The sequence below is a fragment of the Lepidochelys kempii genome, chromosome 6 (assembly GCF_965140285.1).
Source record: "Lepidochelys kempii isolate rLepKem1 chromosome 6, rLepKem1.hap1, whole genome shotgun sequence".
Lineage (NCBI taxonomy): Eukaryota > Metazoa > Chordata > Testudines > Cheloniidae > Lepidochelys > Lepidochelys kempii.
This window is the reverse complement of record NC_136385.1, coordinates 12,846,422-12,916,131: the sequence shown is the minus strand read 5'-3', so window position 1 is coordinate 12,916,131 and position 69,710 is coordinate 12,846,422. Positions and strand designations below refer to the sequence as shown.

Below are 69,710 nucleotides of genomic sequence, written 5' to 3'. Positions count from 1 at the left end.
ACAGAGCCATGGATGCAAGTGGAACCCACAACTTTTAGGACACTGGTAAAAAAATCCAGGAGATGCAGAACAGCAGTAAAGGGCAATATTAAAGCAATGAGATGAGAGAGAAGTCTTGCAAAGTTTAATTCCCAAATCTGATAGGTCCATTCACTTCCTGCAGGGGACTGCGCTTTTGCTCTCTAATGCTTACCTCGTGTCCTAACTCATGTCTACACTATGAAGTTAGGTCGAATTTATAGAAGTCGTTTTTTAGAAATCGGTTTTATATATTCGAGTGTGTGTGTCCCCACAGAAAATGCTCTAAGTGCATTAACTCGGCGGAGTGCTTCCACAGTACCGAGGCTAGAGTCGACTTCCGGAGCATTGCACTGTGGATAGCTATCCCACAGTTCCCGCAGTCTCCGCTGCCCATTGGAATTCTGGGTTGAGATCCCAATGCCTGATGGGGCTAAAACATTGTCGCGGGTGGTTCTGGGTACATATCGTCAGGCCCCCCTTCCCTCCCTCCCTCCGTGAAAGCAGCAGCAGACAATTGTTTCGCGCCTTTTTTCTTGAGTTACCTGTGCAGATGCCAGACCACGGCAAGCATGGAGCCTGCTCAGGTAACCATCAGCGTATGTCTCCTGGGTGCTGGCAGACTTGGTACTGCATTGCTACACAGCAGTAGCAACCCCTTGCCTTGTGGCAGCAGATGGTACAATAGGACGGGTAGCTGTCATCGTCATGTCCGAGGTACTCCTCGCCACGTCAGCCAGGAGCGCCTGGGCAGACATGGGTGCAGGGACTACATTAGAAGTGACTTGACCAGGTCATTCTCTTTAGTCCTGCAGTCAGTCCTATTGAACCATTTTATGGTGAGCAGGCAGGCGATACGGATTGCTAGCAGTCGTACTGTACCATCTTCTGCCGGGCAGGCAAGAGATGGGGATGGCTAGCAGTCCTATTGTACCATCTTCTGCCAAGCAGCCATGAGATGTGGATGGCTTGCAGTCCTTCTGCACTGTCTGCTGCCAGCCAAAGATGTAAAAGATAGATGGAGTGCATCAAAACAAGAAATAGACCAGATTTGTTTTGTACTCATTTGCAACCCTCCCCTCCTCTCCCCCCCCCCCCCCCCCGTCTAGGGGACTCATTCCTCTAGGTCACCCTGCAGTCACTCACAGAGAAGGTGCAGCGAGGTAAATCTAGCCATGTATCAATCAGAGGCCAGACCAACCTGCTTGTTCCAATAAGAACAATTACTTAGGTGCACCATTTCTTATTGGAACCCTCCGTGAAGTCCTGCCTGAAATACTCCTTGATGTAAAGACACCCCCTTTGTTGATTTTAATTCCCTGTAAGCCAACCCTGTAAGCCATGTCATCAGTCGCCCCTCCCTCCGTCAGAGCAACGGCAGACAATCGATATGTGTCTTTTTTCTGTGCGGACACCATACCAAGGCAAGCATGGAGGCTGCTCAGTTCACTTTGGCAATTAGGAGCACATTAAACACCACACGCATTATCCAGCAGTATATGCAGCACCAGAACCTGGCAAAGCGATACCGGGCGAGGAGGTGACGTCAGCGTGGTCACGTGAGTGATCAGGACATGGACACAGATTTCTCTGAAAGCATGGGCCCTGCCAAAGCATGCATCATGGTGCTAATGGGGCAGGTTCATGCTGTGCAACGCCAATTCTGGGCACGGGAAACAAACACAGACTGGTGGGACTGCATAGTGTTGCAGGTCTAGGACGATTCCCAGTGGCTGAGAAACTTTCGCATGCGTAAGGGCACTTTCATGGAACTTTGTGACTTGCTTTCCCCTGCCCTGAGGCGCATGAATACCAAGATGAGAGCAGCCCTCACAGTTGAGAAGTGAGTGGCGATAGCCCTGTGGAAATTTGCAATGCCAGACAGCTACCGGTCAGTTGGGAATCAATTTGGAGTGGGCAAATCTACTGTGGGGGCTGCTGTGATGCAAGTAGCCCACGCAATCAAACATCTGCTGATATCAAGGGTAGTGACCCTGGGAAATGTGCAGGTCATAGTGGATGGCTTTGCTGCAATGGGATTCCCTAACTGTGGTGAGGCCATAGACAGAACCCATATCCCTATCTTGGCACTGGAGCACCAAGCTGGTGAGTACATAAACCGCAAGGGGTACTTTTCAATAGTGCTGCAAGCTCTGATGGATCACAAGGGATGTTTCACCAACATCAATGTGGGATGGCCGGGAAAGGTACATGACGCTCGCACCTTCAGGAACTCTGGTCTGTTTCAAAAGCTGCAGGAAGGGACTTTATTCCCAGACCAGAAAATAACCCGTTACAGATGTTGAAATGCCTCTAGTTATTCTTGGGTCCCAGCCTACCCCTTACTGCCATGGCTCATGAAGCCGTACACAGGCAGCCTGGACAGAAGTCAGGAGCTGTTCAGCTACAGGGTAAGCAAGTGCAGAATGGTGGTAGAATGTGCATTTGGACGTTTAAAGGCACGCTGGCGCAGTTTACTGACTCACTTAGACCTCAGCGAAACCAATATTCCCACTGTTATTACTGCTTGCTGTGCACGCCACAATATCTGTGAGAGTAAGGGGGAGACATTTATGGTGGGGTGGGAGGTTAAGACAAATCACCTGACTGCTGGTTACGCGCAGCCAGACACTAGGGTGGTTAGAAGAGCACAGGAGGACAGAGTGCGCATCAGAGAAGCTTTGAAAACCAGTTTCATGACTGGACAGGCTACGGTGTGAAAGTTCTGTTTGTTTCTCCTTGATGAAACCCCCCGCCCCTTAGTTCACTCTACCTCCCTGTAAGTTAACCCACCTCTCCTCCCCACTTTGATCACCGCTTGCAGAGGCTATAAAGTCATTGTTGCTTCACATTCATGCATTCTTTATTCATTCATCACACAAATAGGGAGATGACTACCAAGGTAGCCCAGGAGGGGTGGTGGAGGAGAGAAGCACCAGGAGGGGTGGTGGAGGAGGGAAGGACAAGGCCACACAGCACTTTAAAAGTTTACAACTTTAAAAGTTATTGAATGCCAACCTTCTGTTTTTTGGGCAATCCTCTGTGGTGGAGTGGCTGGTTGGCCGGAGGCCCCCCCACCACATTCTTGGGTGTTTGGGTGAGGAGGCTATGGAACTTGGGGAGGAGGGCGGTTGGTTACACCGGGGCTGCAGTGGCAATCTGGAGCATATTGGTTTGATCCTCCCACAGCCTCAGCATTGAATCCTGCCTCCTCTCATCACGCTGCCGCCACATTTGAGCTTCAGCCCTGTCTTCAGCCCACCACCTCTCCTCCCGGTCATTTTGTGCTTTCCTCCACTCTGACATTCTTTGCCTCCACGCATTCATCTGTGCTCTGTTAGTGTGGGAGGACAGCATGAGCTCAGAGAACATTTCATCGCGAGTGCGTTTTTTTTTCTTTCTAATCTTCGATAGCCTCTGGGAAGGGGAAGATCCTGTGATCATTGAAACACATGCAGCTGGTGGAGAAAAAAAAAGGGACAGCGGTATTTAAAAAGACACATTTTATAAAACAGTGGCTACACTCTTTCAGGGTAAACCTTGCTGTTAACATTACATACATAGCACATGTGCTTTCGTTACAAGGTCGCATTTTGCCTCCCCCCACCGCATGGCTACCCCCTCAACCCTCCCCCCTCCCCATGGCTAACAGCGGGGAACATTTCTGTTCAGCTACAGGCAAACAGCCAAGCAGGAATGGGCACCTCTGAGTGTCCCCTGAAGAAAAGCATCCTATTTCAACGAGATGACCATGTATGATATCACTCTCCTGAGGATAACACAGAGAGATAAAGAAGGAATGTTGTTTGAATGCCAACAAACATACACTGCAATGCTTTGTTGTACAATGATTCCCAAGTACAAGCTACTGGCCTGGAGCGGTAAAGTGTCCTACCATGGAGGATGCAATAAGGCTGCCCTCCCCAGAAACCTTTTGCAAAGGCTTTGGGAGTACATCCAGGAGAGCCACGAATGCCAGGGCAAATTAATCCTTTCACATGCTTGCTTTTAAAACATGTATAGTATTTTAAAAGGTACACTCACCGGAGGTCCCTTCTTCTCCTGGCGGGTCCGGGAGGCAGCCTTGGGTGGGTTCGGGGGGTACTGGCTTCAGGTCCAGGGTGAGAAACAGTTCCTGGCTGTCGGGAAAACCGGTTTCTCCGCTTGCTTGCTGTGAGCTATCTACAACCTCATCATCATCATCATCATCATCTTCGTCCCCAAAACCTGCTTCTATATTGCCTCCATCTCCATTGAAGGAGTCAAACAACACGGCTGGGGTAGTAGTGGCTGAACACCCTAAAATGGCATGCAGCTCATCATAGAAGCGGCATGTTTGGGGCTCTGACCCGGAGCAGCCGTTCGCCTCTCTGGTTTTCTGGTAGGCTTGCCTCAGCTCCTTCAGTTTCAAGCAGCACTGCTTCGGGTCCCTGTTATGGCCTCAGTCCTTCATGCCCTGGGAGATTTTGACAAAGGTTTTGGCATTTCGAAAACTGGAACGGAGTTCTGATAGCATGGATTCCTCTCCCCATACAGCGATCAGATCCCGTACCTCCCGTTCAGTCCATGTTGGAGCTCTTTTGCAATTCTGGGACTCCATCATGGTCACCTCTGTTGATGAGCTCTGCATGGTCACCTGCAGCTTGCCATGCTGGCCAAACAGGAAATGAGATTCAAAAGTTCGCGGTTCTTTTCCTGTCTACCTGGCCACTGCATCTGAGTTGAGAGTGCTGTCCAGAGCGGTCACAATGGAGCACTCTGGGATAGCTCCCGGAGGCTAATACCATCAAATTGTGTCCACAGTACCCCAAATTTGAGCTGGCAAGGCCGATTTAAGTGCTAATCCACTTGTCAGGGGTGGAGTAAGAAAATCGATTTTAAGAGCCCTTTAAGTCGAAATAAAGGGCTTCATCGTGTGGACGGGTGCAGGTTTACATCGATTTAATGCTGCTAAATTCAACCTAAAGTCCTAGTGTAGTCCAGGGCTTAGTAACTAACTCTTCTGGTCATGGAACAACAAATTTCATCAACGTTGTTAGAGATAACAAAGGGATACAGGCAAATTCCCCTCCCAGGTGAGTCCAAAGAGAGCTGCTCTTGCCCCTTCCCTTGTGTTCTCTTCACCTTTATGTTGTTCAGATTGCATGGAGCTCCAGCTACCTTTCAATGGCCCTGTCTTTCATTATCATCATCCTCAGTAGGTGGCTGCGTGACTAGGTGATTTGCTTATCTCTAGAGCTGGTTGGAGACTGTAGCTGTCTTGTCATTGTTGGAGGCAGAGCTGGGCAAAATTTTTCAGATGAATAGTTTATTTGCCAAAATATATAGTTTCAGCCTAAGCCCTGGTCTACACTAGGACTTTAGGTCGAATTTAGCAGCGTTAAATCGATGTAAACCTGCACCCGTCCACACGATGAAGCCCTTTATTTCGACTTAAAGGGCTCTTAAAATCGATTTCCTTACTCCACCCCTGACAAGTGGATTAGCGCTTAAATCGGCCTTGCCGGGTCGAATTTGGGGACTGTGGACACAATTCGACGGTATTGGCCTGCGGGAGCTATCCCAGAGTGCTCCATTGTGACCGCTCTGGACAGCACTCTCAACTCAGATGCATGATTGTTTGCCGTTGCTATGATGCAGGGAGGGGTGACTGACGAAACGGCTTACAGGGTTGGCTTACAGGGAGTTAAAATCAACAAAGGGGGTGGCTTTACATCAAGGAGTATTTCAGGCAGGACTTCACAGAGGGTTCCAATAAGAAATGGTGCACCTAAGTTATTGTTCTTATTGGAACAAGGAGGTTAGCCTGGCCTCTGATTGATACATGGCTAGATTTACCTCGCTGCACCTTCTCTGTGAGTGACTGCAGTGTGACCTAGAGGAATGAGTCCCTTAGACGGGGGGAAAGGGGGATGTTTGCAAATGAGTACAAAACAAATCTGGTCTATTTCTTGTTTTGATCCACTCCATCTATCTTTTACATCTTTGGCTGGCAGCAGATGGTGCAGAAGGACTGCATGCCATCCACATCTCATGGCTGCTCGGCAGAAGATGGTACAATAGGACTGCTAGCCATCCTCATCTCTTACCTGGCTGGCAGAAGATGATGCAATAGGACTGCTAGCAATCCGTATCACCTGCCTGCTCACCATAAGATGGTTCAATAGGACTGACTGCAGGACTAAAGAGAATGACCTGGTCAAGTCACTCCAAATTTAGTCCCTGTGCCCATGTCTGCCCAGGCGCTCCTGATCGACCTCACAGAGGCGACAAGGAGCACCTCGGACATGACGATGATGGCTACCAGTCCTATTGCACCGTCTGCTGCCACAAGGCAATGGGTTGCTGCTGCTGTGTAGCAATGCAGTACCACGTCTGCAGCACCCAGGAGACATACAGTGACAGTGAGCTGAGCAGGCTCCATGCTTGCCGTGGTATGGCGTCTGCACAGGTAACTCAGGAAAAAAGGCGTGAAACGATTGTCTGCCGTTGCTTTCATGGAGGAAGGGAGGGAACGGGGGCCTGACAATATGTACCCAGAACTACCCGTGACAATGTTTTAGCCCCATCAGGCATTGGGATCTCAACCCAGAATTCCAATGGGCAGCGGAAACTGCGGGAACTGTGGGATAGCTATCCACAGGGCAACGCTCCGGAAGTCGACTCTAGCCTCGGTACTGTGGAAGCACTCCGCCGAGTTAATGCACTTAATGCACTTAGAGCATTTTCTGTGGGGACACACACACTCGAATATATAAAACCGATTTCTAAAAAACGACTTCTATAAAGTCGACCTAATTTTGTAGTGTAGACATACCCTTAGTCCCTTTGATGTTGTTCTGTAAAGATAGCCAGCTGAACCCCCAGAATCTGATTGCACCTTTCCACCATCCCATCAGAAGGAGACCCCTTTGGACCCAGCAGGGCTGACTGCAGCGTTGGCTGTATCTCAGGATAACCCATTGCCAAGAAAGCTCCAGTTCTCATTCCCATGGGAATGCTTAAAGACCTGATGTGAAAGGGGGAAAGGAAATTAAGTCACAGGACAATGCAACAAATGCAGTGAGTGTTAATGCCACTTACTGGTACAGATAGGGTAAGGCAAGTGGTTATTGCTAATTTTCGTGCCCTTGTAACATTTGTCACCACTATGCTGTACATATGGAGCAAGGACAGAGTTCAGGGAGGCAGTGGAGATAGAACAATGCTCCTCATGCCCTAAAAACTGAGCTTACCCACTCACCTGGACTAAAGGAGAATCTCGAGCAGTCCAGGGCGTATGACAAGTACAGTACTTCTGATTCCCTCCATTAGAGGGCACTAATAACACATTCACACAGCCCAGTTCATTATAACACCATGGGAAAAAGTAGTATTTTTTTTAATGATTTCAAATCAAGAAGTTCATAAACATGTAATTTTAGATGGGGCTTTAAAAATAATTAACTGGGAAATTATTGGGAAGGGGCTGAGGTGGAGAGGAGCAGGAATTGATTCTCTGCTGCTTTAGAGTGGTGTCATACACATCTGCACAGAGTGAGTGTTAAAATATCACCGAATCGGCATGGAAACATTATGTACTCACTGTAGAGCTCTAGGACAGAGGCCGTTGTCTTCTGGCATGTGGCTTCTGATGGCACACTGATGGTTTCTCATATGTGTATATAGAGACTGCACATATTACATTGTATTAAGCATGGGACTAGATTGTAACAGTAAGACTAAAAGCCTTTATGTATGTGGAACCTTTATACAAGTTACATTGAAACTACTGTATTTCTTGTATGTGATAGCTATTCTATGTAGTCTGTCTTATTTTTGCACCGCTTTATTTATATGATTCTTTAAATGTAATTCTATTGCATTTTACTATGTTCTGTGTATTCTTTCTTGCTTTATTAAATACATTGTAACCACTTATTTCCTTTAAACAGATAATTCTTTTGTTTTCAAAGAATTATTGCTTGTGTGTCCATCCTTGAGCGGGAGGTTGTATCTGTGTCCTTTCAGGGGTTAGCAAGATTAGCTTGCTCTGGGGAGCCCTCTGAAGGTCAGACACAAGCCCCCTGGTAACACCCTGGCAATTCCTTTAAGGTGGACCACAATCTTGTTACCCTTTTGTTAAATTAGACACATTTGTAGGTAACATAAGTTGCATCTAAATTTTAGGGTAACAAAGTAGTCACTCTGTCATGGCAGCATCAATCAGAGACATCAAGCGCATCAAGCCACTATCAAGATGATTAAGAGGGCAGTCCATAACCAGCTGGCATATGGTTTGTTCTTAAGCTCCAGGTAGGTAGGATGGCAAGCTTGTAGTGTTTGGGAATGTCTGCTTATGAGGTGTGGCTCTTTTTAGAAACCCAGAAGAGGAAGGGGCCCTGCCCCGGGGGGGGTCATGTGGAAGAAAAGCCAAGAAGGGGTGCCAGTAAGTCCCTGTAAAATAAAGTTTGTTCTTGTTTACATTGAAACCTGAGTGGTCTTCAAGTTATTGGGATATCACCAAGCTCAAGAAGCCCCCATGGTAAAGATGTGCGTTAAACCACTGTGTCCACAATGTATCCTGGTGTAATGCAGAAGAATTTTGGGCCATGTGGTTCTGAGAGTGAGGGAATCGCCCTATGGAGACTGGTAGAAAATCACAGGGGGTAGCTGAAGGGGAAGATATGTGAGTGGGGATCAAAGAGCACAGGGATGGTAAGGGAGTTAAAAAGAGCGAGAGCTGGAGTAAAATATAAAAAGAGACTCTAACTGGCCCATTTCCAGGTCAGCCTCTGCCACCCCTCCCCTTAGGGCTTCAGCCCCGAGCAGGGCCGGCTCCAGGATTTTTGCTGCCCCAAGCAAAAAAATTTTTGGCAGCCCCTGCTTTTTTTTCGTGCCCCCCACCTCCCACCCCTTCCCCAAATCCCCGGCCCCGCGTCCTCCTTGGGTGTGCCGGATTCCTCCCCCATTGCCTCCTGCGGCTCCCCCCCCCACAACCCCCCGCCCTAGCTCACCTCCGCTCTGCCTGCCACCCGAACATGCCACTGCTCCGCTTCCCCCTCCCTCTCAGGCGAGGGAGAGGCAGCGCGTTCAGGGGAACAGGCGGAGTGGAGGTGAGCGAGGGTGGGGGGGAAATGTGGAAGAGCAGGAAGTAACGGGGGGGGGGTAGAGGACCCTCTCCCTGCCCCAGCTCACCTCCGCTCCACCATCGCCGCCTCCCCCGAGTACGCCGCCACTCGGCTTCTCCACCCTCTCTCCCAGGCTTGCTGCGCCAAACAGCTGTTTCGCGTGCGGCAAGCCTGGGAGGGACGGGGAGAAGCGGAGCGGCGGCGGCGCGCTCAGGGGAGCAGGCAGAGGTGGAGGTGGAGTGGAGGCGAGCTGGGGCGGTGGGGGCACGTTCCTGGGGCGGCGTGGCCGGCGCCAGAAAGCCACCCCTAGAAATGTGCCACCGCAAGCACCTGCTTGTTTTGCTGGTGCCTAGAGCCGGCCCTGGCCCCGAGGAGTCACCCCGCCTGCACCTGTGGGGAAATCTCCAGCCGCCTTCCCACCTCGTGGGGGCGGGGCCAGGCACATGACGGGGTTGTCATGGTGATCGAGCCCCTCTCCCCACATTGGCTGCGCTCCTTGAAGGAAGCCGAACTACCTCCCTGCCCCGTGCTCTCCCCAACTCAGCAACCGCCGCGAAGCCTGCAGCCAATCAGCTTTTGAGGGCGGCCCAATGACGAGGAGGACTCGCCCCATCTTCTTCCCCCCGCTCCATGTCCCAGCGGCCAATGAGACGTGAATCCCGCCTCTCCCCCATGGCGGGAACCATGTGACTGTCCGCTGGCCTCGCGACCTGCGCAGCCGAGACCCAGTGAGAGGCTCGAGCAGCCCCTGGGGGACTGGCCTGGAAGGGGGATAGATGGGGAGAGGATCCCATGGGGGCAGGTCCTAGATCAGTGGTTCCCAGCTAGGGGCGCCACTTGTTCAGGGAAATGGGGGCTTCGGGAAGCGATGGCCAGCACATCCCTCGGCCCACGCCGCTTCCTGCAGCTCCTATTGGCCTGGAGCGGTGATCCGCGGCCACTGGGAGCCGCGATCGTCCGAACCTGCGGACGCAGCAGGTAAACAAACTGGCCCAGCCCGCCAGGGGCTTTCCCTGAACAAGCGGCACCCCTAGTTTGGGAACCACTGTCCTAGATGGAGGCTGTGAGAGGGATGGATCCTGTGGGGACCAGGAGAGAGGGCAGGACCCTGTCGGGGGGTGGGAGGGGGAAGATCCTGTGAGGACTAGGAGAGAGGGCAGGACCCTGGGGGGGATGGGAGGGCTGAGCAGGGGAGGGCTGTGTGGGGATCAGGAGGGGGAGGCCCCCATGGGGGAATGGGGGGGGTTGGATCTCATGAGTCGGGGAGGACCTCTCAGGGAGGGTCAAGTGGGTAAATGAACCAAAAATCTCTTTTGCAGAGAAAACAAAAAATCCCTCTCACCTGGTCAGCTCTTCCTTCCCTTTCCCCGTGGTATCTGCCTGCCCCACCACACTGTTGTGTGGTCAGTACTGAGTGTGACCTGTTGCCCCAGCCAGGTGGGACGATCCACGGGGATTTCCAAAGAGGACAGGTTTCAGAGCGGTAGCCGTGTTTCCAAAAACTTGTGTGCAATGGTGCACTGTTTCCATACTCATTCTGCTGAGTGTCACGGATGCAGGGGTGGTGATGAGGTGGGAGGATGAAGGACAAAGCAGATGGGACGTGAATAGGGATTGTCCGTACTCTCTCTCAGCTGTCTCCTAACACTGAAATCTCTTGACTCTTTAGTTTATTATTCCCGCTCCTGAGCCAGCATGAGTGCCAGGAAGCCACCCATCGGCAGGAGTCCAGCCAGTGCCCCCCAGAAATACACCATCCCATATTACTTTCTGGTAATTCACTCTAAATCAGATTTCCTCATATGATGTATTATTATTTTACTAGCACTGTGGTAGCACATAGGAGCTCCAGTCATGGTCCAGGACCTTACTGTGATAGGTGCTGCCTGCACACATAATGTAAGCCAGTTCCTGTCCCAACCCCGTTAAAGCAGTGGTGCTCAAACTTTTCCTGTCACGCCCCCATAATGGAATCTGTCTGTACCCCACTCCACTACTGCAGAGTCGGCTCAGCGGAGGAGCTGGGGCTGAAGGTGGAGCTGGCCTGCAGGGCAGAGAGGGAATGAGGGCAGAGCTGGGCTAGGGGCGGAGTGGGGCTGGGTGACCACACAGCAGGGACCCGGAGAGGAGAGAAGTAGGGGGGGAGCGGGAACTGGGGACAGGAGCAAGTTGAGGCTTGCAGGGCTGCTGTATGCCTCTCCCCAGCCAGAGCTCCTGCTGCCGGCAGGGGGAAGAAAGGGCTCCTTCCCCCGGAGCTCCCGTGCCACCCGCCAGCAGGGGGAAGAAAGGGCTCCTTCCCCCGGAGCTCCCGTGCCACCCGCCAGCAGGGAGAGGGCTGGGGGGAGTCCTCTGGCTATGGGAACATTATGTACTCACTGTAGAGCTCGAGGACAGAGGCTGTTGTCTTCTGGCATATGGCCCCAGCCCCCGGGCAGCCTCCTGCACCCCAAACTTCTCATTCCCAGCCCAACCCCAGAGCCTGCACCCCGAACAAGAGCCTCACCCCCTCCTGCATCCCAACCCTCTGTCCCAGCCCTGAGCCCTCTCCTGCACCGTGAACCCCTCATCCCTGGCCCCACCTGGCAGGCCTCACCCCTGCACCCCACCCTCTGCCCTACCCTGGGTCACCTCCCACACTCTGAACCCCTCGACCCCACCCCATGTGGCTCTCACATTGAAGGTTTTTTGCCAAAGTGGCCCCCACTTCAAAAATAGTGAAGAGCACTGACGTAGGGCTACAAAAGGGAAACTGCAGCTGTTGTTCATTCACACTGGTTTGTGTTGTTGTTGTTGTTGTTCAGCAAGAGAATGTGCAGGGTTCAAACCCCCTCACGCCAAACAGGATGAGATCAAACACTGGTGCAGTGCTCTGAAGGACATTGGCAATACGCTGATGTCTACTGAAAAACCTGGAACCCGAGACCCTGAATCCGATGACAGTGAGGATAGAAAATTCACTATTAACTTAGGTAAAAATGGAGTGAAGTATGTGGTGAAAGGCAAAGCCAGTGACAGTATTTACACGGCCCTGATGGCTCTGAAACGTATCCGGACTCACATCGAGAAGCAGCAGGGCAAGGAGACGTATCTGCAGCGGAAGAGGCAGATTAAGGGGTTTGTGAAGTTGGGAATGCCCCTCAAGTGCCTTCCTCAGAAGTCCCACTTTGCAATGAAGTTTTATAAAGTGAAGAGAGACCAGAAAGGTGGTGAGCAAGGATACCGCCAGCTCGACAGCACAAGGACTGAATGCATTGTATTTTATATCACTTCCACTGGAAAGAAAGGGCCTGATGGGGTGCAAATTCAAAAAATAATGTTGTGCCAGGAGCTTACAAAAGAGTGCTGCAAGATATGCGTCTTTGCCCCAAAAGGGGAGACCATCAAGACTGCTCTGAGCAAGGATGGACGGTTTTTGCCCCTCTTGGAGGAAGACGAGTGGTATCTAGTGGAGAACAGCGAAACATTCCACTATAGTCACAATTTTGTCAATGACTTAGACAATCAGTCATCTGAGTGAGGTGCAGGTTGTATCTGAGCGTGCCGTTAAGGCAAGGAATGAGCAGCTTGGTGGGGCCACTCGGGAGCGACGGGGGAAGCATTCTATCAATTTAACCTAGCTGTTCTGGTACAGTATCCTGAATTAAAGAACCAAAGTGAATTGATCAAAGAGTTCTTTAAGGAGGAGATTCGAGAATCAGGCAAACACATCAAAGCTCTGCTGGAACTGCATAGAAAAAACCTTAAGTTACAAAAAAGACACACAGACAGAAATAGTCATTCTATTCAGCACAATTCTTTTCTCAGCCATTTAAAGAAATCATAATCTAACACATACCTAGCTAGGGATACCCTCTAGGGTAGGGCTGCTAACCCTGCGGTCCTGGCCAAACTCCAGTGGGATTAAACCTCACCCCTGCAGCTTCAGTTCACCATGGGATCCCTTCCTGATTCCTGTGCTAAACACCATGCGTTTGCCACACTCTTCCCCAGAGGTGGCTGCATCTTGGCACTGCGGGAAGCAGCCCCTGCCTGTAGGTTATATCAGTCTGGGTCATTCAGGGAATGTAAGATCTTTGCTCTGGGTATTAACCCTTGAACCCCAGCTGGTGTGACCCCTGGGAAAAGCCTGCCATCAAAGGGTTACCTTGCTCCTCCTGAGTCTGAGATAGGTGCTAGTTCTCCTCTCCCTGCTCTGTCCTTGCTCCCGGCCCTGCCTCTGCCTCTGCCTCTTGACTGGTGTTCTGCGGCTTCCCTGCACACAGCTGCAGTGTGCGTAACTGTGCTCAGTCCAGAGTGATGGGCCAGGCAGCCAGGAGCTTCTTAGGCTCCCCCTGGCTTCCTCAGCTTCTGCTTATCTGTGGTGAGGTCTCTGGTCCTCTGCCACTTCACTCCACGGTGTCCTAACTACGCCTCAGCTGCCCTTACCTTGCTGATCTCTGCCAGCTGCTCTGCATTCACACCTCTGCCCAATTATTTTTAAATCAGGAACAGAAGAGAAATGAAGGGATTTTTTTTCTAAACAGGTCTGCCCTTTAATTACCTTTTGCTTGGGCCTGGAAAGCCTTAGCAGCGGCTGGCTAAGCACACGCTCCCTGACAGTTTGCTTGCTGGAAGGGCACAGAGGCACCCTTGCTATCTCTGCAGGAAACTGCTTTCTGGTGCCTGGCCCAGCCAGAACAAACCAGGGTTTGACTGTATCCATTGGAAGCTCACAGGTTTGAGGAAGCGAAGGATCCTCAGGATCTCTGCTCGTTACCAACCATTTTCCTTTCCTTCCTCATTGCTGGTGCTCCAGGCACAGAGGAGTAAATCTAAGGTTGTCTCGTACTAGAACTTTTAACTGAGTTTGTAGCCAGCTGGTTGGCTCTGAGCGTAGTTTGTGCCTGCCCTTCTCTTGGTGACCTCAATGGCATGGCACATGGTCAGCTCCTCAACCAGGGCCTAATACTGTCTTAGCTGCACAGAGGGGAGGGGAGTCTCCCAGCTGTGCCCCTGTCACCGAACCGGCTGAGCTGTCTGTGCAATAGTGTGCCCCAGAATGCTTTGCCTAGCCAGTGCTGCTCCGTGTGCACGTCCTGTGCAAACTCTATCCCCTGGCAAGGCAGGCTGGGAAAATGGCCTAGATTTTCCCCACAATTCAATGGTTCAAAACACAGTGTGGGCGATACCGGTGCACAAATGCGGTTGATGGCAGGGCGTGCCATGGGACAACCCTTGCTGTGCAGTTGCAGACCGGTTGTGTTGGTAGCCAGGGAAAAGGAGTGCGTCCCAAACAGCTTATAAAAATGGGGTGGGGCTTATAAGGCCAAAGTTTGAGTGACTAGTGATTTGGGAGGGCCTTAATCTCAGGGGTGCCTGGAAAGGGAGACTCCCCACAAAGGCCTGGCTTCCAGTGAGTTAGTATCTCCAGCTGACAAACCCACCTCCCTCCTCGCCCCCTGCCAGAAACTGAAGCCCTCAAAATTGCTAATCGCTTCTGAAAACCATGGCTGTAGTGTGGACGGAGGTGGAACCAGCCAGTGAGCCTATACAATGGTCACTGGCACAGAATCTCTAGGGTATTTAGGTGCCTAACTCCTCTTGAAACCAGTGGGAGTTAGGAACCTAAATACTTTTGAGGCTCAGTGCCTTTGTCCTCACTCTAAGTCTTCTCGTTGCTTCCAGAGGGCTTTGGCTCAGGCCCAGTAGGGGAGATCTGCAGGCTTGAGTGTTAGCAAAGGGCTAGTTCCCCCCTCAGAGCTACAATGCTTGCCTGCCTGCAGACTCAGGACTACCAGGCTCATGGTTCCTTACAACCAGAAGAGCTCATAACTGTAAACTGAAATCCTAAATCCTGCAGCCTAGCTATGAAACTTATCTGGGGGGACCTGGCATGGGAGGAGGGGAGACCGGGGGTGGGAGGGGGGAATCCAGAACCGCTGGTCTGAGCAGGGAGGCAGGCAAGTGCAAAGTGTCTAAGTAGAGGGGGATAGGTGGGTGGTACCCAGGGAGCTTGTTGGGGAAGGGTGAGATGGAAGGAGCCCCATCCCTGGGGCGTGCAATAAGCTCAGCTGACAGACGCTGTGATGTGTGTGACCCCTTAGAGTAGTCATCCTTGCACACCCTTGTCAGGCTGGGCAGTGCTATTCTCCACTTTGTTCAGCAGGAGAACTGAGGCATAGAAAGGCTAAGAGCCAGAGTCTTGGGGAGTTAGGCACTTAGGGCCAGAATTGTAAAGGTATTTCAGTGACTTGCCCAAGGTTGCACAGTCAGTCTGTGCAGACCAGGGAGCTGAACCAGGCTATTCCGAATCCTGAGCTAGTGCTCTAACCACTGGGACATCCTTCCTCTCCCCTGAGGCACAAACCCCCAGCTAACCCCGCAAAACTCCCTCTTCACCAGCAGTAGGAAGGTAAATGGTGTTGCCAGGCTCTGGTGCCAGTTTTCCCGTTGCTCAAACCCATGGTCTTGGAATCGCTTTTGTGCCGTGAGCTCCTTTTCAGCTACCCAAGCTGTTAGCACACACCATCATCTGTATGCATGGGCCTGCCCATCAATTACACACACACGCTGGGCCTGTAACCTTTGGCAGAAGAATGCAGTGCGGAAATATGGCCCTGACCTCCAGCTTTCTCCTGGTGCTAACATAAATTCCCAGGCGCTCAGTTACTGCCACAGTAGTTTACTAGAGACACAAGGTAGGGGAGGTAATATCTTTTATTGGCCCAACTTCTGTAGGTGAAAGAGACTAGCTTTCCAGCTACCCACAGCTCTACTTCGGGTCTGGGAAGAGCTGTGCGTCGCTCGAACGATTATGCTACAGAGCAGAACAAAGCTGGTTGGCAGTGGCAGCTCGTGAAACTGTTCCTGGGCCCTCCAGCCCCGCAGAAACACTTTCACAAATCCTTTGTCGTGTGGAAACAAGCCGGATCCATCCACAAGCCCTGGGCAGCTCAGGCGCTCCACAGCAGAGAGATGCAGCTGCTGGGCAGAGGTTCCCAAGCCATGCAGGGGTCCTGCTCTACCCCATACCTCCCCGCTCCCTACAAATCAGCACTTCCCCACTAAAAATCCCAAGTCTAGAAAGGTGCCCGCAGTAGGCTTGTCCCTTCTTAGCCATGCTAAGACCTTTGCTCCCTGTTAAGCCTTACTACGTCCCAACTCCCTCAGCCAATCCCCCCCACACTCCACCTGGCTAGCTCCCTCCGCACCTCAGCTCCCCTCCCATGGTCCCCCACCAGGCCTAACCCATCCCCCATAGCTTCCTTATCCAATCCTCCCCACCTGGCATGTCCCATCCCTCTTTAGCTCCCCTGCTCCTTTCCTCCTCCGCTCCCCTCCCCAGGTCCTCCCTACCTGGCCTGTAGAATCATAGAATCATAGAATATCAGGGTTGGAAGAGACCTCAGGAGGTCATCTAGTCCAACCCCCTGCTCAAAGCAGGACCAATCCCCAACTAAATCATCCCAGCCAGGGCTTTGTCAAGCCTGACCTTAAAAACCTCTAAGGATGGAGATTCCACCACCTAGGGAATCCATTCCAGTGCTTCATCACCCTCCTAGTGAAATAGTGTTTCCTAATATCCAACCTAAACCTCCCCCACTGCAACTTGAGACCATTACTCCTTGTTCTGTCAACTGCCACCACTGAGAATAGCCAAGCTCCATCCTCTTTGGAACCCCCCTTCAGGTATTTGAAGGCTGCTATCAAATCCTCATTCACTCTTTTCTTCTGCAGACTAAATAACCCCAGTTCCCTCAGCTTCTCCTCGTAAGTCATGTGCCCCAGCCCCCTAATCATTTTTGTTGCCTTCCGCTGGACTCTCTCCAATTTGTCCACATCCCTTCTGTAGTGGGGTGGCCAAAATTGGACGCAATACTCCATATGTGGACTCACCAGTGCCGAATAGAGGGGAATAATCACTTCCCTCGATCTGCTGGCAATGCTCCTACTAATACAGCCCAATACGCCGTTGGCCTTCTCGGCAACAAGAACACACTGCTGACTCATATCCAGCTTCTCATCCACTGTAATCCCCAGGTCCTTTTCTGCAGAACTGCTGCTCAGCCAGTCAATCCCCAGCCTGTAGCGGTGCATGGGATTCTTCCTTCCTAAGTGCAGGACTCTGCATTGTCATTGTTGAACCTCATCAGATTTCTTTTGGCTCAGTCCTCCAATTTGTCTAGGTCACTCTGGACCCTATCCCTACCCTCCAGCTTATCGACCTCTCCCCGCATCTTAGTGTCATCCGCGAACTTGCTGCAGGTGCATTTAATCCCATCATCCAAATCATTGATAAAGATGTTGAACAACACCAGCCCCAGGACCGACCCCTGGGGCACTCCGCTTGATACCAGCTGCCAACTAGACATTGAGCAGTTGATTACTACCTGTTGAGCCTGACAATCTAGCTAGCTTTCTATCCACGTTATAGTCCATTCATCCAATCCATACTTCTTTAACTTGCTGGCAAGAATACTGTGGGAGACTGTATCAAAAGCTTTGCTAAAGTCAAGATATATCACATCCACCACTTTCCCCATATCCACAGAGTCCCAAGTCCCATCCCCCCTCAGCTCCCCTCCCCAGGCTCACCCCAGCAGGCCTGCCCCCCGTCCACTCCTCAAGGCAGATGAGTTGTGTGTGGATTGCATGGGCTCTCCTCTCCTAACTGTTGGCAGGGGTTCTCTTCACACCAAATCTGGCCACAAAGGGCTCTTCTGAGCTCCCCCACACAGAAGAAGGCTGCCCGATGGGTAAGGCCCTAGCCTGGGCCCTGGGTTCCACTCCCTGGCTCTGGCACAAACTACCCATTTGCCCTTGAGCAAGTCACTTGGGGCCAGCTCTGCAAAGGTATGTGGGCACCTAAAGATGCAAAGGTGTCTAGCAGATTTTCAGAAGTGCCCAATCTGGCCCTTAAACCTCTCCATGCCTCAGTTTCCTCTCTGTAGCAAGGGGGTAGATAGCACTGGCGTGATTGTGGGATGCACAAGGCATTGGGGCATAGATGACCCTTAGCTATGTAGCAGTAGATTGTTTGGTCAGTGAAGAGACATGGGTAGGACTGTTGGTTTACATGGAGTGGATCATCTCATCTCAGCTAATAACAATACGACATGGAACAGCTACGGCACCTTTTATAGCTGGATCTCAAAGCACTTTCCAAAGAAGGACCAGGTCATAGCTTCATGGCACAGAGATCCATAGATTCTAGGGCCAGAAGGGACCAGTGTGATCATCTAGTTTGACCTTCTTCTAACTCAGGCCAGAGACCTGCCCCCAAATAATCCCTGTTTGAGCCAGAAAAACATCACGTCTTGGTTGAAAAATTGCCAGTAATGGAGAATCCACCACAAGGCTTGGCTTGGTAAATTGGTCCAATGGTTAATTACCCTCGCTGTTAAAAATGTCCACCTTATTTCCAGTCTGAATTTGTCTAGCTTCAACTTCCAGCGATTGGATTTTGTTACAGCTTTGTCTGCTAGACTGAAGAGCCCATTATCAAACGTCTGTTCCCCATGTAGGTACTTACAGGCTGAGATCAAGTCACCCCTTAATCTTCTGTTTGTTAAATTCAACAGATTGAGCCCCTTGTCTCTCTCACTCTATGGCATGTTTTCCAATCCTTTAATCATCTCAGGGGAAGGAACTGAGGCCCAGAGAGACAGAGACAGCTCCCGGCCAATGGGAGCTGTGGAGTCGGCACTCTGGGTGGAGGCAGTGCGCGGAGACTCCCTGTTCCCCTCCAGGCTGCAGGGATGGTGCTGGCTGCTTCCAGGTGTGGGGCAGAGTGAAAGAAGGTAAAGGGGCCTGCTTTCGCTCCGTTGCCGTGCCGACTGTTAGCGCCCAAAATCTCCTGGTTTGGCTGAGGTAGCCTCCGGGAGATAGAGAGTGATTGTGGGAGACTCCTGGCGAAAGAGGGAGGGTTGGGAACCCTAATCCTCGGAGAGGTGGATTAACTCTACTGATGGAAAATCCCTTCCATTGCTGTAGGACACATCTAGACTAGGGTTACACTGGCACAGCTGCAGTACTAGCTAGGCCACTGTAACAGCTGTAGACATGTAGACGTGGCCTAAGAAGGCCCTACGCTAGAATGCCAACTAGGCGGCAACATCTGTAACATCCCTTCCCTGAGCATACACCAGCCATACCTGGCAGTGTATTCATGGCCCTTAAAGGGAACACATCTCTGGTAACGCTTTCTCTGATGGAAGCTCTGCAGCCAGTCCATATCTGGTACAGGTGCCTGACCTGCTAGGAGCACCCCTGCAACCTGCTGTGCACAAGGTGTACATGACAGGCCCAGGGCCGCAGAGGTATTCAGCTGCCTGAGTCACCCAAGGCCTTGGAAAGAGTCCAGAGCGGAGCTGGGAGGTGAACCCAGACACTAAACCCACTGGAAGGATGTTAGGCCTCAGTGCTGCAGCTGTGGCATTCGCCCATGGCACAAAGCGAGGTGTTTGGGGGCACCAGGGAGCGAGGTGTTTTGGGGGTGCCTAGGGGGGTGGGGAAGCCCTGGAATGGGTTCCCTAGGGAGGTGATGGAATCTCCATCCTTAGAGGTTTTTAAGGTCAAGCTTGACAAAGCCCTGGCTGGGATGATTTAGTTGGGGATCGGTCCTGCTTTGAGCAGGGGGTTGCACTGGATGACCTCCTGAGGTCTCTTCCCACCCTAATCTTCTGTGATTCTATGATCTAGCTGGTTCGCGGGGGAAGGGGGAAGCTGAGATCTCAGCTGGCTCCGACCCGCTTTTCAGGGCTCATCACTAGCGCCACAATAATGATTTCCCTTGTTAGGTGAATGATAATGAATCCGAGAAACTTACCAGGTGCCCCTGCTAGGATCTGTGGGGATTTCCTAGTGGTATGAGAGCAGCCCCAGCTAGGTGACGCAGAACATTCTGACTGGGCTGGGGCCGCCTTCGCTACTGTGAAATTATCCGACCCTGGGCTCCTGGCGTGGGGTCTCAGGCCTGTGGGGGGCAGATGTAGTGCTGCTGATTACTCCCATCCAGCTGGCATCTGCTCTCCCAGCTGCACCTACCGTGCTAGGGAGTTCCTGGGCTCCGTGCTGCTGGGGGTGCGGGCACCTTGCTCATGCGTAGGGAGCGGGAGGCTCTTGGGCAGGTGAAGAGGAAACCAGGGATGGGTCTCCTCCCCATGGTTGCGGGAGATCTTTCTCTGGGCAGCCAGCCCTGTTGGTTGGAAGAGATTGGAGACTCGTTCAGCCAAATGGGGAGCAGAGGAGGAGGGGGAATCAGTTGCGGGGGGGGGGGGTATAGCAGCCAGGAGTGAGCAGGGTCGCAGTTAGGAAAGGGCTGAGACAGTTAGGGGACAATTTTCCCGCCATGCTATAACCCTAGCATCCCCAGGGAACTGCCTACGTCTTGGGGAGGCATCTTCTTGACCAAGGCAATTCCCCTCTGAGGATCCCCACTGAATGCATCCGATGAAGTGAGCTGTAGCTCACGAAAGCTTATGCTCAAATAAATTTGTTAGTCTCTAAGGTGCCACAAGTACTCCTTTTCTTCCTCTGAGGAGTGTGATTTTTACCTGTTTAACTCAAAAGCTAAGCGAACAGCTGAGAGAAACACTCGCTGTGTGAAAGTAGCATCAAGGTTTCAGGGCAGTCCTGCTGCAGGTGCTGCTGGCAACCAGTCAGGAGAAGCTATTGCAATTCACAGACAAGTGGGGCAGTGAGCTGTATGCATAACCCAGGCTAGCGGCACTCTGTCTTCCTCTAGTGGGGGCATCACTTATAGAGATTTATGACTTCTACAGCCTCGGGGCTGCAGGAGCCCATCCTTTAGCTCAGGCAATCAAAGCCCCTGCTTTATAGCTGCCCAGAGTCACGGCGACTCACGGGTTCAAACCCTGCAGCGCAGCTATCTAGGGCAGGGGTTCTCAAACTGGGGGTCATGCGGTTTATTACATGGGGGGTTGCAAGCTGTCAGCCTCCACCCCAAACCCTGCTTTGCCTCCAGCATTTATAATGGTGTTAAATATATTTAAAAGTGTTTTTAATTTATTAGGGGGGTCACACTCAGAGGCTTGCTATGTGAAAGGGGTCACCAGTACAAAAGTTTGAGAACCACTGATCTAGGGTGTCACTGCAATGCTGTGGTGAGGTGAGACATGCTGGCTTTGTGGCTGTTACCAGGTGTGAAGGGCAATGGGGAGAGAAATGGGCGATCGTTGCTGGTGAGTTGAACCTTCCAGGTTCCAACTTCCAGTCACTAAGCAATGGTCACTGTTCCCCTTGGGCCTACGCCCAAGTTTCTAGGAAGCCAGCTCCAACAGAATGACTCAACAACAAACAGGGTTGATACTCAGGTCACTTCTCAGTAAAAGCCAGTTCAAATGGCTCTGGCTGTGGGGATCATGTTCCTTTGAAAGGATTTGCACTACTGGCATGCTCGGGTCATAAAGACCCAGACACCTGGATAGGAGTTGCCTATTAATCAGGGTTTGCAGCTGTTCAAATCAGTTCTGGCTGCGCACAGCATTCTATCTGCAAACACTAAGCAGATTGTGTTGACAAATTCTAAGGATGATTAGGAAGGGGAGTGCTGGCTGGGAAGCAGCGAATGAGCCCTGAGAGCTCCCTTAAGGAAGATTCTAAAAGGGATCCTGCCAGGCTAAAAAAGCCACAGGTCTGATTTTACAATTGAGTTAGGCATACAACTGCAGAGCCATGTGGGGAAGGCCCTGGGCTGGGATAGCAGGGGGTTGTGAGTCAGGATCAAGGGGCACAAGCTGAGCAGGGGGTGCAGGGCTGGGATATTGTGGGGGCTGCAGGTGGGGACTGAGAGGTTCTGGGGGCAGGGCTGGGATAGTGGGGGGGCTGCAGGTTGGGGCTGAGGGGCACCGGCAGGCTCTGGGGGGCAGGGTTGAGATAGCAGGGAACTTTGGATTGGGATTGAGGGGCAGCAGCAGAGCTGGGGGCACTGGGCTGGCATAGCGTGTGGGGGGGTGCAGGTTGAGGGACACACGGTTGGGATAGTTAGGGGGCTGCAAGTTGGGACTGACCGGCAGGAGCAGAGCTGGGGGTGTAGGCCTGGGATAGCAGGGTGCTGTGGGTTGGGATCGAGGGCACTGGCCCAGCTGTGTGTGGCGGAGTCTCACAGACACCCTCAGGCCCACCCAGGGCCTGGAGCTTCCTTTTCTGGGGGAATCCCCCCACCCCATCTCTCTTTACATCAAAGTGCTGATAAATGGTTTAACCCCCAGGTGAAATCCCCCTCTTTTGGGGTGAGATGGTTCAACCCAACCCTGCAGCTGCAGTTCCAGCTACGTGGTCAGCAGGTGGCGTCCTGGCGCTGGGCCGGGCATGAGGTAATGTGGTGAGAGTAGGGAGGGGGCAGTGAGGGCTCTGGAGACGCTACGCTCCTGGGAGCTCGCGCTGCGGCTCAGACTCCCCGGCTGCAAAACCTAAGGAAGTTGTTTGGGGAGGATACAATAGGCAGGAGGGAAGGAAGCAACCAAGCCGTGCAATGGGGCGTCGCTTCCCGGCTTTGGAAAGGGGACATCGAGCTGGGTGACGGCTTGCATTTCCCTGCCTGCGTCCGGGAAAGCCCGGCCACCCAGATTCCTTTAAAACAAGGAGGCAGGAGAGCAACAGGGAGGTGGAGCTGCTGCTCATCCCGTGCAAAGGGGGGGAGAAAAAAACTAGAGCATGAAATTTCGAGAAGGGCTTATTGCAGAAAGAAGCAGCAGCAGGAGGCGGAGGCGCTGCAACTAGTGTAACTAAACCCCCGCCCCCAAGAAACCCAGAGCGAGCTAATCCTCCTCCTGGGAGCCCCATTGCAGAGCAGCGCCCCGTAGCTGGGTCTTGGCGGATGAGTGCAATGTCTCGGCGCTGCAGGAGAGCTCCGGGGGGGCACGTTGCAGGGAGGGGGGAGTGAGGGCGAGCCGCATCCCCCCTCAACAAGCAGCCCGGAGGACCCCCTCCCCCCGATTTGTTGAGGTCGCGGGCCGATGCGGCGCTGAACCCGGCCGGCGGAGCCATGCTGCTGGGCTCGGCCGTGGTGGTCTGGGAATGGCTGAACGAGCACGGCCGCTGGAGACCCTACAGCCCGGCCGTCAGCCACCACATCGAGGCGGTGATCCGGGCCGGGCCGCGGGCGGGCAGCGTGGTGCTGGGCCAGGCGGACCGGCGGCTGGCGCCCTACCTCCTGGATCTGCACTCTATGCACCAGTTCCGCCAGGATACCGGTGAGTGGGGGGCGCTCAGCATGACGCGGATCGCCCTGCTCTGCCGGGCCGGGCCTGGCCTGACCCGGATCGCCCTGGGGAAGGGGAGCCCGACCCGCATTGTCCCGTCCCTGTCTCGGGTCGTTCTGTTTTCTGCCCTGTAGCGCCCTGGTCCGGATTGAGGGGCACTGGCAGAGCCGTGGCGGGAGCTGGGGGGGGGAGGTGTCGGGCTGGAGGGGCACTGGCAGGGCGGGGGTCCCGAAGCGTGACAGTGCCTGTGGTTGGTGCCCGTGGTTTTTTCAGTCCTCGAGACTTGGAGGCTGGTGTTTCCAGCCCAGCTGCACCTGGGCTCCCTGCGGGGAGGCAGCCCCCGGTTCGCAATGGGAAGGATGTGGGTGTTTCCGAGAACGGGAATATACCCAGGAAAGGCGGCTTGCCTGGGAATCCCTGGGCGCCTGTGAGCTCACACCGAGCTGGGGAATCCCCACTGCATCCCGAGAGGAGGGGGGAAGAGGTTGCAGGTGGGGCAGCTCCCCCAACATGCAGGGTGTGGAGCAGTGTGAGCCTAGCCTGGCACCGGGGGGGGGGGAGGGAGTGGAACTGGGAGGGGTGGGGGGAAGAGATGGCAGCATGGGGAGTGCCAGCTGGGATGGGGAGACCCCTGACAGCACAGGGGCTCCCAGCTTTATGGCAGCCCCTCCCCGCTTTGTTATAAAGTGGGGAAGTGCTGACTCTTGGCTGAAGCTATGCCGCTCGAAAGGGCAGAGCAGAATCTGGTTGTTGGCATGGGGAAGAGTGCTGGCTGGGGCTACTGTGGGGCCACAATGGTTGGCTCCTCGGCTAGCCTCTCTGGCACTCTTGGCTTGGTGCCCTGTGCAGCCCCGTAGATGCAAGGGTATAAGTTGGCTGTGGGGGCTGAGCTGGAGACATCAGTGGCCCTGCCCAGAAACAAGGGTGCAGTGGTGGCCTGTGCATGGCTGGACATGATGCTGGGGAAGATGGGCACCATGCTCCTAGTCCTGGATGTTCCCAAGCGGGATGGATCATGGACTGGCGCTGCTCCTGCTGTGGGTTCCTTTCCCCCATGGGGCGTGGCTCAGCTCCCACTCCTCATCCTTCCCGCTGGCCCTGTGTCTGCTCGGTCCAGGCCCTCCAAAATCACCCCACTCAGTGGGCTAGTCACCATGGAGAGAGAGGCAAGTTGTCTGTCCAGGTTCATTGGGGCCAGATTTTTCTCTAGAGACTGTCCAGAATAACCCCTCCACACACACACACCACTCCCAGTGATGGAAGGGCCAGGCAATCCATTGCTCACGGTCTGCCCAGAAAGTGACATGGTGAGCCAGCACAGAGGATTGGGAGGGAGATGGTGATCCCCAGGTGGATGCCCGGGAGAGGGGCGGTGACCCAGGGTGCGGGCAGCCTTTCTGAATGGGATGTTGGTTTTGCTCTTGGCGTGAAGCCTGGCAGAAGCTACAGGTGTCCGTGGCTGGGGGCTGTGGCCCAATGGTGATTGCACCCGTCCTCAGATCCCTTTTCATTTCCCATGTGGCTGGGGAGGGCGCCACAGCCCTCCAGATGAACTGCCCCTTGGCGGGCTGGTGCTCCTGGCACAGAGAGTTAAGCCCACCCCACTCCCAGCTCTGAGATCTCCCCTGGGGTGATAGGGGAGGGGGGTTCTCCATTTTTGTACAGGCCTGAGATCTGCAGACAGCAGAGCCCCCCCATCCACTTTGGTGGGATGCGGAGTCGGTTTCCAGTGGAGGCACCCCTACATACATGGGGCTCCCAGTGGCAACCCTCTCTTTCCCCAGGTTCCATCTGAGAGGAAGGCAGGGAGTAATAGTGAAACAGGGGCTCTGAGGGAGGGAGGGGGGTGGGGTGTTGGCTGCTAGAGTGCCCCCCCCCCCCGCCCTACTGCTGGGCTGAATGGGGAATTGTTCTGCCTCTGGCTGGCTTGCTCTGAATGTTGTTGTTTTGGGTCATTAAGGGGTTCTGATGTGGGGGGTCACGACCCCAGCTGAGCCTTGAATAGCTATTGTCTCTTTTCTTCCCTTATTGAATGGGAGGCTGGCCGCATGTCCCTGGCTATGGGAGGGGAGGGGGGACTTTCCCACAGGATTGCTGCATGGCGCTGGACCTGCCAGATGCTGAATGCCAGCACTGGCTCCTTCCCCTTCTCATCTGGGATTATAATAAATTACAGATGCTGTTTGGAGCTTGGTTTCTCTCCCCACCCCTCCCCACACACAGCTCCCTTGGCAATTCCCCCTTTGTCCCCCTCACGTCTCATTCTCTGGCCTTTCTCGATGGAGGAGAGTTAAAATATTTTCTACTGAAAACTCAAGACTAATTGGCTGAGGAATTCTGTCAAGCTCGGAGTTCGAAAAATCACATGGGAAGCGTTCGAACTCCCTTCCCCTGCCATGTTAATGTGCACAATTAAAAATCCAAGCGTGACCTCCCATGGAGATGTAATGAAGTGTTGGAGCTGACAAAGTGAGGGGTTGTACCCCAAAATTGTAGCACTTTAACTATATACTGGTGCTTATGATGTGATAGCTGTTGCCATTTGGGAAGAGGCAGAAGCTATACCAGTATAAAGCATGCTAGGGGTTGTACTGATTTAAATGTGAAGGTAGAATCTCACCAGAATAATTACAGTGGTACCAAACTGGTGTGTAGACCAGCTCTGAGACTTCCTTGTGCTTTACAGCATGCTTACGTGCATGTTACGAAGCACCGTATGTAATTACAGTTAAACTCCAGTTTATTCTTTGTTCATATGCTGAGCTGCAAAATTCAGTGTGTTCTATTCTGCTTCCACCATTGCAGTGTCTGGGTGCCTCACAATCTCTGATATTTATCCACACACATCCGTGTGTGTGTCTGCTTTACTGATGCAGATCTGAGGCCCAAAGAATCATAGAATATCAGGGTTGGAAGGGACCTCAGGAGGTCATCTAGTTCAACCCCCTGCTCAAAGCAGGACCAATCCCCAACTAAATCATCCCAGCCAGGGCTTTGTCAAGCCTGACCTTAAAAACTTCAAAGGAAGGAGATTCCACCACCTCCCTAGGTAACGCATTCCAGTGTTTCACCACCCTCCTAGTGAAAAAGGTTTTCCTAATATCCAACCTAAACCACCCCCACTGCAACTTGAGACCATTACTCCTTGTTCTGTCATCTGCTACCACTGAGAACAGTCTAGATCCATCTACTTTGGAACCCCCTTTCAGGTAGTTGAAAGCAGCTATCAAATCCCCCCTCATTCTTCTCTTCCGCAGACTAAACAATCCCAGTTCCCTCAGCCTCTCCTCATAACTCATGTGTTCCAGACCCCTAATCATTTTTGTTGTCCTCTGCTGGACTCTTTCCAATTTTTCCACATCCTTCTTGTAGTGTGGGACCCAAAACTGGACATAGTACTCCAGATGAGGCCTCACCAATGTCGAATAGAGGGGAATGATTACGTCCCTCGATCTGCTGGCAATGCCCCTACTTATACAGCCCAAAATGCCATTGGCCTTCTTGGCAACAAGGGCAAACTGTTGACTCATATCCAGCTTCTCATCCACTGTAACCCCTAGGTCCTTTTCTGCAGAACTGCTGCTGAGCCATTCGGTTCCTAGTCTATAGTGATGCATGGGATTCTTCCGTCCTAAGTGCAGGTCTCTGCACTTGTCCTTGTTGAACCTCATTGAACCAGATTTCTTTTGGCCCAATCCTCTAAGGGAACCTCTAAGAAACTAAGGGACTTGCCCAAGAACCTGCAAGAAATCTGTGCCAGAGCAGCGAATTGACCGTGGGTGTCCTAAATCCCAGGCTGGTACTCTAACCTCTGGGCTGTCCATCCTCGATGGGATTTCTAATGGGAATCTGTCATTAGTATTGATTAGTGTGGTTCCATTGCTGTGTTTGTTTGTTTTAAAGTCTCTAGAAGCTTTTTATTTTTGGGAACGCCCTACTCACAGAGGGCTGGGTCCAGCAGCTGCATGTTTGTTTAGTGCAATAGTGACTGGATGAGGTATCGCATACAGAGCTAAAGGTTAGTTTTTTCTTGAGAAGTTTGATCCTGCAGTGTCGAAGTCAGGGGAAATTGTGCTGCTGCCCTGGGTGGTGGCAGGACCGGGCACAAGAGGGGAACCACAGCAGAGCAGTTAGTGTGCCCCAGCAGTGTCTCTCTCTGAGATCTCATGTGATCAGAATAAGCCCAGCAGGGTTTTAAAACTTAACACTGTCAGAGTTTGTGAGATTCACCAACTGAGCTGCGCTGGGTCAGAGAGGGTCCATGCGGCACCCGTGGAGTACTGGATCCGAGTGTTGTCTTCTTGGGTTCCATCGCCTAACATGGTTCAGCTTTGCAGGGACTGTAGTCCCACGTGTATTGCCTTTTGACAATTTTTTTGCATCAGTGTCGTAAAACATTTCCTTTAAAAACTAAGGAAATTCCCAAATGCACAATTGTGTGAAAGCTACAAATGGAGGTTGGTTCTTAAAATGGAAAGAGAAATTTTGTAGTAATTTTAACAACAAAACATCTGAAATTCAGGAATCTCCTGGTTTGTGGAACCTCATTTAACTGGACTCTGCACTTTTACCAATGCTTGTCCTCTACCCATGCCCCACTCCCTTCTACCCCTACCCTTCATCCGCATTCTCGGTATGTACCACAAACCTTGAATTACCAAAAATACACAGAATGCCATTGCACTGTGCCAGGGATGAAATGAGTTGCTGGGGCTCAGCCCAATTCTGGGGTGCCCACACCCAGAGAACTAAAGCTCACTGGGGCTCTCCCAGTACTGGAGTCCTGTGAATTTTGGGTTCTGATTCATGCTGGGAATACTATCAACTACCGTAATGTAGATACGCTTCTACTCCTCCATTCTCACCTCTCCATGGAGCAGCAACTCACACACAGACTCTCCTTCCATTCAGCCACCTGTCAACAGAGAGAGACATTTCTGCTCTTACCCCTCTGCCTACAGCCCAGAAATGATACTGCCCTGGATACCTGTGGCTTGACTATATTCAGAGGTGGCTACATTTTGTAGCAGAGCCCTCTACGACTTGCATAGCTGGGCTGGGGCTGAGTGCTATGGGCGGTGTCAAACTGCATTCAGGTCCAATTCAAATAATGTCATTGATGCAAACAGCATTTGGAGGTGATTGTGTGGGAGGAAATCAAAACCAAGGGGACAGAAAGCTCAGGCTACCCTTTCTACCCTGTTGATTGCAATACACCTTGTATCTGTAACCTCCACATGAGCAGCAGACTCCAAAGAGAGGTGGGTAGGGAGGTGGGGTCTGAGTTAAGGCTGTTTGTGGAACCATGACTGTAAATTTTCTGTCTTTTACAGAGTTAAAAAAAATCATTATTTGTAGCCAATAAAGGCCCCAGCTCCAGCTGGGCTTCATGGTGGTGGGTGCTGCACAGACCCTCAGCTTGTCTTTGCTCCCAAGTTCCATTCGTCTAACTTAAATTGGTTTAGTCAAATGAGTGCAACTTTTGAGTGGACTTGTGTACCAGCTTAGTGCTGGTTATATCTGTTTAGTTTCTGCTTGTAAATCTACTGATGAGGGACAGACTACTACCAGCTAGATTAAGGCCTGGTCTACACTTAAAATATTTGCTGGCATAGCTATGTTGATTACGAGGGGGGAGGGAGAATCACACCTCTTGTCAACATAACTGTGCTGGTAAAAGTTCCAGTGTAGACAAAGTTACACTGGCAAAAAAGGTCCTTTTGCTGGTTTTGCTTGTTTTGTTCAGAGAACAGGTATAAACTCTACCAGCGGAGGAACTCTTGCTGGCATCAGCTGTGTCTCCAGTAGGAGGGGTTGCCAGGATCACTATACCTGCAAATGCTTTCCTTTGTAACAGGGAGGCTAATGAATCGTTCGAACAATTTAGCAAGTCTCGCGGTGGATACTCCGTCACTGGTCATTTTTAAATCAAGATGGGATGATTTTATTAAAGGCTGTTCTCTGGGAATTGTTTTGGAGCAGGTCTCTTGGCTGTATTAGACAGGAGGTCAGACAAGATGATCGCAATGGTCCCTTCTGGTCTTGGAATCTATGAATCTAGTGGAGATGAAGCCTGATGGAAGAGAGTCCACACACACAATTGTGCTGATAAATAAACTGGTATAAAATCAGCCCTTCCCCTTAAGCTCATGCGACTTTGTTTGAAGTGCAAGAAACATTCTTTGCCCCTAAAAACGTAAGTCCAGATCCCCTAAAAGGTATTTAGTGCTTAATTCCCATTGATTTCAATTACAGTCAAGGCAATGGCTCTCAACCTTTCCAGACTACTGAACCCCTTTCAGGAGTCTGATTTGTCTTGCATACCCCCAAGCTACACCTCACTTAAAAACTACTTGCTTACAAAATCAGACCTAAAAATACAAAAGTGTCAGAGCACACTAATACTGAGAAATTGCTGACTTTCTCATTTTTACAACATAATTATTAAAAAAAAATCAATTGGAATATAAATATTGTACTTACATTTCAGTGTAGAGTATATAGAGCAGTATAAATATGTCATTGTCTGTATAAAATTTTAGAGAGTACTGACTTCGCTATTGCTTTTTATGTAGCCTGTTGTAAAACTAGGCAAATATCTAGATAAGTTGATGTACCTGCAGGGGTACACATACCCCTGGTTGAGAACCACTGGTCTAAGGCTCTGACATCTTGCTTTAGGCTGGTTACGTCTTGTATCCCCCAGCTCGTACCCCCATCCCATCCCATGGAGGCTGTGGGCCCCCAGCTTGTAACCCCCGTCCCTTCCCAGGGATGCTCTTGGGGAGTGGGGTATGGACAATGTATGTAGCCTGGCTACCACAGACTCTTCTCATCTCTCTGTTTCTCCCTGCTCTCCCTAGGCACCATCCGCCCAGTGCGGCGGAGTTACTATGACCCCTCCTCGGCACCGGGCAAGGGTGTGGTGTGGGAGTGGGAGAATGACAGCGGCTCATGGACAGCCTACGACATGGAGGTGGGCATCACCATCCAGCATGCCTACGAGAAGCAGCACCCCTGGATCGACCTCACCTCCATTGGCTTCTGCTACGTCATTGACTTCAGCACTATGGGCCAGATCAACCGGCAGACCCAACGCAAGCGCCGCATCCGCCGACGCCTCGACCTGGTCTACCCGCTGGTCACCGGCACCCTGCCTAAGTCCCAGTCATGGCCGGCCAGCCCAGGCGTTTCCAGCTCACCTCCCACCCCACCCTGCACCTGCCCCCAGTGCCTTCTGGTCATGAGTGTCAAGGCGGCGGTTGCGGCTGGGGCCAATGGTGGGACTGGCGCCGCGGTCCCCCAGCAGCAGCAGCGTAAAGCCTCCGCCCCGTTGGGTGGCCCCAAGCCTCCCATCCCAGCACCTGGGCTCAAGCCCCCAGATGGCACAGCCACCACGCGCAGCTCGCTGAAGACCCTGGCCTCCCAGGTGAGCCGGAGGCAGGCAGCCAGCACACCGGCCCTGAGCTCGGCCACCAGCCTGCCTGCCGCCAATGGGAAGACCACACGCGCCAGCCTCAACACCCTCAACCGCACCCACCTGCAGCGCCTGGCCATCGCTCAGTCCCGTGTGCTGATTGCCTCCGGGTGAGTGAGCGAGCAAGCGAGGTTCCCCCTGGGGTTCTTAATAATCAGCCCAGGTCCAGGGTACCCACAGCACAGAATGCCAGCCCTCCAATAGCTGGTGCTAATCAGCGTCTTAGCCAAGGGTCAGTGAAGTAGGCTATGGAGGCCGAACTCCCTGGTGGCTGTTGGCAGGACTGTGCATGCGGGAGGGGGGAACTTGCCCTGGGGTAACCTGTCCAGTACCCACTCTGGGAATGGGCTCCGAGGGCTGCCCCACTGGCCCTTTCAGCTGCGTTCAGTTAACATCCATTGAAAGGAGAGCCTGCATCACGGGTCCCGCTGTTTGTTTCCGGTGCCCTGCACCCTCGGCCTTGTCCATGGACATCTGTGCTGCCACTGTAGCATGGGTCCGTCTGCCACGGCTGCCCATCTGGGACCATGCATCTGTTGTTTCAGTCTCGTGCTGTGTGTATACTTTCATTCTGGTGTTGCTGCTGTTTTACTTTAAAGGCCTTCGGCAGTCAAGACACCAGGCTGGCATGGGATGAGAGACCAAGTGTTGTCATAGATCAAAATCTGGATAGGAGTCGGAAAGCAAAAAGTAGGGTCCAGTGGTCAGTTCTCATCCCGGCAGAAGGTGAACAGAGGGATATAATTTCCATACTGAACCGTGCGGTATTTTATATATTTATTAGTGATCTGGAAAGGAGGGTGGACAGGAAAATGTGCAGAAGACACAAAGGTATTTAGGTTAGTTAGGACCAGAGAGGGCTCCGAGGAACTTCAGAGAGACCCAAACAAGCCTGGGGAATGGGCAACATGATGATAAATGAAGTTCAGTGTTAATAAATGCTGTGTAATGCATACTGGAGGGGAAAATTTAAACCACTCGTGCACCGTACGTTAATCGCATCAGCTCAGGAATAAGTTGTCATTGTAGATAGCTCAGTGGAGACCTCTGCGCAGTGTGCAGCTATGGTCAGAAAAGCAAAAAAGCTGTTAGGATGCTCAAGGAATGGGATGGAGAATAACACAGACACTTGTAGTGCCAATACATCAGTCAGTGGGGTGGCTTTGCCTGGATGCCTTTGACAGCACAGGTCACCCTGTTCCAGAAGGATGTTGTAGAATTAGTGGGGTTCAGAGAAGGGCGGTGTGAATGGCTAGGGCCCTGAAAAAACTTCTATGAAGAGAGATTGTAAAAGATTACCTTAAAGAGGAGCTGTATAAGAGGGGACGTGATGGAAATATGTAAAATACTGACTGGTCTAGAGAAGGGAGATCCCTGTCTCATAACATAAGAACAAGGGCGAGTCAGTGAAACGGAGAGGGGGGGAATTCAAAACTGATGAAAGGAAATACTTTTCCGCACATTTTGTCATTAGCCAGTGGAACTCTCTGCCACAGGATGTCGTTGAGGCCAACGACCTAGTAAGGTTCAAAAAGGAACTGGACATTTTCACTGTTAACAAGAATACCCAGAGTTATAACAGTAAGTGATGACAAAGGTAGCAGGGATATTAAACCTCCTGCTGCAGGGGTTAAGCCAGTCTCTAGTAGAGACCACGATGAGACCTAATGTGGGGGGAAATTATAACCTGTCTGCTCCTGTAAGGCTCATGTAGCTTCTTCTGCAGCATATGGTGCCAACCACTGTCAGAGACAGGAGATTGGGCTAGCTGGATCTGGGGTCTGATCCAGACTGGCAGTTTCCTTGCGAGTCCCAGCCCAAGTGTGCAGGGTGCATTTACGCCAGGTGACTGGGGTGTAGACCATGTCAGCCAGTCCCAGGTTCCAGCCATTAAGACCTGGGAATTTCGTTAACAATTGGCCTGGGGATTCCATAGTATTTGTGTTTTAGCTGCCGTAGGTGGAGGAAACCCCAAGGTCCAGATCCCAGCTGGTATAAATCAGCTTGAGCCCAGCTGGGGATCTGGCCCACTGATTCCACTGGAGCTACATGGGCCATCGCTCCATTGACTTCATCTTCTGATTTACACCCACTGCAGATCAGGCCCAGAATCTTTGTGGTGGCTATTTGTCACCTCCAAATCTATATGGCACAAACCTCCAGGGTGGTGGAAAGTCCCTAAGGAAGAAATAAAGCCTGCTGTAACTGTAGCCCACACCTCAGCCCCTCTCTATCTCCCTCTTCACATCCCAGCCCCTCTCTTTCCCCCTTGACAAATACCAGACACCTCTTTAATGATAAAATGGGTGAGGCCCGCAATCCCCTTTTGAATCTTAATGAGGCTATGGGACATTCTTTCACTCGGCCCTGCAGGGGGAGGGAGGCGCTATCAAAAGGCCTATAGAAAGCTTTTCATGCCGCTGCCTGATGAGGAAAACATTTCGCCCCCCTCCCCAGAAATCCCTTTCTTGGCCATTTAATTAGCGTGGTTCTCGCCCTTTGTCTGTCTTTTCCATCAGCCTTCTGTCGCGGTTCGCCCAGGCCTGTGACCCCTCCGGGAAACTTTCCCATGATAGAGAGCAGGAGGAAAGGGCCACAGGAACAAAAGGAGCTGTGAATGGTTTAGAGACTCAGGCAGGGTTTCTAAAGATTGAGAGAAAAGGGACATGGGGATTGAGAGAAAAGGGACATGGGGAGGAGGAGCGCGGGGGAGGGCATGTCTCTAGATTAGAGGATTCTCTGGCTAGGCCTTGGTCTGTCACTACGGCAACTGTTGTCCGGCTAGGAGGGTGCCCGGTTCTGGCTCGCCCTCCTCTGTTGCCGCCCCCAGGTATTAAATAGATCCCCCTGCTCCCCCCCCCGCCCTAAGCCATGTCAAAAGTCCAGCCATGAAATGGCACATTCCGACTCGGCCGGGCGCGCTGGTGCCCTGGCGTTGTGCCACCTGACCCCTGTGTCTTGCCGGGGAGCTGTCTCTCATTCCGCAGGCTCACATGGCCGTTTGTCCCTTCCAAGGCCGCAGAATGGGACACGGGCCACCCCCAGTGCAAAGTGTGTGGGGCTGTTTTGCCATCATCGCCCCCTAGAAGCCCCACTTCTTCCCCGACTCTCCAACGCCACTTAGCCCTTCAGGGGCATAAGCATTGATGGAGAAAGTGGGCAAAGCAGGCCTCACTGGGACACCAGCAAAAAGCACAGGGCATGGAGAAGAGAGAGTGGGGGGGGCACCAGTTGTGGGCTCAGCTGACCTCACTGGCAATGAGCGGTACATGCCCAGCCAGCAGTCTGCGATGGTGCCTATGTCTGCAATTTCCTGGGCTCAACCTGGTTGGCAGCAAACACTGGACACGAGAGTGGGTTGCGTAGTGGGACCTCTGCCCCCTGGGTTCTGCCTTGTACCCAGAGTCCCCCTTGGTGGTATATTTCCCCGAGTCTTGTTGCAGTGTTGTCTTTTCCTTTTCGTAAGTCCATCTCAGGTGGTGCAGTCATTAGATTCGGTGCCAGCCCAAGGTCTTGTGATATTCAGTCCCAGCGCCTTGGTCTGGGCCAGAACAGCACTGCCACCTCCAAAGCTTGGCTGTGCTTCCAGGTCTGAAAGATTGTAGCCCCACCAGCCCTAGAAATGATCTCTTGAATGAGTAGGAGATGTGCGTATAAAAATCCCATTGCCTGGATTATCGTGATGCTCCTGCCGTGTCAGTCCTGGCGGAAGAGCTAAACCCGGAAAACAGGGCTGTGTACCATCTGGGTGTAACTGGAGCTTTCTGCTGCTCTCAGGCTGCCACGGACATGTCTGAAGTGCGTGGGTGGGTGGAGCAGTGGCCTGAGGTGATTTTTAGGGCCAGCCCCCAAGCTGGTGCTGCACCCCCCACCCGTCAGCAAGAGTGAAATCAAATCCATCCTGGGCGTGGCCAACACCCGCCGCAAGACGACCAAAAATACGCTGGAGTGCAGTTGTCATCAGGACAAGGAAATTTTGGGGGCAAGGCCTTGTGGGGACTAGAGCTCTCTAGCTTCTGCCCCACACTCCCCTCAGCCTGTCATTGTCTCTGGTGGCTGTATTTCCAGATCAGATGATGAGTGTCTTCCCCACCCACGCTCTAGCCCTATGCTCCTACCCAGATTGGGTGCACACCCTGGCTCGCATGTGCACATGCTGGCCCTTGCCAGACTGGGTTGGCCCACAAGGTGTGTGAACTGCAGGATGTTAGCCGGAGGTAAAACCTGCTGGTCTGGTTGGGTCACATGAACAATAACAGCTCCCATCCCCTGCAAGGTGCAGCCTGGAGTGGAGAGGAGAGGACAAGTGGCTGCGGGCTGTCTGGTGGGAGCTGAGTGCAAGGCATCCTGGGAAAGGGAATGTGCCACGTGCCCTTGCTTTGCCAGCCCCCTTCTCCAGTGGGGGGTGTCTTGTGAACTTCAGGCTGAGCCACATTCACTCCCTGGTTTGCTGAGCCCCTTGTCCTCGGATCGCTCAGCCTGCCCCAGCCCCAGACCATGTCCCCTGCTTTTCGGGCTCTCCGTTGTCCATTGACGTTCCCGCTCCCTCTCTGTTTGGAGGGCTTCTGTTTGCTCCTCGCTCGCCCCCCTACTCCCTAGCCAGGATTCCCGTGGTGGGGGGCAGTGGCCTGAGACAGGGGAGCCTCTGGGAACCGGTGGGTCCATGCATTGCACCAATCAGTGGGCCAGGAGCTTTCCCCAAGGGGATGGACTCACAGTGAATTCTGACCCCCCAATTCCTTCCCCTCAGGGTTCCCACCGTCCCAGTGAAGAACCTCAACGGCTCAAGCCCTGTTAACCCCGCGCTGGCAGGTGAGGGAGCCAACCGGTTGGGCCAGCCTAGTGTGACTGAGCAATAAAGACCTCCGGGGGCAGGGGGGCAGACTCACACTTCTGGGGCTGGTGTGGGGAGTGGGCTTTGAGCAGCACCTGTGTAGAAAGGGATGGGGGGTTCTGGGCAAGCCTGTACCTCAGAGGAATGGGGACAGACAGTGATATTGGTCCATTTGTTGTAAGGGGTGGGTGGAGAGGTACCCTGTTCTAGGTAGGGGATGGAGAGCACCATTGGAGGGCAGGACAGGGGGCTCATAGGCTGCGGTTTAGGAGTGAGTGGGGTTGGGATGTCCGTTCTGTGAGGGTGCTGGGGTGCGGGGGATTCACAGGGTGGATCTGGATCTGTTAGAGGCGGGGTGGAGCTTCGGGTTGCTGGCCCAAAGGGCTTGTGGGGGTGCCTGAGATTCCTCGGAGCTGGCTTCTCAGGGCCTTTCCTCATCTCTCTCCGGCAGGGATCACTGGGATCCTCATGAGCGCGGCGGGGCTGCCCGTCTGCCTCACCCGCCCCCCCAAGCTGGTGCTGCACCCCCCACCCGTCAGCAAGAGTGAAATCAAATCCATCCCGGGCGTGGCCAACACCTGCCGCAAGACGACCAAAAAGCAGGCCAAGAAAGGTGAGTGTGAGCCCTTACTCAGAGCCTCTGGGAGTCTGCACACCCCTAGCGGGAGCCCCTTTCTGTCCCCATGTCCTGCCAATCTCCCCACCAGGGTGCCATTCACCCCAGCCTTATTGCACAGCTTCCTCTCCCCCCCCCCCCCCGAGCTCTGTCCCCACTCAACCCTCCCTTCCCCATGGCGCCCTTTTCCTAGGGTGCCTCATGTCTCCCCAGACACGTTCAGGGCAGTGTAACTCTTGCTCCCATGTGCTGGTTCTCTTCCTACCTGCCCCAGGTAAAACCCCGGAGGAGGTGCTGAAGAAATACCTGCAGAAGGTGCGTCATCCTCCGGACGAGGTGAGAGCGTGGTGTGCCAGGTTGCCGTCTGTTGGGGTGTAGGGTCGGTCGTCTGTCTTGGGCTAGGTATTCACTGCCAAAATCTCTGTAGTTCTGCAGTGCATTAGCGCTCTGGCTGTACAATCCTGGAGAAGACAAGGCACAGGTAGATTTGACCTCAGTGTAGCTGGACAAAGTCAATGCTCTACCCCCGCATCCCTCAGGTGACCTCCGCCAGCTACAGCGAGATCAGAGCCACGTCTACACCAGGATCGTACAGCGAGCTGGAGCTGTCCCTGGTTGGTTATCTTGCCATGCAAACATACCCTTTTGGGTGAATTGTGAGGAAAGGTTGCTCACGCTGTATGTGAGGTGTAGGGGGTTGCATGCTGTGTGCACGTTGTCTGGGTGGGTGTAAGCACATGGCAGAGTTGCACTGAGGGCGTTTCATAGCTGCTTGCTTCTGGCTGTTGGTGTGTCCTCGGGAAGGGGATCCTCGCGCCAGCAAACAGGGCTAGGCTGATGCCACTGGAGCTCACATCTGCCTGTCCTTCCACAGAGCAAGGCCAGCTCTGGCTTCCCCCGCCAGTGGGCCCTGACCCTACCCTGATGACGGGGCTCTGATTCCTGGTTAGCCTCGCCGCCACACTGAACCTGCATGGCAGTAGTTCTTGCCCAGTGGGACCTGGGCTGAAAAATGCTCCTCTCTCCCCCCCAACATGGCTCATTCACATTGGCCTACATGCTCAATCGCTGCGAGCCTGGGCTGGATTCAGACCAGGTCTGTCTCTCCGTCTGACTCAACTTTCTCCTCTCACTGCCTCCTCCTCCTCCGCTGCCCCCCCCCCCCCCCCCTCCCAGGACTGCACCATCTGTATGGAGCGCCTCTCCACCCCCTCTGGCTACAAGGGACCCCAGCCAGCTGTCAAGCCCGACCTAGTGGGAAAACTGTCCAAGTGTGGCCACATCTACCACCTCCACTGCCTGGTCGCCATGTACAACAACGGCAACAAGGTGCGTGGGGGGCTTGGCCAGCTGCCACTACGGGGCCCTGGCTAGGACTGGCTCCTAGCATAGAACGTTCCCTGGGGTTGGACGCTGAGCCAATCAGATCGCTTGCCTGGGGCTGAATCCTCCTTCCTGATAGGCTGTAAGAGCCCAGTGTTCTCTCTACCATTTCTGCTGGTGTCTTCCATTGGCTCTGTGGAACAGGAGGGCTTTGCTTAGTCACTTTGCGGTGAGCGCCGATTGACCCTTCCTGAATGCTTGGCTGTCTCAGTAAACGTTAGCAAGTCGAGTAGAAACCATTCTCAGTGTGGGTCTTCCTCATATCTGGCCATCCCTGCCCCAGACGGCCTCTTCCATTCTCTTCCCTTAAACCATCAGTGAATTTTACACAGTTTTCCCATGGTTTTATCCTGTTTCGTTAGGATACCTGTCTGTGCTGCAAAGGTTATCTGGTTTGCTGCTGGGCGTGAGGCAGTAGTTAGAGATCCAGATGGGGAGTCATGAGACCTTCGCTGATGTGCAGTTATGGTTGGAAAATGTCCCCTCACCTGCTGGAGAATTTTTGAGTTTTTGGCAAAAAAATCTAAAGCTAGAGTATCTTGGCTACAGTCCCAATATTTCCATTTGGAAAGTAAGCTGTGGTGCCTCCTACGAGTTACTTTGTGGGTGCCTTGTGACGCCATTCTCCTCTATTGGCCAGGCTACCTGCTTGGACTATGTCTCCCCTGTTGCATCATGGTCTCCTTGTCTTGGTGAGGGGAGGTGGTTGCATCAGGACTGGTGTATAGCCATGATGCATCACGGGAGTTGAAGTCCAGCTGAGGAGCCCAGACCATAGAAGAGAATGGGAGCATGAGACAGCTGAAATTCAACTCTGATAAGGTCCCTGCTCTGTGCCTCATTTTCCCTATCTGTACTACAGAAGGTATTGTGAGTAGAGCGGGGTGAATCACTGCATTTTTTTTTGGTTTGCTGACCGTTCTGCAAAATTTAAAAAAAAAAAAGTTTGGGTCAAGCTGAATTTGAAAATTCTGAAAAAATTTGCCACATCAAAAAAGTTTGTTTTGGGTCAAATGAAATGTTTTAGCAACCCAAGACGTTTTGTTTTGGGCATTTTTAAAGGCCTAGAGCAGTGGTGCTCAACCGGGGTACGCGTACCCCTGGGGGTTTGCAGAGGTACATCAACTCATCTAGATATTTGCCTAGTTTTACAACAGGCTACATAAAAAGCCCTAGCGAAGTCAGTACAAACTAAAATTTCATAGAATTACTTGTTTATACTGCTCCATATGCTGTACACTGAATTGTGACTATAATATTTACATCCCAATTGATTTATTTTATAATTAATTGTAAAGATCAAAGTCAGCAATTTGTCAGTAATAGTGTGCTGTGACACTTCCGTATTCTTATGTCTGATTTTGTAAGCAAGTAGTTTTTAAGTGAGGTGAAACCTGGGGGTGGCACACAAGACACATCATCCTCTGGAAAGGGGTATGGTAGTCTGGAAAGATTGAGAACCACTGATCTAGAGTCACAAAATGGCCAAAGAAGGAAGCATTGGTGCCACCTCCCTTAAAAGCTTTTTCTCAGGAGTTAGGACACTCCCTTGGATTGTGGGAGACGTGAATTCAATCCCCCTCCCTCCCCACCACCTGATCGGAAGAAGAGATTTGAAGTTGGGTCTCTCACATTGCAGAAGAGTGTCCTGTGGGCACCGGGGCAGGTCTCTCTCTCTTTCTTCTTGAAAATGATTCACGCAGATGACCATTGATCAGTGTGTCTTGAGAAGAAGATCCATTCAATATATCCTAGGGAAGGTTGAAATTTTTCTGATGAAAAATGGCTTTTCAAACCAAACAAATTTTTGTTTGGTTTGAAATTTTATGGGGAATCAAAAATGTTTTGCATCATTTTGATTTTTCATTTTTGGGTTTTGTCCCCCCACCAAGAAAAGCGAGGGAAAGGCGTGAGGAAGAAACATGAAACTCAGAACAAAACTTTTCGATTTTAAATTTAAATGGGGGAGAAAAGGAAATTGTTTAGTCAAAAAACCTGAAAAAATTCCATAAACATTTTTGAAAAAAACAAAGAATGTTTCATTCTCAATCATTTTATGGGAAAAACTATTTTTGATCATTCATATTATTTCCTAGACAAGGTGCGGGGGGAGTGTGTGTGGTTCAGTAGAGGGGTGTGTGGCGGGATTGGAGGAATGTCAGTCTGACAACAGTAAATATGAAGGAGGAAGCTCTCCTGATTTGGTTTCTTTGTCTCCTTTCTTCCTCTTGTTCTCAGGATGGGAGCTTGCAGTGCCCAACCTGCAAAACCATATATGGGGTGAAGACTGGGACTCAGCCCCCCGGGAAGATGGAATATCACCTCATCCCTCACTCGCTGCCTGGGCACCCTGACTGTAAAACCATTCGGATCATCTACAACATCGCGCCAGGGGTCCAGGTGAGACCCCAGCTCTACAGGAGGGAGGGGGCGTGTGTGACACTTCCCGGAGTTATCTGGGGTTGGGAGGCACTTCGCTACCACCTGCCCTTAGCATGAGGAAACCTTGTCTGTGCCTACAGGGGACCTGCTCCCTGCCTCCACAGGCAACAGACTCAATCCCCTCTAGGCCTCGTCAGCCCCCCATCACTCAATGGCATAGCGCTAAGCACACTCCAACCTTAAACCCTCTGAGCGTCTCTCTGGAGCATCCAGCCCCTGCTCCACTGGACACTCACAAAGTTCACAGATTCACTGCTCCCAGTTTACCAGTTCCACCTCCAGTCACGGCTCTGTGAAACACACAGCACTGAGACAAGTATGTCGTGAAAACAAGCCAAAGTTTATTTAACAAGGCATAAGAACGGCCATACTGGGTCAGACCAAAGCCCCGTATCCTGTCTTCCAACAGTTGCCAATGCCAGGTGCCCCATAGGGAATGAACAGAACAGGTCACCATCAAGTGATCCATCCCCTGTTGCCCATTCCCAGTTTCTGGCAAACAGAGGCGACTACAGACACAATCCCTACCAATTCTGGCTAATAGCCATTGATGGATCTATCCTCCATGAATTTATCTAGTTCTTTTTTGAATCCTCTTATAGTCTTGACCTTCAGAACATACCCTAGCAAAGACTTCCACAGGTTGACTGTGCATTGTGTGAAGAAATACTTTTTTGTTTGTTTTAAACCTGCTGCCTATTAATTTCATTGGGTGAGCCCTAGTTCTTGTGTTATGAGAAGGAGTAAATAACACTTCCTTATTTACTTTCTCCACACCAATCATGATTTTATAGACCTCCATCATATCCCCCCCCTTAGTTGTCTCTTTAACAAGATTGAGACTTTTCAGCTTAGAAATCTCTCCTCATATGGAAGCTGTTTCATGCCCCTAATCCTTTCTGTTGCCCTTTTCTGTACCTTTTCCAATTCCAATATAGGCATGGAGATTCAAATGAAAGCAAGTAGAAATTTTAGAAACAAAAGGTTACATCTAAAGTAAAATCATAACGTGTGTTCGATAACCTAGACCAAGTCAGCTAAAGCTCCCCCCAAAGCCCTGCCAGTGTGTTTCAGCCAGGCCTGGCTGTGATCCTTTTCCCATGAGGCAAGTCACGCTTGTGTCCTCAGTAAAGAATGCCAGGGGTACCTCTGCCCCCCCAGATATCCCCTGAGAATCTGTCATCTGTACTTGTAAACAGGATCTCTTGTATATTTCCTTACTTGATTAGCAGCTTGGCTATGTATGCAAATAGATCTGCATTGTGGACAACAGACAATGCTCAGACAGGGAGGTAAGCTCAGCCTGGAATGGTCTGAGGCATGTCACCTGTTTACCCACTGTGATGGGTTCCCCCTGGGGTGCCACCTGGAAGTTTGGTACCACTGAGCCCTCTGACCCACCAGCCTGGGCGCTTCTTCTCACACTATACTGCTGTGACAAGCAACAGACTCACTCCCGGTCCTGCACTTTCTCCAGCATTCATACAGGTAGGGACACACCCAGCTGCAGTTACTTCAGGCTCTCTGACCAGGCACTGCATGGACCAAAAATAGAGAGGCTACAGCCAAAGTAACCACCAGCTTCCCAGCTAGAACCACCACCCCCGCCACCCACACACACACTGGAGTATAAACCCAAAATTATACCATCTTGCACTGTAAGCTAATAGAGTTCATCCCTCCCTAAATGTGGAGAGGAAATGCAACAGCCCCCTGAGCTAAGATTCCCAAGCACTTCACTCCAAACTTACTGATTTAGATTAAAACATAAAATAAGTTTAACTACAAAAGATAGCAGATCAAAGCAGATTACTTAGTAAATAAACAAAAATGCAAACTAAGCTCAACATACTAGAAAGATAGGATTTGAATTAACCATCTCTCACCCTGATGGATGATACAAGGAGGCTGCAGATTCTTAAGGCACAAGCTTGCTTTGCAGCTTGGAATCCCCAAGTTTTCATACACAGGCTAGAAATCCCTTTAGTCTGGGTCCAGCACTTCCCCCAGTTCAGTCTTTGTTCCTCAGGTGTTTTCAGGAGTCCTCTTGTGTGTGGAGTGAAGAACAACAGATGATGTCACTCCCTGCCTTATATAGCTTTAGCATATGGTGTGAATCTTTTGTCCCAAACTCAGCTTGTGGAAAAACACTGACATCCCCAAGATGGAGCCCAGAGTCATGGGGCCTGGTTAAATGCCCTTGCATACCTTGCTGAGTTATAGCAGCCATTACTTACAGGCTGCCTGGAATGTTTACAGGGGAAGATTAAGTTTTTCCATGGTCCATTGTCTTTGCTGATGGGCCATCAGCACTGTCTGGCTTCTTCATTGTTGTACCAGAAAGGCTAGTTGTGGGTGTCACCCACAGTAAGCAGGATGGAAATATATTCCTAATTTTATATACAAAAACGATTAATGCACGCAAATAATCATATTCAGCAAATTATAACTTTTCCAATGACACCTCACATTACCCGTCTTGTACAAAATGCATCATAATTATGTCCTTAGCATATCGTCATATCACTGTGAAGAATATGGGGTGCAATGTCACACCAGCCTTAACTCACATACCTTGAGAACATAATTTTCAGTATAGATGCATAACCCCTTAAATATTATCTGTACATACATGTCACAGCGATCGTGATGACCAGTGGGCTGCTGGCGCTCTGTAGAGACCTCATGTGCCACCCTTTGGTGAATTATTATGCAGATATCCAACTCGGGGGATCCCTATAAAACCCTATGTACCCACTCTGCCCACTGGCCTCAGGAGACCCCTGTATCAGAGCAGATGGGTGTGGAAGGCGCCTCTTGTGAGAGCAGTTGCTGTATTGTTGCGTGTAGCCGCCTTGGTGCAACCATGGAGAGAGATCTGTGATAACTCCATACCCCCAAGGGCTGTCTCTGGTTGTGACCCAGTTCTTGGAGGGAATGATCATGCTGGTGCAGCAGCTGTCTTTTGCTTGGTGATGGCGCGTACATTAGAAGCAGCCTTTTTTGGAAGTGCTGCCGGACAGGCAGGCTGCATGGGGAGTTCGGGGTAATGTCTCTCTGCAGGGCCACGGGCCCCTGGCTGGGCACCCTCCTCCCTGGCGGGGGGCTTGTAGTAGATCCAGCAGTGGGTGATGGGGGCACTGGAGGGCCCTGCAGTTGTGTGGCCCTGCAGCTGGTGATGCTGTGATGACTCAAGATTAAACAGCGCTTATGCACCCTCTCAAGATCCCAAAGGATGCAATTTCTCTCTCTCCCTCTGCACAGGGACCAGAACATCCAAACCCTGGGAAAGGCTTCACAGCCCGTGGATTCCCTCGACACTGTTACCTCCCGGACAGCGAGAAGGGCCGAAAGGTGAGGGGTGTCCTGCCAGCGTTCCCTCTGATTTTTCCCACACATATGCAGAATGAATTTTGTTATGGGCATCAATATGAAGGCAATGTGTGACACATCACCTTCATATTGTGCACATTACAAAATTCGTGTGGTGGGCGTGGGGCCGAGGGGTTTGGAGTGTGGGAGGGGGCTCAGGGCTGGGGCAGAGGGTTGAGGTGCGGGCTCTGGCTGGCAATGAGGGCTCAGGACTGGGGCAGAGGGTTGGGGTGGGGCTGGGGATGAAGGGTTTGGGATGCAGGCTGTCCCAGGGCTACAGTGGGGAGAGAGGACTCCCTACCAGCTCTCTCTCACCCCCCCTCCCCTGCAGTAGCACCTGTGCTGAGGGGGTGGCAGGGGAGAGGCGCCTCTCCCCACCACAGAAGCTCTAGGGCTTGGCTGGGTTGGCCTCTCCCCACCACAGCCCTGAGTGCCTGCGGGGTGCTTAATAGGCTGCTGTGTGGCCGTGCAGCTTAGAGGGAACTTAAGTCTTGTCCTATGTCTCCCAAACCCAGGACATTCGGACTGTGGGGAGATTCTGCCTTCAGTCAATGGTTCATTAGGGCAGTGTGGGGTGGGGTGAGGTGAGCTTTCCCCAAGAGAGCAGCTGGTTTGGGGCGGGACAATAGCCAAAGGAAGAACCACACACCTCTAATATCCCAGGTGGAAAGTGTTCTCCAGACCCAGAGAGGGGACAGAGCATCCCTACAGAGTGGGGTTATTGTCCTGTGGAGCTGAGAGAAGGGGCTGTCATAGGACAGGCTGCCCCCTCCTCACTAGAGAGCCGATGAGGGAGGGAAATCTGTAGAAGATATAGGGTTGCCGGACTAGCCCAGGGGTCTTTGGATGATGATGGGGATTCATACAGGATCATAGCCTGGTGCGTGCGTCCCCGACACAAGCTCCTCTTAGGAGATGAGCTTCAGCTCTGGGACGTACCAGCTCCTTTCACTTGGTCTCCTGCAAAAGACCTAAGATGCCAGGAGCCCACCATTTCAGTGACATCTCTAATGGATAATCGAGGCCTTTTCAGAGGCTGTGGGTTCATGCCAGAGAAAGCCCCGGTATACTCCACAGTGAGCCAGACCTAAGTCCATCAGCGCTCTGTGTACAAGAGACCAGATACAAGGTCAGTTGCAGACCATTTAAAACAAAAAACAAACCCCCAAATCAAACCCTGGAGTTTTTTATTGAATTTTGATATGAAAATAAACTCATGTTTCTTTTGTGCTGCTTCTGAATGTGCTGGTCATAACATGTTGCCGCATTTTGTATGGAAAACTCAGTGCCTTGCCTGTCATGAGAGGCAGCTGGAGATTTTGGTTGGGGAGCCAGGTTGGTGGTTGGTGGTGGTGAAGCACATCAGCTGGATGAACAGCTGTGAAATAACAGAGTTATCATGTTATGTCATCGTTATGTTTCAGAGTTAACGACACAATGGGATGAACCGCGCCACTCAAGCTTGGGAGAGGCTGTGTGCAGACTCCAGCCTGTCTTGGGGTGGGCTCTCAGCTGCTTGTGTATTAACCTTTCCTTCCTGCACTCCCCCAGGTGCTGAAGCTGCTGCTCGTGGCCTGGGACCGCCGCCTGATCTTTGCCATCGGTACCTCCAGCACCACCGGCGAGTCAGACACGGTGATCTGGAACGAGATCCACCACAAGACGGAGTTTGGTTCTAACCTCACGGGCCACGGCTACCCAGACTCCAACTATCTGGACAATGTGCTGGCCGAGCTGGCGGTGCAGGGCATCACGGAGGAGAGCGCGGCCCAGGAGAAGGACTGAGAACAGGAGGAGGGGAGGAGATGGCATTTCTTTGTGGCGGGAGCAGCGCTTTGTCACGTGGCGGTGCCCCACACTCGCCGCCTCCTCTCTGCCCCGGTGCCTGCACCCTCCCCCACCTCCTCCTCCCACTGCTGTGATGCTCAGAGGGCACCAGTCGCACCATTGAGACGTGTGGCTTGGGGTTGGAGCAGAGGAGGAGGCCCACGGTGCCTCGTCAATGGGCATATCTGTGGGGCCGGTCTCCCAACATGGGCGCCGCCCGCACCCAAGGTTACCAAGGTTAATCTTGTTGCACTTGGCTGGGAATGGAGGGGGGATTGAACCGCTAAACCCTGTGAAAATGAACTGCCTCTTAGGGCACTACCCTGCGGGAAGTGCTCCTGTCCCATAAGGCAGCTCCGGCACCGCATGGGAGCCGCTGCAAAGGCCTGTGGGAATGCCAAGGATTCAAACCGGTCCTAGTCTTGCCCCGGTTAGGAGACTGGTTGCGTGTTGTTATGTCACTGCTGCTTTCATGTTGTGGACTCAGTGTGAGTTGGAAATGTGCTGTTTGCAGGTCTGGTACCCCCCGCCCAACCCACCTCACCCTCCCAGGCCTGCCTGCCTGCCTCCCCGATCCCACCGCACATCGGGTCAGAACCAGGTCTGCTGCCTGCTTGGATCTGAGCCTTGGGGAAATGAGATGGAAATCCCATCTCTTTGATATGTTCCACACTGGGTCAGGACCAGAACTAGCTGGGTACGAGTCTCCTGGTGCTGGTCCATAGTGGGCTGGAGCAGAACTAGTTCCTTAATAATTCATTCCAGCCGCTACGTGAACAGTGCTAGAGCAGGGGATGGGAATCCGTGATGGATGGATCAGAACCAGACCCGGTCTTCTCCGGGTCCCTCTTCCCCTCCCACTCCCCCTAATCCATTCTCACCTGGGTCAGAACCAGTCCAGCTGGCTCAGTTTTGTGCAGTGGGGTGTGCGGGAGAGAAATCCCTCACTCCCTGATCCCTTCTGTACGGCTCAAAACCAAGTCTGGTTCTCCCTGTCTCAGTGAGTGTAGTTTACTCCAGTCCCATCCAGAACTGTGTGAGCTGATCTCCTTGTACCTGTGAAGGAGCCATACCCCCGGGGTGGCTCTGTCTGGTCAGGCCTGGTGGGGGTGAGTTGTTATGTGGGGAGGGGAGGTCTGATTTCCCTCCCCCCCCCCCCCCCGGCCCCATAAGATGGGTTCTTTGAACTGTTTGTATGGGGGAGTCCCCCTGGATACGGATCTGAATTTATATACCTCATGTTTTGGGGGTTTGTCGTATATATGTATGTATATCTATCACGTCACGCTTGAAGATGACGTTGGCGCTAGGATGCTTAAAGGAAACGGTACTTAAGTTAGACCTAGAGGCCAAGTCCGCTGGCACTGGCCGTTCACCATGGCATGGGGGCGAGGCAAGCTGGGCGGCCATCTTGAAAGAGAGGCGCCCAGTCAGGCTTGGCCACATTGCAAAATGGCCACCACACGCCCCTCAGGAAGGTGGGAAAAGGGCACAAATACGCTCCTGTTAGTGTTTGGAGGGGGGCAGGGGGCTGATTGGAAACATGCCTGACCTGGGGTTAGCCTCCATGTTGGGGAAACAGGAGCCCAGTAACATCTATAGTTCATCCATAACCCTGCTCAGCCTCTGTGGTGCTGCGACCTAGTGGCCTCTTTGCAGCTAGTGAGTGAGGTGGGTCCCATGGGCTATGCGCCAGGTCCCATCCCTGTAGTGAGATGGGGAAGGGGTGGGTGAGGTGGCTCCCTGCTGGGATCCTGACCCTTTCCTGTCTTGTTGCTTAGTTCTTTGGCTTCTTGGGCTTTCCTGGCTTGGGGATTTTCCCCTTGCAGCCCTTGTGAAGTCCCTGTGGGGCAGAGGAGAGGGGAGCAGGTGATGTGGCTGGGTGGGGGTAGGTGAGGCAGGACTAGGGAGGGATAGGAGTTGCGATTGGCTGCAGATGGAGTTTGCCGGAGTGGTGGCAGGAGCAGGGAGAGGAGGAGGGGAAACCCAGAGGCTTCACAAGGCCTGTTCACCCTGCCCCAGAGAGATCACAGCAGCCGCCAAGCTGGGATGCCTGAGGAACTGATCCTGTTCCAAACTGCCTGGAAACCCCCTTCATTGCCACAACAGCCCCTTTTAGTGAGGGGCTGAGATCATCCTGTCCTGAGCACCCCTTTTGTCCCCCAGAGGTGGCCAGTGCCCCAAGACCCACCCTTTTCTGTATTTCCCATGCACTTGCTAATGATGGGGGAGTAGTCCTACCCCCAGACTAGAACAGGGGGGAAAAGGAAAAAAAACACTAAAAAATGGAAATGTTTTGATTTTTTTACAAGGCAAATGATGCTTTTTTGATTCAAAATTGCTTTCCATTTTCTTTATCTTTAAAATGCTCTAAACTTGAAACTATCTTTTTTTCTTTGAGTTGCCAGAATTTTTTGGTTTCTAAATTATTATTTTTTGAACCACCAGCAAACTGAAAATGCTGTTAATCACACAGATCTCCCCCCAACCCTTGAGATTCCCCACTGTGCATATCTGAGCTCCCTGCCCTAGCCTCCCCCACATCCTCTATCCCCCTCCAAGTATATCTCAGCTCCCGCCCCAGTCCCATATTCCCCCTCCTAGCCAGTAAGATTGTCACACGTTACCCAGCCCCTACCCCTGTTGCGCTAGCAAGGAGTGGCCTCCAGTCTGACTTGGTTTCTAGGATAGGGGAAGAGGCTTGGAAGGGGTCACCTACAGGCCCCTGTGATTGTTCCTCCCAGGGAGGGGTGGGGTGTTGATTGTCTCTTCCTCCCTCCCCCTCCAGCTGTGCTTTTGTTTTATTTCTAACTGTGGTTTTATACTTTCTCTAGAAGGACCAGGGTGGGGCAGGGTGGCTGGGCTGTGGGAAGGGTCATCCCTCCTCTCTGTGTGTCCTCGTGGCATTGGATGCGGGGTGTGCGGCTGGGGTGGGGCAGTGTCCTGCTGTATATTGTGTTCTGTTTGTGAACGGTGCGCTGTGCCCATCTCTCTGGTGTGTTGCCACACGATGGCACTGCCTGCTCGTGTGGGGTGTATGTGCCAGTTTAATAAACGGAGAGCTCTCCCACCAGGTGGTGGGGGCGTTTGCTGTCTGCATCACCCGGGCCTGTCCGTGTGTCTTTTGTTACCCGTTTGTGGCAAGTGGTCATGTGAGAGCCTCTTCCTTCCAGGGGGATGGTCAACCCAAGGCCAAGAGGGAGTTACGGAGTCTGATTCTCATTCACCAGCAGAAGTTGGTTCCATAAGAGAGATTCCCTCGCCCACCTGCTCTCGCTGAAATCTGGGACGAGCATGGCTGCCAACAATCTTTTCGTATCAGTGAGTTGAGTTGAAACAGTTCTCTGCTTTGGTCTGTCTGAGCAGGCACTGCCCCTCTCACTCTCCAGAGGTGATGCCCCCCTCATGAGCTGTGAGTGTTTAATTCCCTCTACCCCAAGGTAGAGGGCTGAGTTCACAAGTGGTAGAACAAGGTGGGTTATACTAGGAGTCACCACTAAAAACCTGGCCCTGCTCTTCCCTAAGGAAACAATCCCAATCTATGAAAAATCCCTCTTGATCTAGGAATCTGTTCACCCAAACACATGCTGGATTTCATAGACTACAACACAGTATATACATATATATTTTTTTACAGGTTTTTTTAATGCATTGTCCCCTGTGCAATTAACTGCTAGCTGAAATAAAAGAAAAGCTGCATCTTTCTAATCTATTGTGGAAACCTGCCAGAGGTTAGAGAGAGAAGGTAGTGGGTGACTCAGGATACTGAGTTCCTTTTCTATAATGGCATATGAGCCAACTGTGAGTACTCAGAAAAGGGTAAGGGGGGGGAAGGAATGGGGGCGAGAGAGGGGGTATTTTCAATAGAACTCAACCTTGAACCATTTTAGTTCTTGCTTTTATGGATGCCCCCTAGGAGCATGCTGGAAAAACTTCCTATGGATGGACAAAGGCCACGCCGCTCTTTGTGTCTCTCAATTTTTGCCCAAAAGCAGGCTCTTTGGCTTCTATTGGGGTTTGCTCTGCCTCCCGGGTTGCAAAGGAGGTCTGTCCATCCATTACCACCACCCTCTCCTGCAGTGTGAACATTATCCTGCCTTTCCAGCTGGGGAAACTAACATGGGGCAGGGGTGGGGACACAGAGCTATGAACGGAGCTGTGCCAATCTGCTGCTATAGCCCAGCAGCCCTGTGGCAGCCATCTCCCTGCAGAAGAGAGCTAAAGGAGGTCTGGGGCCTGTAGCATGAGAGAAAGGGGGAAGGAGAGCTGGGGGCGTAGGTAGGGGAGGTTCCCCTTTTTGAAGGATGACCCTAAAGACACCCCAAACTACACAGCACCCCTGGTGGGGCCATGTAAGCAGAGGTGATACAAGGGGCATTAAGCTGGTGTGGCTGGGCAGGGGGTGCCAGGGGTTAGAAAGAGGCAGGCTCCAGCCTGAGGGTTCCTGGGAGGGGATGGGGGCTCTGAAATACAGAGTGCATGTATTTCCCCCTCCCTTGGTGTTGGCTCCCTGGCATTGCTGCATGGGAGGGTGGGTGTCTATGTGCCTATAGACTGAGATGGCTCTGAACTCTGCCCACCCCCTGCCACCACCTTGCAGGAGATAGATGACATCCCCTGTTCAGGCACCTCAGCGTTGCAACCCTGCCCTCCTCCTGGAGCTGCCCATGGAGACAGGCTCCTGGCTCCTACCCTGGCTGGTTATGCTTTCCTTTCTACACCTGAGCATTGGGAAGGGACTCATGACTTGGGGGGGGGGGGGCAAAAAGTGACACTCCCCAAGAGCTAGGTGCCAGGACAATGAGTCAGGTCCCTTTAAGGGACTTCAGGTTGGGCCCTGTGGAAATTGAGGCCCACATCTCATTTCGGAGAATTGGCAAAGGGGATTCAGGGGAGTGGGGTGGAGGTAAAAGGAGCAAAGACGCTCTGGGCTGGCCCATGAGGGGGACCTTTAGAGTGATCCCTGCACGGTGTAGTGCTGGGTCACAGGCCATCCCCCCCACCCACAGCCTGATCTCAACTGTGGCTCGTTCCCTACCACCCTGCTGAGTTAATTCCACCCCCACAGGTCAGCCCTGGGGGAAGGCTAGGGAGTTGCCCTCACTGTCTCTGCATTGAATCACTGGGCAGTTCAGAGCACAGACGCTCCACGGCTCTCTGAGGTGGACTTCAGCATTACCCCTGCCCTGACTCCTGTGCACATATATCTCTAGCTCCAGGGGCTTGGACCCAGCAACAGCCTGGGAGGGGAGGGATCTCCTGTCTCTGCCCAGCAGAGGAAGAGGAGCGTGTGGCTCTGCCATGCAGCGTGGGGAGGGAAAGAAGAGTTCAGGTTCTGCCGAGCGGGAGCTCAGGGTTCTGTGCAGCGGGAAGCTTGTTGCTGTGCCTGGGGCCGGAGGGGGCTTTTCCCAGTAGAAGCCAGTGGGAGTTAACCTGTCTGGCTCTCCGGGTCAGGCTGGCATCTCCCCCACAGCTCAGCAGCGGGGCCATACGCAGAGCTGCCTGGGACTAGGCTCTGTCCCTTTTCCACTGTGCGGTAACCTTTGGCCTTGTGCCTCCAGGAGCCATACGCAGCCAGGGCGATGAGGATGGCCAGGCCCGTGGCCGTGCCAGACAGGCCCCCTCCACCACCCAGCCCTGTGGCAGGGCATGGCTCAGCGGGATCCCTGAGCTGCCACAGCTGGGTCTGGGCATCTTTGACCCAGCAACGCTCTCCCTTGGCATTGGTCACCAGGACTGTGTCAATGCCCACCAGGGTCATGACGAATATAGGGAGGGAGCTGTGCCGGGGAGAGGGCCCCTCCGGTGAAGATCCCAGACTGGATGCAGTACTCTACTTGGCAGCTGTTGCTGATCAGAGCCAGGTGCTGGCTGAATCCCACCAGGCAGCACTTCAGGTAGGGGTCATCCATGGTCCCCAGGTGGGTGCCCCCAGGGGGTTCCCTGTTTTGCAGCAGAAGAGCCCCCCAAAGGGCACAGAATACCTGTGCCCCATCTCATAGTCCCTGCTGACACACAGCTGGTGCACTTGTGCTGATAGGAGTGGGGGAGGTGGGGTGGGGTGCAGCCCCAGCTTGGGGGGGCAGGTGAGGCAGATGCATAACTTTGCTGCATTCATGAGGATCCCTGGTGGACTCAGCAGGGAATGCGGAGTGCCAGTGACCACATGGTGGCAGCACAGGCCAGGGGTCCCAATAGCAGATTGGCCATCAGCAGATCTCAAAGCGCTTTCCAGAGCAGGTCGGCATCATTCTCCCTGTGCTAAGCATGAGAAAACCAACACACTAAAGAAGCGAAGTGACTTACCCCAGGCCAGAAAGCCAATGACATAGAACCAGCTCTCTCCAGCCACAATCTAGTGCCCTAGGCCACACAGTGCCCCCTTGCATTTCATTGGGAAAGAGCCTCTGGGAATCAAGATGGCTGAGAAGAGGGGTGGGTACTAACATAGGCTCCCCCAGTGATATAAAATCATCCCAGAAAGTTGCAGCATTGGCTTTTACGCTCTGGCAGCAGGGCTCAGCTGGTTCCACTGGGGCTTGAACCCAGGCCCTTCTGTACATAAAAAGAGCTGGAACCAGGATTACACTACAGAGTCAAATACCACAAGAAAACTCCATTGATCTCCTAAGCAAAGGTCACAGCGGCTTCTAGGTCTATGCATGGATGATATTTTAAGGCCTAGATCTTCAAAGGTATTTTTAGGCACTTAACCCGCATTAAAAGCGATGGGAGTTGGGCACTGAAGTCTCTGTGAAAATGTGGGCCTAAGTCCCTTGCTGCATAGCTCTTCAGCTGCTAGAGCCTGTAGGTTCCTTGCAGTCCTTGGGGCCATTTCCCAGCCTGGTCTTGCATGTAAAGTGCATAGATCCATCTCCATGACTGGCCATGGGGAACTGCAGCAGCATCGACTGGAAGAGAGCGCTAGAGGACACAGGGGCTGGCAAGACAAAGGCAGCAGGAACCACGCCTTGGTTTTTGATCCCCGTCCAGACATGAGGGCACGGACTAAACCCGCCTCACGAGCCCAGCTGCAGCTCCTTTCTTCGCTCTCTGGAAGTGAGAGACCAATGCAGGGAGGTGTCATTAGTCGCACAAAGCAGGATTATGCTAAATTAGTACAATAGCTCCTTCTAGCTGTGATTGTGATCCATGGACTTCTAACCATTCATAAACAGAAAGAAAACAGCCACAACTAGTGCCAAACAAATTGGCTTCCACCTGGTGTGAATTCCGGTTTTGTTACCATTGTTTACCAGGACCTACACCCCATTTGGAACTCTATAAAGTGCATAGAGACATCTAATGTCCGAATACCGCCCTGCAGGTACAGATCATTACACTGGTAACAACACAGCTTTACTTAGGATTAGGGTCTACTGACATTGTGGAGAAATCACATTTTTCAAAGGTTGATCACAGCATAAATAGTAAATTTTGTGGATGTGTTCATACAGTATAAACACAAGTATTGTACTGTACAACTGTAATGTTTGTAAGTCGCCCTGGATAAGGATGTCTGCTAAAATTCAGAGTTAGAACCCCAATACCCTACCATGTTACCCTTACTTCTGCACTGCTGCTGGCAGCAGTGCTGCCTCCAGAGCTGGGTGCCTGGCCAGCAGCTGTTGCTCTCCGACCACCCAGCTCGGAAGGCAGCGCAGAAGTAAGGGTGGCAATATCATGACCGCCTGCCCCCCAATAGCCAGATTTCACAGGGGAGACCAGATTTCAGAATGTGTGACATGTTTTTCATGGCTGTGAATTTGGTAGGACTCAATTTATGATGTCATAATTGTGGAGTAATGAACAATTGAACAATATTAGAAATAGGATAAGGGCAGGATGTGTAGATAAAGGCACTGAGAAGTCTCTTCATTTTTCTGACTGTGGCTGTCACAGCTCAACCTGTGTTGGGAATTAAGGCTGTGAAGCGTGAAGAAATATACAACGGGAGCCTTGTCTGATCTGGATGACAATGGCAGACCAGAAACAGAACAATGTATCTAATGAAATCCAAAGCTTTCAGGATACAAGCACCATTTGTTTTACCCATTTCTTTTTCTCCCTAATCTCTAGGGAGCATTCCACAGGATGGGCCTAATGGGGAATGTATTTTATTTATTCCATTAAAAACAATACTGCATTAAGCTTGGGCGCTGGCAAAGCAGCAGATGCCAGAGCTAAGGGGCTATGCACAACCTTAACTCCGATTCCTTGGGTCTTTGCCTGATTGCATCACAGCCTGTAATCCCAGGGTCATCTACTACATCACCTTACCACCCGAGAGCTGCGACCGAGCTCTGTAGTTAGGGCTGGAGACCAGATTAGTCATCCCTAGTGTTTCCAGTGCACTTTTCATCAGGAGATTTCAAAGCATGTCACAAAGTAATTAGCATCCCCCTTTCACAGATGGGGAAACTGAGGCTCAGAGAGGGGATATGACCTGCCCAAGGTGTTGCAGCAGAGCCAGGAATAGAAGCCATATCTCCCGAATTCCAGTCCACAGCACCATCCACTAGGCCACATAATAGAACAGCCCCTCCCCGACCTTCTTAAATGCTTACATTTTTCTACACCTACTTGTGCTCCATCACTGTGCACAACAGTGGTCAGCTGGAGGCAATTGGTGGGAAGGATCCTGGGTGGCTTGATAGCTGGAGGAAGCATAGAAACTGAAATCAGGTTTGCCTGTGTAACCCACACACCTTGTGGGTGTGATTCTCTTTCCCCTCTAGTGGCACAGGGACCATTTGAGATTAATGAATCTGCTACTGCTTTAGCTATGCACCATGTGGCTTTCAGCTAATGCAGTAGAGGCTAATGCATTTAGCTCCAGAGGTCCCAGGTTTGATCCTGCTTGCCGACAACCAGGGTCTGGATCTGGAAAATGCTACACCCTCAATGCCCAAAGCTCTCAGTATTGTTGCTCCTCTCGCTCTGGCAGCTCTCTCCTTTCCTTCTCAGAGTCAAGCAGCTCCCAGTGGACTGGCCTAGGGCCCAGGTGCTCTCTCAAACCCAATCAGGAGGCAGCTGATCAATCCCTGTAACAAGGGGTTTCCCCAGTTGCAAACACAGGGGCTGGGTAATTGGTTTAGAAGCCTGTGTGTGCTGGAGACAGAGAAAGCCAGAAGCAGCAGATGTGAGCATGGCCCTGAGAGGAAGGACCTGCTGGGCTTCTTGGGCAGAGAGCCCGTTGGAGAGGCAGGTGTGGGGATTTCTGGCAATGAAGCTGCCTGCTGCTGTCAGGACTGTGTGTACATTCTTTGGAGATACACAAGATGCCACCAAAGAATAGACTTGACTCACATCATGGACTGACCCATGGTAACAGAAACAAGGCCCCAAACATCAGCTAATGGCTCAGGCCAAAGGGCCAACCCTGGTAAAACGTCCTGTGGTGCAGTTTCTTCCTCCAAAGAGTTTGTGGCCACAGCCTTTAGTGGGGCGTTGCCCCTGGCCTGTCACTCTGGGCTGAAGCTTTGTGGTGAATGCCACAGCCCCCGGGGGAAGCACTGCCATTCATTTTCCAGCACCGAGCCAGCCCTGCAAACACTGGGCCACCCAATCCTGCAGGGCCAGGAAGGGCCCAAGTCCCAGGTGAGGCTGGCTGGCAACAGTCTGAGGCAAACACCTCAGCAGGAGCTAGGCACCCAGAACAGGACAGTGAAGCACAAGGCTACGGGTGTCCAGTGCAGCTACCGACACACTAGGGTAGAAGGATGCAAAGCAACAAGCGCTTAGAGGGATGCTGTCTCTGGGATGGGGTGTCACAGGGCGCATCACCAGACTGGCACCTCCTCCTGGTCACGCTGGGGAGGAGCTCAAGTCCAGCCCCCCCATCTGCAGCTTGCACACCATTACTGCATCTGCCTGCAACCCCCCTCAAGAACCACAGCACCCTCTTCGTGACTCGGCCCTCCAGCCATGTCGCCATCTGTGTTCCCCCCTTCTGGGGGATTAGCATTCCTGCCTAACAGTCCAGTCACTTCCCCAGTGGCGGGGAGGGGAGACCCAGGCTGCCCACAACTCCTGGTCCCAGCCCAGGGACCCTATAGATGGCAGCCACATGCTGCACCCCAACCAACTGCTCAGCACATTTTCCGGGGCCACTTCCCCACGACCCCAGCACCTTCTTCACCCTTACCTCAGGGATGCAGCGCGTCTGTCCTAGCAGCCAGCTGCGAGTTCCCTCGGTCCCCGCCAGCACTGCTCTGTCCATGGTGCCGCAGGGCTCTCCGCCTGCTAGAGACACACTTCTTCCTCCTCAAGCTCCCAGCAGCCACTGACCACCTCTAGCCCAGGGGCTTCTTTTATGTGAGCCTGCCAGGCCCTGATTGGTCATTCCCTGCAGCCCTTCCCAGATTGCCTGCGCCCAATGCAGCCTCTCTAGGCTGATTGGAGGACTCACATCCGCTGCTCGCATGCAGGATTAACCCCTTTTACAGTGTGTGAGGTAGACACCCCATCACAAACCATCCCCCTCAAGATTGCATCCCTCAAGGGGTTGGGTGTCTCCGACCCTGCAGCTGCCTAAGCTGCATCCATAGCTCACCCCTTTCTCTGTCTGCCTCCCTCAACAGGGGACACACGTCTTCCTGGTCCTGTACATCATCGCTAAACTTTCCCCTCTGGTATGCTAGGTCTCCCTCTGCCCTTTGCAATGGCTAGTTTATCTTTTCACTTGCCCCACTGGGTCCCCCAGCACCTTTACATTCAGGGTCTGAGTCCCCCCACTTGCCACTGGGGAAGTGACTGAACAGCTGCCTGCCAGCCCCCGAGAAGGGGGGAGCACAGATCATGACTCAGAGGATACCCCGGTCCTTCTGCCGTGAGATGGACCCGAGAGCAGATGTGATGGTAGGGAAAGCACCGTTGGGAGAAGGTGCACCAACCTGCCAGCAAGAGGTGCCACTGTGGTGAGTCACACCTTGTCACAGGGGGCACAAATCACCCCCCACCGGCTTCCTAGAGACTGCTCCAGAGACCGCACTGATTTTTCTGAGGTGCCCCTTGTGGGGCAGATGTTGGTTGAGGTGTCCCTCTGCTGGCTGTCAGGGACCTGGAGAAGAGCCATAGGAGCCCAAGATCCAACACAGATCTACCTGGCGAGCCTGTGTGTGCAGTGCCTTGCAGACACCCATGGAGTTTAAGGCCTGAAGAGACCATTAGATCATCGAGTCTGAACTCCTGTATATCACAGGCCTCAAAGTTCACCCATTTCCCCCTGCCCTGCGCCCAGTAACAAGTGTCTGGCTGAAGCATCTTCCCCCAAGGCCTCCCAACTGAGTTTGAAGGCCCCCCCCTGCCCTTGGCAGGCTGTGCCACGGTTACTCACCCAGCCTGCCTCAAACATCCATGCCTTGTTTCTAATTCAGGTGTGTCTGGCTTTAACCTTCCAGCTGTTGGTTCTTGTGCTGCCTTTCTCCACCAGGTTAGACACCCCATTGGTACCTGGGCTGTTCTCCCCTGGGCAGAATGTAAAGGCTGCCATCAAGTCAGCCTCAGTCTTCCAATGGCCTGATGCAGGTGGGGATCCAGGTGGGCTGAGGGGGATGAGCCCCTCATTTTTCTGCCGTGGAGTAAACACTGCCTCCCTGCAGAAGAAGAGTCTCCATATGGGGCACCTTGTAACATGAGGCTGTAAGGTTGGGCCTGCAGATTTCACACATCCCTTAGCCAGGCAAAAGCCCCAGTGTCACCGGCTGGATAAGGGCCCTGGGGTTCAGTCCATTGTGGTTATGGTCAAGAGTAGACGCAGCCCAAGGCTTGCCAGAGCAATTCCACCTCTGGGATTCAGCAGAGCCCCGTTGGGTCGTGTTGGTGACTTGAGATGGGAAATTCAGCTGGGGGAGAGGGTAGAAATCTCCCTGTCCCTTGAAATCTCAGAGAGTCAAGAGGAAATCTGGAAGCCTGGCTTATCCCCAAGCAACGCGGCAAGTGAGTGTTCCACCTGGCAAAGCTGCCGTGGTTTTATAAACCTTTCCCCACAGGTCGCTGCCCTTTCCTCCCCCCACCCCACCTCGCTTTGAAGGTTAAAAACATCAACCATTCAGGAGCAGAACTGAGCCTTACAGCCTCCACATTGTCACAGGCATTATTATTTATTAGGTGTATTATGGTAGCACCCGAGCGCCCCAGTCATGGACCAGCACCGCATTGTGCCAGGCACTGCACATTATTAGGTGTATTACAGTAGTACCTGGGAGCCCCACCCATGGACAGGACCCCATTGTGCCAGGAGCTGAACAATGACGACTACATTCGTTCTCTGGGCGCGCAGCTTTTTTATTGATCATTTTGTTTTGGCCCAGAACATTTGTATGAATGACCTGGTACATGTATAAAGCAGGAGGAAGGGGAGGGAGAAAGACAAGCAGGGATCGGAACAGGGAGCTCGCTAAGCTTGTATCAGCAGAATCGCCGAATGATGCCATGCCAGTGAGAGCGCAGTGTACAGCTGGGTGGCTCTGGAGTCCAAAGAGACTGTGACCCTTGTTCCCCCTGCCTCAGGCCTGCTGCGGGTTCCCATTGGAAAGTGGCTCCCAGCAGGCGCCCGCCAGCTGGGACCGAGGGGGAATCCAGTTGGGTGACATTTTTCAGACCAGCCCCTTTTCCGGTGAAAAATGCAGATTTGGTGAAATCGAACCATTTGGTGAATTGTTTTGGCTTCACTAAAGTGTATCTGTCAAAACTAAAAACCAACCCAGAACAAATCTAAACGTTTGGCGTGTTTGGTCTGAAACTACTTTTCCTTTTGAAATGGCCTTTAGTTTGATTACAAACAAACAAAGTTTTTAAATGGTCACACTCAAAACAAAATTTTTGTCTGGTGCAAAATGATTCCCCCACTTCTCCATTTGCAGAATATTTTTTAAACATTTACCCCCCCCACCCCAATTTTTCAGAATTCTCAGCAAACCCCAAGACCTGTTATTTGCCCAGTTCTACCAAGGACACAAAAGACGGGATAAGGACACAGCAGTAATTGGTTCCAGATGTGAAGCTACAGCATAGGAAGGTGACGCAGCCTCCACTGCAGGATACAGGCCATGTCTTCCACCACATCCTGTTACCAGGATTGGTCCCTGAAGCTGTGGGAACAGGCATTGCCCATGCAAAAGAGGAAGAGAAACAGCTGTTGGTTGTGGTGCCCAGATGTGGATGGGACCTTTCCTCTCTAGGGGCGCCAGTTCTGATCTGGCCCCAGGGTGCTGGCTCAGGGGATGGGAAATGGGACATGGGGCCTTTGCCCTGTAGGGGGTGCTAGCTCCAATGTGGCCCCAGGGCAGTGGTCCTGGCGGATTTAGGGGGGTCAGGGAAGGGGATACGGGGCCTTTCCCATTTGAGGCTCTAATGCCAGTATGGCCAGTTTCAGGTCAGCAGTAACTAAAGATGCTCCTGTCTGAAGGCCGTTTAGTGGCTCCTGCCTGAGCTGGAGGATCTCAGCCTGGGAGGATGGCGCCCATCTCACAGGAGTCACCCACCCTTGGGCCAGAGGAGCCCTGGAGACTAAGCTCCCTAGAGACGTCTCTTCCCGAGCAGGCGGTATGCAGGCAGGACACTGCCATCGCTGTATGTGGAGCTCACTGGGACAGACTGTGTCTTCCTACGTGTTGGTACAGTGGCTGGCACAGTCTGAGCACAAGTGCAATATAAACAACAACAGGGCCCCGTGGGTGCCCGAACAGTCACCGGGACACCTTCAGCCACTGCTAGAGTTTGCCTGTCTGGAGAAGAGCCCGCCCTGGTGGGAGCGAAGCTGGATGGTACCTGTTCTGCAGGGTGTATTTGCAAACGAATGGGAAGGACCAGCTGCCGTCAAAGTCGTTCCAGGTGACAAAGCCTGAAAGAGATGGAATCAGAAGGAATCAACCCAGGAACAAACCGCCCGCTGGCAGGAACAGGCACATCCATGACTAGGAAAGTCATCTGCATGTGAGAGCTAATGTAACCACTCTACCAGTGCGGGCATCTGTTAGGTCATTACTGGGGTGATAGAAATGTAAGCAGTGTCAGGATGAGCTCCACCTTGACATCTGGTGGTGAGGTGTGGCAAGTTGTGGAAAAGAACTTCAGGGGCTGATCTCATTTGCATAGGCACACCCACCCTGCCTAGAATGAGGCCATAGCTGCCCAAATGGTCACTTTGGCTGCTGTGGGATCCCCAGTGTCTCTGTTATTGGGGCAGGAAGAATAAATTGTTATTACCCTGATTATGGGAACTGTGCTTGGAACTGTACTTGGCCTTTTGTTATGATGGAGGGACTCACCATCAATTAAGTAGCACTCGCTAGGCAAGGGTTATGGGTTTTAAAACTCTGTGAATTGAGAGTGGTTGGGGATAAGTATTAATACTTGATAGCATGGATCTCTGGGTGATGACCTTATATGCTAATTGCACTTCCTCCTCTCTCTACTATGGAATATCAGAGCTAATTTTGATTCCATTAGGAGTCTAGTTATAGGCTGCTGAACTCACTTTGGGCTAATGGTGCACCAGTACTGAGGCTCCCCTACTACAGGCTGAATTCACTAAAGAGCTGAACTGACTAAGAGCTGAAATTACTGAGTATTGTGTTAAGTAGTGGGGGAGCCTGAAGATATATTGTGGAGTAGTTTGCGGGATGGCTGGAGTGCCTTGTGGACAGGCTGGTGGAGCAGTTCGTGGGACGGCGGGAGCTGCTGGTGGGACGCGGAGCAGTTCGGGGGACGACGGGAGCTGCTTGTAGGCTGCGGAGCGAAGCGAAGGCCTATGGAGCTATGGGGCGGTCAGCTTCAGATCATGTAAGGTGCCTCTTACGCCCGTCCCATCTCCACCCAGGTTGGGAGGTAAAGCTCCGCAGATAAACTTTCGAACTCTGGGGCTGCCCTGACCAGGGACAGAGACTTTTGGGTCATTGGACTTTTGGGACTTTGGGTGATTTGGGGTTGCTGGACTCAAGAACCAAAGGGAAAGGGGCATGCCCCAATTTGCTTGGGGTGGGTTTTTTGCTCATGGGTTGTGTTATGAATCCGGTTGGTGGTGTTTCCCCAACATAATGCCACATTGTTTCTCTCTGTTATTAAAAGACTTTTGCTACACTCAGACTATGTGCTTGCGAGAGGGGAAGTATTGCCTCTTGGAGGCGCCCAGCGGGGGTGGTATATATTTGTCCCAGGTCACTGGGTGGGGGCTCAAGCCGGTTTGCATTGTGTTATTGGAATGGATCCCCTAGATATTGAACCCGGCCCTTGTTGCTGCCAACTCTGATGGGCAGAAGGGTTACAGAAAGATAGATAGATAGATAAATAGTGGAAAACCCTAGTGGGAACTTAGATGAGGCCTGAAAAGAAAGGCTGAGAGCAACATTGCCCTGCTCCATTGCCACCTTGCATCTTGGGTCCTCAATTTCTCCAGTGCAAATTGGTGTAACTGGGTGACCCATGCCTGCCAATAGTGGGGTGGGGCGGGAGTGAGGGCAGCCAGCTTCAGTAGTGTTACTGAGCATGCTCAGTACAAGCCAAGCAGCAAATCTGGGGCGGGTGGGTGCGACCCTGCTTGACCCCACTACGCATCCCCTGTTTGCACCCATGTAGCTGTGGTATACCTGAGGGCACATGGGGCAGGCCGGAGCTGATCCCAGCCCGAGGTGATCACACACTGTTCCATATGTGGAGTTCACTTTGAGAGTGGGTCACAATGCACTGGAATTGTCAGTCCTCAGGCTTACGTGCATGTGCTGATCACTGATCGGGATGTATTGGAGAGGGCTCTCCCCAGGAAACTGGCCAGCCACTAGGGAGGGCTTTTGTTTGGATTGGGGTGGTCTTGGGAGGGGGGGAGGCAGGGGTTGTCTTCCTCCAAAGCTTTTGGCGTAAGCCCTAGTCAGAGACAGTCAGAGGCAGAGGTCAGTGGACTGAGTTGCTAGGGCAGAGGTAGGAGACCAAACCAGACAGCTCAATGCTTTGATCGGATGGTCCAGCCAACCAGCAGGAACTGAAGCTGGGCGATGATCTTCTGGTGAGAGTCAGGGGGTTGAGATAATGAGCCAGCCCTGACCAAACAGAGCCACCAAGCATCTGCCCCCGCCCCCCCGCACACATGCACACACACACACACCACCCCAGGACAAAGCTCCCACCGTTTTCCAGGATCCAGGAGCCCAGGTAGTTTTCTCCCGGGAGGCCATCGGGCTGGTCTGCAGGAAATGTCTTGAAACTGTATTTGGAACCATCCGTCCACATGAAAGACCCCTCCTAGGGAAAAGGTGATGCTGTTAGTGACTAAACCAGGGGCCAGGAGTGGAGCAATAGCCACTCAAGAATCAGCATTCTCTCTAGCACCTCAGCTGCCCCTAATATCCCAGCTATGGAGGTCCCTTCTCTAGGTGTCCCCATGTCTTTCCTCACTGCAGCCCACTCCAGCACAGACAGAGTCAGCCTCACACCATCCCGGGGAGTGGGGAAGGGTCCTCCCCATGTTACAGATAGGGGAACTCAGCACAGGGTAGATTAAGTGACTGCACCAAGGTCACACAGAGACACAGTGGCAGACCCAGGAACTGAACCCAGGACTCTCAAGTCCCCTTGCACTGCCCTAAGCGCTGGGCCATCCTTCTGTCTGTTGGGCTGGCAGAGTGAGCAGCACCGACCTGGCTTCAGATTGAAATAACAAGCCCACAACTTTAGACACAGGAAGCCAAATTCTTCTCTCAACCCCATGGATTTCCCTGGGTATAAGTGGAAAGGCCAGTCTGACTCTCCGTCCCTGGCAATTGCTCTGAAGTTGCAGTTGCTCTGATCATGGGTTGTGCCAGACGGGTGAGACGGGAGCTACCTTGAAAGTGTCGTGTGCGCCGATCCAGTAGGCCTGCCCTTTAGTGTAATCCAGCGGCTTGCCCATCAGGTGAAAGATGAAATCATTTTCCTCTGCGCTGTGGATGGAGGCCAGATGGGAGTTCCTGCCAAGGCTTTGACATGCCACCTGAAAAGGCACCGCAAGGACAGCTCACACAAGGCTGCAACCTGCACACCTGACCCAAAACACTGAGAAATCAATGAAAAAGGGCCTGTGAACATCAGTGGGTCAGGGCCCTAGAGAAGGAGAGTGGTCTTCTCGTTGAGGCAGTGGGCTAGCCATGAAGAGAGATGGGCTGAATTCCCAGTTCTGCCACAGACTCACCAGGTGGCCTTGGGCAAGTCTCGTAGCTTCTCAGACCTTGGTTTCCGCCACAGGGAGGGGACTTGTCCATTTGCTACAGGGACAAAAGCACCCCTCCCACGGCGGTAGTAAGTGTCTATGCTACTGCAGCACAGCTGCAGTTGTGCCATTATAGCATTTTGAGTGAAGACTGGGGTGCCAGAATGGGGGGGAGGGGGGCAAGGGGACATGCCCCCCACTTTTAAAAGTGAGGGAAGAAGCCATGTGGAGGCGTGGCCTAGTGGGGGAAGGGCTAGCACAGGAGCAGGGTCTCTGAGGAAGGGGCAGTGTGGGGGGCGGGGCCATGGTTCGGGCACCTATGCCCCCCCCCCCCTTTAGAGGTTTCCACCACTCTTGGTGTAGGCACAGGCTCAGAGTGTCAACATTTGAAAAGTCTGTGGGGAGGACAGGCAGAGCTAAGATCAGGAGCTGTATGATGCCGGAAGGTGTTAATGGCTGCCATCCACCAACAATTCAAGAGGCGGTGGTTGCAGCTACCTGCTCTGCTAACCAGATGGCAAAGACTGGCCCTGTGTCCTCCATTTCCCCCTTTCTTGTTTTTTTCTGATTTTCCCCCAGATCACTAGAACTCTGGGCATCGATGCCTGGACAGTTCCCTGACGTTTTGGGACAGATGGCATGCGGCCTTCAAGTGTTATCACGTTGCAGACAGACAGACCCACGGAGAAATGCCCTCGAGCGGAGTATAAGCTTATGGATACAGAGATCTTGGTGGGAAGGGAATAATGGCCATTGGAGGAATGTTTAGAGGAGGTGAACAGAGGCCATCTGGAAGGCTGGGAAATTCCCTCAGACTTGTTCGTGTGGCGGAGGAGGGATTCCAAGATTCCCCCTAGCAGGGGTCACACCAGCTGCTTAAGGGATAGATTCACTCACATGGCTCAGGATTTAAAGAGAGACGTCAGTGGACCCCTTTGAACAGACGCTGCATAGGAGCCCACTCCACCAACAGTGCCACTGATCTCAAGGGAACCACGTACAGCACCACCCGGGGCTGGCCAGAATCCAGCCCTTAGTAACCTGCCCTCAAGAGCATTTCCTGTCCCCTCCCTCTCTCCCCGCTCAGCAAAGAAGCCCAGCTGTTAATACTCCCTAGCGCTTGTAAAGTGCTTCTCATCCACCGATCTGGGCCAGAGCGCTGGGCGACAGCAGCTGCACCAGCCCTCTGACCACCAGAGCACCAATTAACTAGCCCCAGAGTAAACCAGAGGGGCAGAGCTGTGCCTAATTGACAGATCAGAGATGGGCTGCGGACAGACAGGGCTAATGAGCCCATTTGCCCAGAAAGTAGAAAAGGCCCAGGAAGGAAGTGCCAGGGGAGAGTGTCTGCACTGCAATCAAAAGACCTACAGCATGGCCATGGCTGGCCCAGGTCAGCTGACTTGGGATCCTGAGGCTCGGGCTACGGAGCTTTAAATTGCAGTGTAGACGATCAGGCTCCATCATCAGTCCAGCTCTGAAACTCTGCGAAGGGGGAAGGTTTCAGAGCTGGGCTCCAGCTCAAGCCCGAATAGCTCCAAAGCTATTTGTTGTCTTGCAAGCCCGAGTCTGCTGACCTGGGCTCAGACACTGTGCAGTGGGGTTTTTAATCGCAGTGTAGACATACCCTCAGCATTAGTCCCAGGCAAGGTCTCTGAGGGAGAGCGCTCCTCCCTCTCCAGTCCTTGCTCTAAGGGGCTGAGGATTATGAGCTAGTGCAGATAAGGTGCTGCACTCTGCTGAAAAGGTGATGAGGGAACCCTGTAAATCAGTGGTCTCCAACCTTTTTACACACTAGATCCCTTTTTGAATTTAAGATCAACCCAGTATTTACCCCACCCATTCCCCAAGGCCCCACCCCTTCCCTGAGGCCCCATCCTGCTCACTCCATCCCCTCCTCACTCTGTTGCTTGCTCTCCCCAACCCTCACTCACTTTCACCAGGCTGGGGCAGGGAGTGGGGGTGCAGTGCAGGAGGGGGTGCAGACTCTGGACTGGAGCTGAGGGGTTCCGAGTGTGGGAGGGGGCTCCAAGCTGAGCCTGGGGCAGGGGGTTGGGGTGCAAGAGTGAGGGGTGCAAGCTCTGGGAGGGAGTTTGGGTGCAGGGGTCATATGGTCACACTGCACCAAATCTCATAGAATCCACTGGACATGAGTTTTACTTTTTATTAGTGTCATTTGTGGTTTATGGATCCAAAATCCTTCAGGGATTGACACAATTCTGTGTAACATTCTCAACTGTGGGGTGTGCATTGGTTGAGCCTGGGGCAGGGGTTGGGTGCAGGAGTGAGGGATGCAATCTCTGATACGCGAGATAGCATGCAGGAGTGGGCTCCAGGCTGGGGCAGAGTGTTGGGGTGAATGAGGGGGTGAGGGTGGTGGGAGGGAGTTTGGTGCAGGAGGGGGCTCTGGGCTGGTGCAGAGGATTGGGGTGCAGGAGGGGATGAGGAGTGTGGGCTCTGGGAGGGAGGTTGGGTGCAGGAGGGGCTCCAGCCTGGGGCAGGGGTTTGGGGTGCAGGAGGGGGTACAAGGTACAGGCTCCATCCAGGAGGCACTTACCACAGGTGGCTCCTGGTAGGTGGCGCAGCAGGGCTCAGGTAGGCTGCCTGCCTGCCATAGCACCACACCATTCCCAGAAGCGGGTGGCTGCTGGCACATCTCTGCGTGCCCCTTGGGGGGAGGAGGGCAGCGGATCTCTGTGCATTGCCCCTGACCACAAGCACCACCCCCGCCACTCCCATTGGCCAGTTTCCGGAGCTGCTTTCCCCTGCTCCCCAGGGGCCACGGACACGTGCCAGCAGCCAGCAGCTACTGGAAGCAGTTTGGGGCCACAGAAGACAGGCAGCTTGCCTGAGCCCCGCTGTGCCATGGGACTTTTAACGGCCCAGAGATTGCGATCAACTGGCAGAGGCTCCAGGATCGACCAGTCGATCATAATCGATGGGTTGGTGATCACTGCTGTAAATCAGCTACACGTAGTGTTCCCAAGCAGAGCATCTCCAAGTGCTTTGTGCGCTCAGAAAAAGATAGGAGCAGAGTCCATGCACTGTTAAAAGATCTCAAAGCACTTTACAAAGGAAGTCAGTATCTTTACATTTTACAGACTGGGAAACTGAGGCACAGAGAGGAGAGTGACTTGCCCTAGGTCACCCAGCAAACCAGTGCTGGGAATAGAATCCAGCTCTCCTATGTCCCAGGCTGGGGCTCTTTCCACTAGGCCTTGCTGCCTCCCTGTATTCAGACTTGCCTCAGCTTCGGGCCACTTCGTCGGTTTCATCACAGCCTTATAGCAGGCATCTTGATACTGCACCCAGCCTTCAGCACAAAAGCCACGGGTGCAGAGACAATTCTCCTGGGAGCAGGCACCTAGTGTCAAGATTGGGAACCACAAGTGCAATAAGCATGCAAGAGAGAATAAAACATTAGTGCAGCATATTTCATGCATTGGTCCCAAAGGCAGGTAAATACTACACCAATTGCTCATTGCAGGAGAAATCAGTGATACGGAGTCTGAGTAGTTTCTTAGTGCACCTTGTTTATTTACATTTATGCACCAGCAGTCCTGGAACAGAGGTGGTCACAAACAGCACACATCCAAGCCCCTCTGTCAGGGATCTCAGTCCACGCATCAGTGCCAGGTTCCCAGGGAGCAACAAACCCTCCTTCCCTTTGCAACAGTTGCCCACCAAAAATAAACTGCATTACAAAACTAAAAAGACTATGTCTGCCAAGACTGTACTCTGGCTCACATACTAAGATTGTGTGTAACAGCACCATCTGGTGGCACCACCATAGCAGTATCATTACCCTCATGCAGGGAGAAGAGTGAGCTAGAGGTTGCTATAATTGTTAATGATTTTAACCGATTGCTTCATTTATCAATAGTAGTTTTTCATACACAATAATTATTAATACAGCAGCAGCATTTTGCTTGGTGCTTTACAGTGAATGAAAAAGAAGGGGTCCCTTGCTTAAAAACTACATGGAACAAACATAAAAGGTGGTGACAGACAAGATTCATAGCTGCCAAGGCCAGAAGAAACCATAGTGATATCTAGAGTTACTGCCTAGATAACACAAGTCAGAGAATTGCCCTGAAATAATTCCTACAGCAGATCTCTCGGGAAGCATCCAATCTTGATTTTGAAATGGCCAGTGATGGAGAATCCATCATGACCCGAGGAAGAAGGGAACGGAGAAGAGTTTTGGGTGGAAGGAAATTAAAATAATATGAACCACGTTATTTAGAGCTAACTTGTGGCAGTGAAGAGCTGGGCTGCCCAGCGAGCAGAGTGGGACCTGAATCAGTGGGTACACTGCTTCCCCCTTTTGCTCCAGAAGGGGGCGCTGAACCTGTGCCAGCCCTGACTCTGTGGCAGATTAATCCCGCTGATACTTTTATTATTATGATTAATTATATTACGGGAGCGGCTCGGAACCCTCTTCATGGACCAAGACCCTGTTGCACTAGGCACTGTACAAAGAAGCAGCTGACAGCCTCCCCCAAAAGCTTACAAACTAGGCCAAGAGCTGGTTGCAGCTGTATGGAGGAGTGCAAGGAAATAATGCGACGATATTGGTCAGCAGGTTGGGCAGGGGTCTCAGCACGCCAGTGGCATAACTGATGCCAAGTTTTTGTAGCTGTCATGGCAGGGGAGAATTTTGAAGGAGGACAAGGAGGCAGTTTTGTGCATGTTTACAGGGAGTTCCTCCCAAGCATGGAGTCAGGATGACTTTGTTGGACAGGGGAAACTCTGGGTGCATAGGAAGAGGGAGGTCATTCCAGGCAGAGGTGCATGGAAAAGGGCACAAGTGGGATGGGGAGACAAACGAAGCTTCAAGGTTAGGGTGAGAGGTGGGAGGAAGAGGAGAAGACAGGGAGCCAGATGCCCTCTGCTTCACCTTCCAGCTCTCAAGCCTGGGGTGAGTGAAGTGTTCAGACCCCATGGACCTCTCAGTCCTTGGACTCTTTGCCAAAATCCAGCAAGGGGAAGCAGTGGGTGCTGAGCCGGCAGAAGGGGTGCGAAGTGAAGACATCTCTCTACCAGGACCAGGGCTCCCCATGGACTCCATGAGGCTGTCTCGGTCAGGTGGTGGTGCCTAGAGAACACTGTGGTTGGGCTGGGGGTTAGCAGCAGGGAAGGATAACCCAACTCACCCCAGGCAATGAAGATGAGCACGAGGTAGAGGGATGTCCTGGGCTCCATCTCTGGTGAGGATGAGGGTCAGCAGGCAAATCTCAACAGACCCGCTGGCTAGCAGAGACTCCCCTCGGGTTGGGCTCTCTCGCTTTGTTCACGGTGGAATAATGAGGACACAAAGGGATGCAGGAACTTTTGTATCAGTCCTCTGCACAGCTGTGATTCATCACAGGAAATCCCGCTCCTCTGACCTTCCTCTGTGTTCCTTCTGGCTCCAGCAGCCTGGTTTAACCCTCTCTCCACATGGAGGCCAGTGGAGTAAGCCCTGCAGCTGCTCACTTTATTGTGGTGGGCAAATGTACTAGTTGTCTTCAGGCAGGAAACTGGACAACATGGGAGAGTGAAGGCACAAGGAAATCTCCCTGGAACCTGAGCAATAGCCACCCCACAATAGCCACCATCCTGCAATTCCTTTCTTTGCCATTAGGGGAGGGCAGAGTGGCTGCACAGGTGGAAAAGAGAGAAAGCAGAAGCCCGGCAGTGGAAAATTCAGCTCTTAAAGGGAAGTGTGCACATGGATCATACCCACTGGGATGAGTTCCCCCCCAGCATACTTTTAACTAAGGAGAGCAATTTGGATGGGGAGGACAGAAATTGGGAAGACACACTGGTTAAAAAACAACACACAATAGCATCAATCCAGGAAGATTTTGGAAAATGTAGGGGACAATTTCCTGGTGCAAGTGCTAGAGGAACCAACTGGGGGGGAGCTTTTCTTGACCTGCTGCTCACAAACCGGGAAGAATTAGTGGGGGAAGCAAAAGTGGATGGGAATCTGGGAGGCAGTGACCATGAGTTGGTTGAGTTCAGGATCCTGACACAGGGAAGAAAGGTAAGCAGCAGAATACAGACCCTGGACTTTAGGAAAGCAGACTTCGACTCCCTCAGGAAAATGATGGGCAGGATCCCCTGGGGGACTAACATGAAGGGGAAAGGAGTCCAGGAGAGCTGGCTGTATTTCAAGGAATCCCTATTGAGGTTACAGGGACGAACCATCCCCATGTGTAGAAAGAATAGTAAATATGGCAGGCGACCAGCTTGGCTTAATGGTGAAATCCTTGCGGATCTTAAACATAAAAAAGAAGCTTACAAGAAGTGGAAGATAGGACAACTGACCAGGGAAGAGTATAATATTATTGCTCGGGCATGTAGGAATGAAATCAGGAAGGCCAAATCACACCTGGAGTTGCAGCTAGCAAGAGATATTAAGAGTAACAAGAAGGGTTTCTTCAGGTATGTTGGCAACAAGAAGAAAGCCAAGGAGAGTGTGGGCCCCTTACTGAATGAGGAAGGCAACCTAGTGAGAGAGGATGTTGAAAAAGCTAATGTACTTGTAACCCTTCTGCCCGTCAGAGTTGGCAGCAACAAGGGCCGGGTTCAATATCTAGGGGTTCCATTCCAATAACACAATGCAAACCGGCTCGAGCCCCCACCCAGTGACCTGGGACAAATCTATACCACCCCCGCTGGGCGCCTCCAAGAGGCAATACTTCCCCTCTCGCAAGCACATAGTCTGAGTGTAGCAAAAGTCTTTTAATAACAGAGAGAAACAATGTGGCATTATGTTGGGGAAACACCACCAACAGGATTCATAACACAACCCATGAGCAAAAAAAACCCACCCCAGGCAAATTGGGGCATGCCCTTTTCCCTTTGGTTCTTGAGTCCAGCAACCCCAAATCACCCAAAGTCCCAAAAGTCCAATGCCCCAAAAGTCTCTGTCCCTGGTCAGGGCAGCCCCAGAGTTCGAAAGTTTATCTGCGGAGCTTTACCTCCCAACCTGGGTGGAAATGGGACAGGGGTAAGAGGCACCTTACGTGATCTGAAGCTGACCGCCCCATAGCGGCGCTCCACTCCGCCAGCCGCCCCACAAACTCCTTCGCTCAGCTGCGCTCCGCTCCGCCAGCCGCCCCACGAACTCCTTCGCTCAGCTGCACTCCGCTCCGCCAGCCACCCCACGAACTCCTTCGCTCAGCTGCACTCCGCTCTGCCAGCCACCCCACAAACTCCTTCACTCAGCTCCACGGCCCACAAGCAGCTCCTGCC

At 52.5% G+C, this 69,710-nt stretch overlaps 2 protein-coding genes across 4 annotated transcripts; one reads left to right on the top strand and one right to left on the bottom strand.

The window, feature by feature from the left end:
• The first annotated feature begins 22,470 nt into the window (after positions 1-22,470).
• On the top strand, positions 22,471-48,387 carry DTX4 (deltex E3 ubiquitin ligase 4). 3 transcript variants are annotated; one of them, XM_073346735.2, is made up of 10 exons: positions 23,283-23,323; positions 29,315-29,528; positions 30,196-30,919; positions 35,560-35,621; positions 36,095-36,256; positions 36,534-36,595; positions 37,436-37,588; positions 39,881-40,042; positions 43,349-43,438; positions 45,008-48,387. In XM_073346735.2, the coding sequence occupies exons 3-10, from the start codon at positions 30,303-30,305 to the stop codon at positions 45,239-45,241; spliced, it is 1,542 nt and encodes a 513-aa protein (XP_073202836.1). In that variant the 5' UTR covers positions 23,283-23,323; positions 29,315-29,528; positions 30,196-30,302; the 3' UTR covers positions 45,242-48,387. The 3 variants fall into 3 exon arrangements, with proteins under 3 accessions (XP_073202834.1, XP_073202835.1, XP_073202836.1); XM_073346733.2 differs by lacking the exon at positions 29,315-29,528 and having other exon boundaries at positions 22,471-23,323; XM_073346734.2 differs by lacking the exons at positions 29,315-29,528; positions 37,436-37,588 and having other exon boundaries at positions 22,471-23,323.
• A 9,159-nt stretch (positions 48,388-57,546) lies between these two features.
• On the bottom strand, positions 57,547-67,790 carry LOC140913785 (lectin). Its single transcript, XM_073350580.2, has 6 exons — positions 67,622-67,790; positions 65,711-65,829; positions 62,103-62,249; positions 61,408-61,522; positions 59,057-59,129; positions 57,547-58,377 (listed from the first exon to the last, which is right to left on the bottom strand). The coding sequence occupies exons 1-6, from the start codon at positions 67,668-67,670 to the stop codon at positions 58,356-58,358; spliced, it is 525 nt and encodes a 174-aa protein (XP_073206681.1). The 5' UTR covers positions 67,671-67,790; the 3' UTR covers positions 57,547-58,355.
• Positions 67,791-69,710: the final 1,920 nt, after the last annotated feature.

What these genes read in the sequence shown, in the direction of transcription:
- DTX4 (XM_073346733.2), top strand. Translation starts at nt 23,116, where the DNA reads ATGCTGCTGGGCTCGGCCGTGGTGGTCTGGGAATGGCTGAACGAGCAC. An exon ending in CCAGTTCCGCCAGGATACCG is followed by an intron (nt 23,324 to 30,195) that starts GTGAGTGGGGGG and finishes TGCTCTCCCTAG; the next exon opens with GCACCATCCGCCCAGTGCGG. An exon ending in TGTACAACAACGGCAACAAG is followed by an intron (nt 37,589 to 39,880) that starts GTGCGTGGGGGG and finishes TCTTGTTCTCAG; the next exon opens with GATGGGAGCTTGCAGTGCCC.
- LOC140913785 (XM_073350580.2), bottom strand. Translation starts at nt 67,670, where the DNA reads ATGGAGCCCAGGACATCCCTCTACCTCGTGCTCATCTTCATTGCCTGG. An exon ending in CGAAGTGGCCCGAAGCTGAG is followed by an intron (nt 62,250 to 65,710) that starts GCAAGTCTGAAT and finishes GTGCCTTTTCAG; the next exon opens with GTGGCATGTCAAAGCCTTGG. An exon ending in CTCCTGGATCCTGGAAAACG is followed by an intron (nt 59,130 to 61,407) that starts GTGGGAGCTTTG and finishes CATCTCTTTCAG; the next exon opens with GCTTTGTCACCTGGAACGAC.